This window comes from Heloderma suspectum, chromosome 5 (assembly GCF_057233095.1).
Source record: "Heloderma suspectum isolate Gila_16-S chromosome 5, 16-S_ref, whole genome shotgun sequence".
Classification (NCBI taxonomy): domain Eukaryota; kingdom Metazoa; phylum Chordata; class Lepidosauria; order Squamata; family Helodermatidae; genus Heloderma; species Heloderma suspectum.
The window spans coordinates 145,092,990-145,165,078 of NC_139462.1; the positions used below are offsets into that span (position 1 = coordinate 145,092,990).

The 72,089-nt window shown below is 45.3% G+C and overlaps 1 long non-coding RNA gene across 1 annotated transcript; it reads right to left on the bottom strand.

Annotated features, from left to right (window-relative positions):
- Positions 1–8,672: 8,672 nt before the first annotated feature.
- Positions 8,673–54,123, bottom strand: LOC146344608 (uncharacterized). The gene is made up of 4 exons (XR_014792265.1): positions 53,982–54,123; positions 42,736–42,923; positions 41,253–41,331; positions 8,673–12,868 (listed from the first exon to the last, which is right to left on the bottom strand). It is a non-coding gene; the product is annotated as an uncharacterized LOC146344608 (long non-coding RNA).
- Between the last annotated feature and the right edge of the window lie 17,966 nt (positions 54,124–72,089).

Sequence of the window (72,089 nt, forward strand, 5' to 3'; positions counted from 1 at the left end):
GCAGCCCTGATCAGGGGCAAAATTAGTTCCAATCTATTCCCAACCACCTTTAAGACTCCAACCCACCTCCCACCCACCATGGTTCTGAGTTGGCCCTAACCCTGCTGCTGATGTACTCAGCAGTGCCAGCTCCAGGTCTTTGAGGGTCCTTGGGCAAAATACCCTCAGTGGGCCCCCTCCCTCAGTGAGACTAACTTCTCACCACCATTGTCACCAGCTGCTGCTGCTTCTCCTTTTTTCTCATCATGGCTACCACTTGCTTGCTTGACAGGCAGAGAGCCGGTGAGCAAGTAGGCCAGGGCATCTACTGCTCCTCCTCACCGTCACCACCATTGTCTGGGCCAGAGTGAGAGGCAAATGAATAAGTGGGTTGCATGGTGAAAAGCAGGAGAAAGTTGCTCTTAGCAGTGGGACCCTGCTGGGGTGTGGGACCTGGCAGGTGCCCAACCATGCTTTTTCTTGACACAGGCCCATTATCCACTACTCAGGAAACTGGTAGTGATTTTATTGAGTCATGATCATGTATAATGGGAAAAAAATGTACAGAATAAGTAAATAAGTAAAACCAGTTTGAACACTACTTGCATCCTTGTATGCATAGCCCAGAGGTGGTGGTGGGCAACTTTGCGGGGCAAGTATGTTACAAGTCATGTTCAGCATAGCAGAGAGTGGCCCTCTAAGAATCCATATGAAAACCACAGCAACTTGCTGAGTAACACCACAGGTAATTGGTGTTGAATAATCCATTTTTAATCTTGGAAGTGTTGGCAGTTTCATTTGAAGCACCCATAATATGCTACTATATTTTGGGTGGGAGTGTGTGTGTGTGCGTTTCTTTTGAATATTTTACAGAGAGAACATTTTTTAATCATCACAATGTTGTTGTTTTTTTTAAAGAAGTTACATGCTGTGGCGGCTCCATGGAGAGCACACCCACACATATGCTAGCAGTAGCAACACTGGCAGCAACAGAAACACTGCCAATGTTCAGCATGATGCAAGAGAATGGCAGAGAAGGTGAGCACTGTGCTAAGTGAGGAAGGTCCTGGTTTGAGATCGATGTACCCTGTTGTTTCATGAAGCCCCAGCACTCTGAAATTTCACCAGAAATGGAAAATATTTGTAAACTGGACAACGGGGATTCATAGTGGCTGCCTGGGCTCCCAGGGTCTCTTTAGAAGGTTATCTGGTATCATTGTGTTTCCCCGTGTTAGTTATTTTTTTTTAATTGAAAAGTATTGAGGAAAGATGTAGCTAGTGTCAGTCCTGGCCATCTGACTGCAGCTGGCCAGCAAACAGCAGCAATAACTCACTGACTGATAAGCCAGGTAGTAGACCTGTCCAAGGCTAGGAAAGGAGGAGGCCAGAGCAGGGGGATTTACCAGTTTGACAAATCTGAGACAGTGTAGCAGAGAGAAGTTCATTTTCCAGTCCAAGGTCAAAAACACAGGGATTCAGAAGCAAGGCTGAGGGTCAGGGTCAAGGTGGGACTGACAAGATCCAGCACGTGGAAACAACATTGTTCTCCAGCAGCTTTGTCCCTGCCTGCTTCCTGCTTTTAAAAGCAGCATCCCAAAACAGCTGCTGGCAATCAGTCCCCTGGCCTCTGGGAGCCTCTCTGTCTTAAACAGACAGAGGCTCCCCTATGTTGCTCTTTGACATGTAGCCGCCTTCACTCTGCTGGGGTCGGTGGCACTTCACCCTCTGAATCCTCCAGGGAAGGATTCCTACAGCCCGACATGGCTCCTTCACAGAGGGCAAGGGGGCTTGGGCCACTTCTGTGCTAGGCTCTTCCCCTGGGTCTGGAGCTTGCCATTCCCCTTCATCCTCAGAGGAGTCCGAGAGAGGCATGACAGCTAGGAATGAGAGAGGGAGACATTTTTCTCCCTCTCTCAAAATAGTAGAGTCCAATGGGGTCCTTCCATGAAGCTGACTGGTGGGAGATTCAGGACAGATAAAAGGAAGGACTCCTTCACACAGCGTATAGTTAAACTATGGAATTCACTACCACAGGATGTAGTGATGGCCACCAATTTGGATAGCTTTAAAAGGGGGTTGGACAAATTCCTGGAGGAAAAAGTTATGAATGGCTACTAGTCCTGATGGCTATGTGCTACCTCCAGTACCAGAGGCAGTGAGCCTATGTACACCAGTTGCTGGGGAACATGGGTGGGAGGGAGCTGTTGCGCTCATGCCCTGCTTGTGGGTTCCTGGTCAACAGATGGTTGGCCACTGTGTGAACAGAATACTGGACTAGATGGACCTTTGGTCTGATCCAGCAGGGCTCTTCTGATGTTCTTAATGTCAGAGAAATCCTCAACAGAACCAAATGAATTTGGATATTTATGAATCTGACCTGCAGACTCTGCAGCAGACCAGCCTTTCCCCTGTCGGATGGATGCCACAGACTTAGGGATGGCAGAGAATTCCGCCACGGATTCCAGTGAGGCCGGATTCTTTAGAAACCGGCCCACCGGAATCCATGGCGGAACGGCCCCCCGCGCCCCCCCCCCGTGGAATCCCCACAGGACGGCACTTACCTGGGGCGGATGCTGCGGATTCAGCGGCAGCAGTGGCGGCTGGTCTCCTGGCTGGCCGCGGCCGGGCTGCTGCCGCCGCCATTGCCATCCTTGCAGCCATGATAGGCTACGTAAGAATTTACGTAGCCTATCACTGCTACCCCCCCAAAAAAAACCCAGTGTACGCAAATGGCAGCGGCTACGGCAGCCACCATTTGCGTTCCCTATTTTTCGCCGATTTATCTTACATAAATATTTATGTAAGATAAAACGGCGAAAAAAGGGGAACACAAATAGCATAGTGGGCGCTATTTGCGTTCCTTTATTTTTTGCCGTTCTAGCCTATGTAAATATTTATGTAGGCTAGAAGGGCGAAAAATAAAGGGTGCTATTTGCGTTCCTTTTTTTTGCCCGTCTAGCCTACATAAATATTTACATAGGCTAGAACGGCGAAAAATAAAGGAATGCAAATGGTGCCCACTATGCTATTTGCGTTCCCCTTTTTTTCACCGTTTTATCTTATGTAAATATTTATGTAAGATAAATTGGTGAAAAATAGGGAACGCAAATGGCGGCCGCCGTAGCTGCCGCCATTTGCGTACACTGGGGTTTTTTTTGGGGTAGCCATGATAGGCTACGTAAATTCTTATGTAGCCTATCATGGCTGCCTGGCTGGATGCAAATGGCGGCCGCTACGGTGGCCACCATTTGCGTCCGCAGCAGCCCATCTGTGGCTGGAAATCCGGCTGCGGATGGTCCTGGCCGGCTGCTCCATGGTCTGGCTGCGGAGCGGAGCTGGCTGTTGAGGATTCTCGGGGGGAGGACCGGATTGCCTCCCCCCCATCCCCCCCCACCGCGAAAGATTCTGCAAAAAGGTAAGTGAGTTTCATACATCCCTACACAGACTTGAGGACCATTTTTCTAACCTTTGGGAAATGTTGTGCAAATGTTGTCATAGAAAAATACGCAAAAAAATTTGAAGGCTGAAAATGTGAATTTTCCCCATGGGCTAAAGAGTGAAAATTCACACTGGAGTGGGGGAGGGGGATTTGTGCATTCTGTGGGAATTTGTGCATTTTTGCACATGCAAAAATAAAAAAAAATCAGATTCTGGAAATGGCAACCTCAGCACCACAAACAGGGTTGAATACAGAGGCGTTCAAGCCAGACTTTTAAGAGCTACGCAAAGCCCTAGGCATGGATGGACAAATCTGTCAGTCCCACTTTCACTATTATTATTATTATCATCATCATCATCAAGGCTTTTCCATCCCATTCATGAAAAAAGTTGAAAATGTTAGGTAATTATTTTCAAAAAACCCAAACCAAACTAAATGCTCATGCATCCCTAACAATGAGATAGATGCACCAATGGTCTAAGCCAGTATAAAGCAAGTTATTTAATTTTGCAGTTTGTGTAAGCTAGCATGGGAAAGATGGCATTGAAATGTTTTGAATGAATGAATAAATGAGTGAGTGAGCGAGCAAGCTTCATACAGCAAAATGTTCTGTGGTAGCTTCAAGCCACTCTTGTTTCAGCCTTGGTCTGAAATCAGATTAAAGCATTAGGCTGAGCTGAAGGGAGCTGGAAATTTCCCAAAAGACAAACAGTGGCTCACACATAACAATAAGCCATGCTGGGGTTTATTGAAGTCTGACTTGTAAATGGGGCTATTTGTGCAACACGACAGCCCACTGTGGGTTGTTTAATCCATGGTGAGGCTGTGGTGCATGCAGCCACCATTTTAAATATACAGCCCCCACTTGGAGGTTGTCATGTTGTGCAAACCTGGTGAGCATATGCAAGGGTTAAACAAACCATGGTCTTTTTTAAGGTTATGTGAGGGTTATTTAACCCACACATAACCCTTGCCAGGTTAGCGCAACATGGAAACCCCTGAGTGGGAGTTGCATAAGCAACCTTTTGCTGTGGCTCATCATGGGCTAAATAACCCAAGACGAGACACAGCATGTTGCTCGAACACAGATGTTGTGTCCAAACCCATCCCTGCAAACAAACCATGGTTTGCTAATGAGCTATCAAAAACAGAAATAGAACCCATGGTTTGTTATTGGCTTACAAAGTCTGGCTTGTTTAAACCATGGCTCGTTGTGATCTCTAAACCCAGAACCATGGGTTATCCCTGGCTTGTTTGCCTTGCTGTCTGCCCTGAAACAGAGGCACCCAGCAAGCGTTGCCTGAAAGCAAAACTGCTCTGAAGGCTGACAAAATGGGTGGGAGAGAAAAAGACCCAAAATAGGGAAAGCAATCAATGGTTTATTTGTTTGCCTGCAAGATCATTCCTGTCTAAATTAACAAAAAAAGAAATGGTTGCCAGAAATTTTGTCTTAGTATGTGCAAATGGAAATGGAGCTTGCTCTTAACCAGATGCCACAAGTACTATAATGGGAAGTAGAGATTAGTCCTGAGAGCTGTCTCAGTAAATGAGCATATAACATTAAATACCTTGACATTATTTTGTGGCTTTCTGACCATTCATATGGGAAGATGTGGTTCTTCCTTAGCTAAAGCCATGTTGCTAATTTCCCAGGTTCCCCTCAATCTGCATACTGGACTCAAGAACTATCCCATTAAATCATGCCCTTTTGGTTATGGTTACAAAGGGACTTCTCTAGCAACACCCCATAAAGACAGCAATATATTTTCTGTGACTTCTACTGTTCCTTGGCTGTGGCTAGAACATTTGTTACATGCCAGGAGCTGATGCTTCCAAAAATATATCATTAATGGCCTTGGTCACTTTTATATTAAGGCCAATTTATACCAATTTGGCATCTAAAAGGGCTACAAAGAAGAAATGAATATAATTTTATAGTGATGTAAAACCCATTCACCCTGACAAAATGGTCAATAGTGATGTGAGGATGCACAAAAATGATCCTACTTTTCTGCCAAGGAAATAATAACCCCATTGTTATATATATCCTTTAACAACATTAAGATACATGTTGTATTTGCCTCATCTGACCCATTTGCTTTCTCAGAGGTTGGTGAGTCTTGTTTTGCTTCACTTCAGAGAAATACTGGAACTTCTCTATGTATTCTGCCTACCCTCAGACTTCAGATGAATGTAATAACCATCATTCATGCAGGTACATTGTGCAGTGTTAAGTCTGCAGAGCTCAATTATCTGGAGAGTAAATTTGCATATGCCCCAGTAGCATCCCTTCAGGAGGGAAATCAAACTCTTATGAAGTCCCTGGATGGGTTTAGGAAACTTTTTATGGCTTACCATTAGTTGCACTTCAAAAAATGGTATTTATGCATGACTTGTTGCACCAGGAAATGGGTAAGAAAGTGCTCACAACGTCACTGGAAGCAATGAAGTGCAAATAGATGGCATGAAACCTCTTGATGAGCCAGGTCATCTGCATTGTCCTGCCAAGTGCTGTGAAGAATTTTACTAGACTTCTACGCCTAATCAAAATGGGTGAGGAACAGGGGAGTAGTAACATTTCTCTGCAGCACTTGGCTGATGATTGGCGTATTAAGTGGTTATTATTACATTGTCAATTAAGAAATAAGAAAGCCCCATGGAAAGTATCACAAGGCTAAAAGAGATGACGCTGGAAGATGAGCCCCTCAGTTCGGAAGGTGTCCAATATGCTACTGGGGAAGAGCAGAGGGTATCTCCAAGTAGCGCCAGAAAGAGTGAAGCGGCTGGGCCAAACCCGAAAGGACACTCAGCTGTGGATGTGTCTGGTGGTGAAAAGAAAATCCGATGCTGTAAAGAACAGTATTGTTTAGGAACCTGGAATGTCAGATCAATGAATCAAGGTAAGCTGGAGGTGGTCAAACATGAGATGGCAAGATTGAACATCGACATCTTGGGAATCAGCGAACTAAAATGGACAGGCATGGGCGAATTTAATTCAGGTGACCATCATATCTACTATTGTGGGCAAGAATCCCTTAGAAGAAATGGATTAGCACTCATAGTCAACAAAAGGGTGGGAAAAGCAGTATTGGGGTACAATCTTAAAAATGATAGAATGATCTCAGTACGAATCCAAGGCAAACCATTCAACATCACAGTAATTCAAGTCTATGCCCCAACCACTGAGGCCGAAGAAGCTGAGGTTGATCGGTTCTATGAAGACCTACAACACCTTCTAGAACTAACACCAAAAAAAGATGTCCTCTTCATCATAGGGGATTGGAATGCTAAAGTAGGAAGTCAAGAAATCACCGGGATAACAGGCAGGCATGGCCTTGGTGTACAAAATGAAGCAGGACAAAAGCTAATAGAGTTTTGCCAAGAGAACATGCTGATCATAGCAAACACTCTTTTCCAACAGCACAAGAGGAGACTCTACACATGGACGTCACCAGATGGTCAATATCGAAATCAGATTGATTATGTCCTTTGCAGCCAAAGATGGAGAAGCTCCATACAGTCAGTAAAAACAAGACCTGGAGCTGACTGTGGCTCAGATCATGAGCTGCTTCTTGCAAAATTTCAGCTTAAATTGAAGAACGTCGGGAAAACCACTAAACCGTTCAGGTATGACCTAAATCATATCCCTGATGAATATACAGTGGAGGTGAGGAATAGATTTCAGGGATTAGACCTGATAGACAGAGTGCCTGAGGAACTATGGACGGAGGTCCGTAACATTGTTCAGGAGGCAGCAACTCAATCCATCCCAAAGAAAAAGAAATGCAAGAAAGCCAAGTGGCTGTCTGATGAGGCTTTACAAGTAGCTCACGAAAGAAGGGAAGCGAAAAGCAAGGGAGAAAGGGGAAGATATAGCCAACTGAATGCAGAGTTCCAGAGAATAGCAAGGAGAGACAAGAAGGCCTTCTTAAATGAACAATGCAAAGAAATCGAGGAAAACAACAGAATGGGAAAGACTAGAGATCTCTTCAAGAAAATTGGAGATCTCAAGGGAACGTTTTGTGCAAAGACGGGCATGATCAAGGACAAAGAAGGCAGGGACCTAACAGAAGCAGATGAGATTAAGAAGAGGTGGCAAGAATACACAGAAGAACTATACAGGAAAGATCTGAATGTCCCTGATAGCCATGATAGTGCGGTCACTGAACTTGAGCCGGACATCCTCGAGAGTGAAGTCAAGTGGGCCTTAGGAAGCATTAGTAACAACAAAGCTAGCGGAGATGACAGTATTCCAGCCGAGCTATTTAAAATCCTAAAAGATGATGCTGTTAAAGTGCTGCATTCAATATGCCAACAAATCTGGAACACTCAACAGTGGCCACAAGACTGGAAAAGGTCAGTTTACATTCCAATTCCAAAGAAGGGCAACACCAAAGAGTGTTCAAACTACCGCACAATTGCGCTCATTTCACATGCCAGCAAGGTGATGCTCAAAATCCTACAAGCTAGGCTTCAGCAGTATGTGAACCGAGAACTACCGGAAGTGCAAGCTGGGTTTAGAAGAGGCAGAGGAACTAGAGATCAAATCGCCAACATTCGCTGCATCATGGAGAAAGCAAGAGAATTCCAGAAAAACGTCTATTTCTGCTTCATTGACTATGCTAAAGCCTTTGATTGTGTGGATCACAACAAACTGTGGCAAATTCTGAAAGTGATGGGAGTACCAGACCACCTTACCTGTCTCCTGAGAAACCTGTACGAGGGTCAAGAAGCAACAGTCAGAACCAGACATGGAACAACCGATTGGTTCAAAATTGGGAAAGGAGTACGACAAGGCTGCATATTGTCACCCTGCTTATTTAACTTATATGCAGAGTACATCATGAGAAATGCCGGGTTGGATGAATCAGAGGTTGGAATTAAGATTGCTGGGAGAATTATCAACAACCTCCGATATGCAGACGATACCACCCTAATGGCAGAAAGCGAAGAGGATCTCAAGAGCCTCTTGTTGAGGGTGAAAGAGGAGAGTGCAAAAGCTGGTTTGAAACTCAACATTAAAAAAAACTAAGATCATGGCATCTGGCCCCATCACTTCCTGGCATATAGAAGGGGAAGAAATGGAAGCAGTGACAGATTTTACTTTCTTGGGCTCCAAGATCACCGCAGACGGTGACTGTAGCCATGAAATTAAAAGACGCTTGCTCCTTGGGAGGAAAGCTATGGCAAACCTAGACAGCATAGTAAGAAGCAGAGACATCACCTTGCCGACAAAGGTCCGTCTAATCAAAGCTATGGTTTTCCCAGTAGTAATGTATGGCTGTGAGAGCTGGACTATAAGGAAGGCTGAGCGCCGAAGAATTGATGCTTTCGAACTGTGGTGCTGGAGAAGACTCTTACGAGTCCCCTGGACTGCAAGGAGGTCAAATCAGTCCATCCTAAAGGAAATCAACCCTGACCGCTCATTGGAAGGACAGATAATGAAGCTGAAGCTCCAATATTTTGGCCACCTAATGCGAAGAGAAAACTCCCTGGAAAAGACCCTGATGCTGGGAAAGACTGAAGGCAAAAGGAGAAGGGGACGGCAGAGGATGAGATGGCTAGATAGCATCACGGATGCAATGAATATGAACTTGAGCACACTCCAGGAGAGAGCGCAGGACAGGAAGGCCTGGCGTGCTATGGTCCATGGGGTCACGAAGAGTCGGACATGACTGAACGACTGAACAACAACATTACATTGTCAGCTGCTCTACCCCTTCCATGGTGAGGAGCACATCTAAACCAACTTCTTCCATCACAATTGAAGAGGCACAACTAAGCTTAGATGAAATTGTTTTTTTTAAGAACCCTAGTAGGGACATGGGGACCCTAAGGTAAGTACAGGGTTATGGTTTGGATCTCTTCTGCCCTGAATGTGGATGAAGATACGTAACTGGGAGACCCTGAGTGCTGGTCCAGGTTCCTAAAGATGTGGGATGCAGTTCTTTCTCTGCCACCTCATGCTCATGTTTCTCCTCTTTCTCTGGACCAATGATGACTTCAGATGCACATCAGTAGTCAAGGGACCAGCCCCTTCCTGTGGCTGAGAACCCGGATATTGGGGCATCTGGGATGGTCTCGCCCGCCTCACTCCAAAACTGTAGTCTATATCAGGTTGCCCCTTTCCCCAGGCTCCACCCACTAGTGTTTATTTTCTGATCTTTCTCCTCAACTCCAGCCTGCTCTGAAGTAGGAATAATCTGCTTGTCTATTTCTTCCTGAGGATTCTGTCCAAATCTTTCCCTCTGCCCCCTCCTTCTCCTGATCTACTTGTTTCCATGCTCCTCTTTTCTTTGTCCTCTTCCTCCCTTCTGCTTAACACACTTCCCTCATCTTGACTTTTTTCTTTTCCACTGGGCTCCTCTCCTCCTGCTGCCTTGGCTCTCCAATCTCCTCTGTTTACTTCCTCTGGTCCCTCTCTTGCTCCTCCCTTCCTCTCTGCTTTCCAACCTCCTTTTTCCACTACCATCCTCTTTCCTTCTCCTCCATTTTCCTCCTTTCTCTCACACACAACTTTTCCACCTTCTCTGCTCTCCTTCTCCTTCCTCATCCACTCTCCCCCCTTCTCCTCCATTCTCACCCCTCATCCTGTGCTCTTGCAGCCATTTAAATAGTCTCAGCTCACCATGCTGCTCCTGCATCTCACTCTGCCTTACCTCTGGCTCTGATTGGGAAAGACGATCATGTGGTGCCCACAAATCATGTTATTCCCAGGGACCACCGTTCAAAGCTGGTCCAACCAGCCCCTGCTTTGCTTGGAGTGGCAGCAGATGGGATGTCGATCCTCAGTGGTCCCTTATGTACATACCATTGGTAAATTGCCACTTGGTAAATGGTATTCAGCTGTCGTCGTTTCCAAAAAAAGAAGCTGGTATCTCATTTGGAGAGTTTCAAATGCAAATTATACATCATCATAAAAGAGATAACTTAGGCACCACTGAAGATGAACATATTGTTTTGAGGAATCCTTGTTTTATAGCCTGTTCTTTCACCTGCAGGAGGAATTAAATCATCATGATAAATGACTCTGGAGCATAGCAATCGCTTCAGTAGAATAACATTTCACCTTCACTGGTGTTACTAGAAAGGTCTTTGTGCCATGAAGTAGCCCCTGGTTCCATCCTTATGAAGCTGGTACCGAGACTGAATTTAATGACCTGTCCCAGGAATTCAGAATTTGAATAATCCCCATATTTATGATTGTCAGGTTCAAAAACTTGATCAACAACTGTGACTCATAAGCATTGTAATTTAAACCATTCTTCCATGAGATATTTAAGCCTATGTTTTCTGTGTGAGGGGGATTAAAGGGGAGGAAGCCCAATTTTCCCAATGGCATTTGAATTCTGCAATGAATCATCTTAAGATTTTGAAAGTACAAAATCTCCATATCAATAATTTTGATTGGTTCTACATAGGGTTGGAGGAATCAGTGTAAGTTTCTCCCACTGTCTTTTTTTTTTTTTTCCCAATCTTGAGTTTGTCCTGAATGTTGAATTATTTTTTTAAAGTGTGCATGAAAATTCATATACAGTTTTGTACACAATTTTAAACAGAGGGTTAGACAATCATGGAAGATAAGGCTATCAGTGGCTACTGGTCCTGATCATAGACTCATAGAATAGTAGGGTTGGAAGGGGCCTATAAGACCATCAAGTCCAACCCTCTGCTCAATGCAGGAATCCAAGTCAGAGCATCCCTGACAGGTGGCTGTCCAGCTTCAACTTGAAGACCTCCAGTGTGGGAGGCAATAGCTATCTCCAGTATCAGAGGCTAGGGAACATGAGTGGGAGGGTGCTATTGCACTCATGCCCTACTTGGGGGGTTTCCACAGGCAGGTGGTTGGCCACTGTGTAAACAGAATGCTGGATGAGATGGACCCTTGGCCTGATCCAGCATGGCTCTTCTTATGTTCACACACTTACACACAAATGTATGTAAGAAAGCCCTGGCTCCTTTGTTTGTTTCCAACAATTTAACTCTTCAGCCAAACAAAAAAAGGCTCCCAGAGTGACTTACAAAGATTAATAATGAGACGGTCCCTGCCCTCACGCTTACAATCTAAAAGACATGATACAAAAGGGAAAGGGATTGGCGGCGGGAGCAAAACCGAGATGTCATTTCTTAGTTTCAAAGTCCTTATAGGTGTTCTTGCTGGCAGTGATGGGTACTACTGACTCCCTGAAGCTGCTCCCTCTCTGGCTGAAGATGGTCAAGATGGTCTCACCCTTGCCATGGTATACATCCTGGAAGGCAGGGGGTGCAACCTTCCAATGGCCCTTGTTTCTCTGTCGGATGGATGAGGCCAAATGTCTGCAGTCCCAGGGAACAGACAGTTGGAGGTGTGTGTGATATGAAAAAGCAGCTTTGGGAGAGGTAATTTTGAGTGGAAAAGCAGCATGGGTAGGCAAGTGGGCTTTAACATTTCCCCATTGGCCCTTTTTCTACTCCCAATTGCCCTCCATTTCTTCCATCACATGTATGAATATCCTCAAAGAAAAAGGAGTGCGAAATAGGGGAAATGGCCTCCATTGCTTCTCTGCTCAAAATGGTCTTCTCCTTAAGTCCTTTTTCTTGAAGAAAAGTGTTCGTTGACCTTTGTTTCATGTGTTTGCATGTAGTTTGCCCCTTAGTAAAATCCATAAACATGTTGGCCAATATCTTCTAGAAGAAGTGTACATATTTAAGTGATGAACATGGGGTTCCAGACCTGTTGAGGCACTGGGCAAAATATATTAGAACAAGGGCATGAAAGTCAGGGTAGGTTGGTTCACACTATCACGTTTATTGTTCAGTCAGTTGCATTGGTAGGTTGGTGGGTTTTTAGAACATGTTTATGGGAATGTACATTGATAGCAGACTTTTGGAAACAAGTGGCAATGGTTATTTAGGATATGACTGGAATTCTATTTCTTTTAGACCTACTTATTATTATGGCCTTGAGTTGTCTCAGAACCTGACTCAATGAGATATTTGGGTTTTTTACTCTCTTAACTACAGGGGAAAAAATATTGTGCTCAGAATTGTGGGGAAAAGAGATTAATTCCTAGTACAACACTGGTTATCTAAAATGGGGGCTACTGCAAGAACATAATGTTAAAATTGCCTTACTTGATAAGATTGTGGGACAAAGGACATGGCTGGTATGACTTGTTTAAAGAATAAAAGAAATGTGTGCTTTATTGCAGGAACTGGGTGAAGGGTATTAGGTCAGAAGGATTATTCTTCCTTAGCAAGAGTGCCTCTTCTTCCACCCTCCTAATTTCAAGCAGCTTAGGTTATTTTAATGCAAACAGAAGATGAAAGGCTCGGGGTCATGCATCCCCTTGTTCATGCAGGTCTCAGAAGATATGCCATAGAATCTGTGTGTGTGTGTGTGTGCCCACGCGTGTGCAGTTTTTCTTTTCTTTCCTAATCTTCATTTAGGCTTGTGATATCCATCCCGTCCTGAAGTAAAGATGAAGAGAAAAGGAAGTAATTGAGACAATTAATGTGACTGGATGCCAGAAGGTACAATATTCAGGGTTGAAGAGAAAGGGAAAGAGATGGTATTTTATACAGAACTCCCCCTCCCCGGTTCAAAGGGATATATGAGGATTTATCTAGCCTGGTATCGGATGAAACCAAACCTCAGGCTCACACAACCCTCCATTTACTCTCTCCTTCCTCCTGGGTAGAAAGTAATCTCCAACCTGGTGCAATACCAGGTCCATCTGTATTCAGGACCTGCCGAACTCCTTCTTTCAATCTCCATGTACCAGGTTCTGGCAAGTGAACCTGTACCAGATGAGGGGGGGGGGTTAACCTGGGGAGAGCAGGGAAGGGCAAGGACCCATTACAGCAAACCACATGTGCTCCAATTCCAGAATAATTTGAGAAATGCCTTTTACACCTCCAGCAAACGGCCCCGTACAGCCGCCATTTTGCACAACATTCAGTATACGGAAATTATGGAGCCCCCATCTTGCGTAAAAATGGCAGACCGCAGTGAGGAGCGGGCAGCTGCAGGGTGCTCCCGGACCACTCAACAAGCACTCCAGGGCAATGGTGACTTGGCAGGTGGGCAGCAGCAGTGGCAGGTGGCAGCGGTGGCTCGGTGAGCACCTGCACTCGGTGGGCACAGGTGAGTCCGTCCATTCCTAGTGTGTGTCCTCACCTGCTCCACTCATTTAGCCCTCACATATGGAGGTTGAATGCCTGCATAGGGCCTTTTAAAGGAATGGCATGGGGGAAATCCTGACATCCTCACTTGTATCAGATAAAGACAGCAAACATTGAATGTAGATTCCCCATTTGTTTTGTTTTTGGAAACTTGCTGTTTGTTTTTAAGGCTGCAATCCTACACAAACTTACCTGTGAGTAAGCCCCACTCAACCCAATGGGCCGTACTGCTGAGTAGACATGTCTACGTTTGCACTGTACGGATGTTATATCCAAATTTTGTAAAAGTAGGTCCACAGTTAGGAGAAATAATGTGATACTCAGGACCAAGAGACAAAACAGACATTATTTTAAATCCGTATCTAGCAGTTACACCGTTTTAATTTTTACTCTAGAGTAGAGTCAGGGGCCCTGATCCAGACCAGGACTCTAGCCTGGGTGGGATGGAGCTTTTATGACCTGGGTTGGGCCCCTTGTATCTACTCTAGAATAAAAATGTTAAGTAGATGCATCTGCTAAACATGGATTTAAAGTACTGCCTTCTTTGGCCCAGATAAATTATTTCTTTGCTTCAGCTTCTAAGTTGCTTCTTCAATATGAAAACAAATTAGAGATAGTTGAAGTGACTTCGGAGGGCTTGTCACCCCAGGGCAACTGATCACCTCAACAGCTGCCGTGGACACTAGAAATCTCTAACAAAGGACTGCTGATGTTGTCACCAGAGCTTGGTTCCCTGCACTTCTTGAAGAAATAGATAACAGCTTGTGTCAAAGGCATGATAGGAGACATTGCATAGATGCAATTGGAAAGACAGAAGGGCACATACAGTGCTAATTAAAGAAAGATTGTTAGTGAGTTGTCCCAAATTTACTATCTACCTACCCTATTTCCATTTCGGTAGAAGAGCCCTTAGCAAATGTATGAGCAGATTCTCAAACAATTGTTCTGCAGAGGTCAACATGAACTTTATGTGGAAGGCCCAGATGTTGCCTTCCCTCTTGTGAAGTTTAATCCTTTCCTATCTGATCTTTCCTTTCCTGCTTACGTTCAACCTTTCCTAATGCAGTTCATTATTCAGTGGGAGAGTATTTGAAGATTTATTGGGCATACAAGCATACATGACCACGAACAGCTCCTCCATCCTAAAAAATAAATAAAAATAACAATGTTTTTGCTGTTTTCCAAAACATCCAACTGACATCTGAAAAAAAATTAAGGTTTAGATTTCAATTGGAGAAAGGAAGCACTGGAAAATGTCAGCCCAGCCCTAGTTGCAATCAGCTTGGCAAATCCTCTGTGGACCTTGGCATGTGCCCAATACAGCCAACAATGCAAAAGAGCCTCTGAGTTGCCTCTGATCTGGACTGACTTCAGTCTTATGTGGTCAATTTTTTTAAAAAAAAAACCTACTAAAATTCCCATGATCCACTGGCGTGCTTTAAATTTACAAAGATGCTTATTCTGGATCTCTAAAGGAGCAGCTAATCCAAGGATACCCAGACTATTTCGGTTAGTGGGCACTGTGAAAGATTGTTGGTCTCACCGCAACAACCCTGCAAGGTAGGCCAGGCCCAACTTGGCCACAAGTTTCCCAAAATTGACCCAGTAGCTCCCTTCCCAGGCCAATAGGCACTGTATTTAGCACTGCATTTCTACAGGACACACCACACCAACTGGAAGTTGCATAAAAGTTTATTAGGGGAAAAGGAACAAAGGGGAAAGAAAGGGGAGAGGTGGTAGGTTGTACAGGAAATTACAAGCAAGTAACAATAATCAAAGCAAAACCAGAAATGCCAAATACCAAGGCACATACTCCCAAGAGCAAAATAATAAAGGTAGCTAATCTATCCTATTCATACCAAAGTATGGGCCTCTCAGGATAGCCATCGACCAGCAGTCCCTAGTACTGTCAGGGCCAAGAAGATACACCCACCCCTTCTTTAGCCCTCTTTTTATTGCCCAGCCCTAGCAACTCAGGGCAGATTTGAAACACCTAATCAAAGCCCAGTCCCAGGACACCCCGCTCCACCCCCAAGAGGCTGAATCTTCCCACCAGGCATGGCCGTTATCATTTTCCCAATTAGCTGGAGCAGAGCGTGGCCTTGAGTTGCTGGGCTGGGATACGGCCAAAAGACAATCAACCTCCAGGTGGCTACTTTGTACGTGACTACCTAAGCGGCCCTCATGGCTCCCACTTCTACTATCCCATTCTTGACAGGCACATTTGGCATTTTAAGAGTGTTGTGGGTTCTCTCACAAAATGGCTTCCATTGAAGGTTTGCCCATTCATAAAATGGCTACCATGATGGGCATGGGCAGTCACAGAACACAGAACAGGAGGGCCAGGACCCTGGCAGGCACTGAGAGGTGTCTGTGGGGACCATGTTATGGACCCCAGAGGTAATCTGTATTGTGATGCTGAATACTCATTCTTGCTTTGAATCTAAGAAGTCATTCGCTCGATAAAATCAAGGTCCACTTAGTCTAGCATCTTTCCAAGAATCCCAGCAACCAGCAGGCCCTAGGTGGATCCATCAGTGGAGTGCTATCTAGCTCCTTCCTGCTGTGATCTATGAAGTAGGCAAATGCTTGTTGTTCAGCTATCTGGGAGCTGTCCTTGGCCTGCAGCAGGGGTGCTGAACCTCATTCAGCCTGAGGGCAGAATTCCATTTTGGAGAAGCTCTCGGGGTGGGGGTGAGGGGCTGAAGGCAAAAGACCAAGAATACCAAAAATACCAGCATATTTTAGCTTGCTTCCAGTAATTAAGCCTCAGGAGAGGCATTTCAAACTTTTAGAAGGGGGGTGGAAATTGCACAAAAGCAAGGAAACCACAAAACAATCTATGGTTGCAGGAAAGGTGTGTGGGGCTAGAGGAAGGGGTTCTGGATATCTGGGACCCCAGGATGTGGCCCCTAAGACTGAGGTTCTGCATCTCTGTTCTGTGGCTTCTGACCATGATCTGCTTCCTGATCTTACTTCAGTGCCTATCTTCTTGTAGAACAGCCTTCTCCATCCTGGTGCCATCCAGATGTTTTGGACCACAAATGCCAGTATTTCTAACCATTGGCCATGCTGGAAGAGGCTGATGGAAGTTGAAGTCCAAAACATCCAGAGGGACCCTGGTTGGGGAAGGCTGTCATGGAACGTCAAGTGGATTGTGCCTAGAGAATTCACTTGCTCACCAACTTCCAGTCATTTATTTGGCTAACTCTATCCAATCCCACCCTGCTTCACTAGGACTGGACATACACACCCAATATCATGCATCATTTAACATGATAAATCTCTTCTAATCCCTCGTTTTCTCCATGCATTACAAATATGTCAAAGACTTTTTCTTTATTTATGGAGAAGGCCCCAATATGTTCTGTAACTTGATGTCGCAGTCAGAATTCTAATTAGTTCTCCTTGTGTTGTCTGGCAACCAGCAGCTCTTTGCAAATTCCTACCTTTTCTTATTCAATTAAACTCCCTTAGTCCCTAGAGGAATTTCACCTTCTCAACCAATGCCTCATGCCCTACTATTGATTGGTGTTAAAGAAATGGTACAAAACTAAGCTTTGTTTAGAAAGGTAATCTAGTAGGAATAATTTGAGGAGATTCAAGGCATGATCAACAAACCACTTCAGTCAGTGTATTTGCAATTAAATTAATTTGCATCCGAAACTTAAACACATTCCTTTAAAGTAAGCAGCACTGAAGTCAGTGTGGCATATTTCCAAGTCATCACCCTAAGGCAGCCATGTCTGGGGATCTGACATTCACATTAATCTCTACTGTCTACAAGGGAAACCGCCTTCAACCAATACAAAATATGGTGGCCTAGCTATTATAAGGACCAGCCACCATAAATGCATCGTGCCAGTGCTTGAAAGACATTCATTGGCTGCCAGTTCATTTCCAAACTGAAGCCAAGGTGTTCACCTTGGCTTTTAAAAACCCCAAACTACCTGGCCTGGTACTGGCCAGAACTGTCTCCTTCCACATGAAGCAATCCATCAAGACCTTCAAAGGCCCTTCTTCAAGTGACCCTGCCACCAGAGGAGAGGCAGATGGCAAGAGAGAAAGGGCTCTCTATCTGTGGCCATTCCCAAATGATGGAACTCCTTCCCTACATATGTGCACCTGGTACCTTCATTGCTATACTTTCAACCAAGGGTGGGAAACTTTGGAAGGTCCAGGGGCCATCCCCCTGCCACAAACGCAGATATCCCCCCATGGGCCACACTTCTGCAGTCAGAGCTGGTGCACCACAGATTTCTGTGGGACACTGGCAGTGGTAGCAATCTCCCCCATTAGGTGATGATTTTCAGCAGCAAAAAACTTCTACCGAACGCTGCCCTGGCCAAATCTAGCTTGGAAACATGCTAAATTTTGCCAGAGTAGCTTTCCATAGTGGTTTGTTGCCAATTTTCAGTGGCAAATCAGCATTTTTATTGCCCCCACAAATTTTAGCAGTGGAGCAGCAGTGGCAGGGGTCAGGGAGACACACCAGGGGGTGGTTGGGGCTTCATGCAGCCCGTGGGAAGCATGTTACGCACCCCAGCTTCAGGTTTCTGGTTTTCTCAGATTTTAACACTATCTGATGGCCTTTATAGAATCTGTCTCCCTTCTTTTGACTGCTGCTTTTAATCCGCTGCTTGATTTTATTGTTTAAAATGTTATTGTTTTCTATCGTATGCTTTTAATTGTGCTATATGGTACGCCCTGCTGTTCTTAGCCACCTTGAGGAGAAGGTGAAAAGCAGAATATACATTTCTAGAATAAATAAGTAAATAACTTTAAATGTTTTAACTCCACACATGCATCATTCCAGGTGCATTCTGGGAAGTAAAACAGTGAATGGCAGCCACTGAGAAGAGCCCTGCTTTTAACAATTAGAAAAATGGGGCAAAAGACAAACTACTCACTACTGGTGATGGAAGAACTAGCCCCTGTTTGCATGACACACCGCATGTCAGACCCCCTCACCAAGGTCCTGTAATCGTGTGTAAATGGCCCCTTTACTTGTGTAGATGGCCATTTATGAAAAAGGCTGAACTGCCATTTTTATGCAAAATGGCAGCTCGGTGGACCAGTGGGGACCACTGCACTTGCCTGGCTTGTGCGCGCTGAGTCAGGCAAGCACGGTGGTCTGCATGCTGGAATCTGGGAGGCCAAGCAGGGGGATGTCCGCTGGACTCCACCCCCTTCCTGGACTCCCTCCCACAACATCCCTATTCACTCCTCTAAGTGTCACCCAAACGTTTTGAAAAGTTTCAGAATTGATGGAATCTCTTTCAGAACTGATAGAATTTGAGAACGGATTCCATCAATGGATGGAATCTCTTTCCCAAAAATTCACCACCTGAGAATAGATTAGTAAATTTGAGGTGGCGGGTGGTATTTTGTTACAACCCTAGAGTTCTGACTGGTCCTGGCTGAAACCTGGAGGGGATTCACTGCATCAAAACCACCAGCTTCCACAGCCCTCAACCCAGAAACCGCAGAACAGAGAATGGAAGAAAGCCATCCTTCCACCAACCCCTATCTCTGCCTTTTCTTCTGCTATTTCTTTCCAGGCCTCTAATCCCTCCTCCATGCTGCCCAGTCCTCGCTCCATTGTTCCCCTCCCTCTGATCCCTACCCCCAACCCTGACCTTTCCTTCCTTCTCCTCTACCTCCTTCCTAATCTTCCTTTCTCCCGTATCTCTACCTCTTCTGCCCACTCCCCAGCCCTCAATGCTCCTATCAACAAAACTTCCTTTTGTACCCCTCCTGAACAGAATAGTGCACCACTTTATTTTGAATTTAATTTATGGAGGTAATGATGATTGATGAATAGGGTAATTAACTGAATGGACTTGATTACATTTTGGAGCAGGGCCTGGGCAGGAATTGGGGAATTTACAGGGGATGGGTGACCCCTTGATTCACTCTTGACTTGCTTTTCGATTAACAGTCCAACACATTTTTTGAAACTCCATTTTGGTGCAATTTTTAGGGGTGTGTGAGAAAAGCACAAGCAAAAGCCTACCGGGCACTTTTTGTGTGTGGATTTTTCACACCTGTACACAGCCATTGAAAATGAATTGTAATTGAAAAGGACCTACTGCTTTGGGATGATCTGAGGTAGGGTGCAAATTAATTGAAGAATCTATTTTATTTGGGGTGATTTGGATGAGAAATTGGCTAGCTTTGCCTTCTGTGAAATTTAAATAAATCCTAGTCATTATTCCTAAAATTACCTATATTGGGCAGTATCCAGCACTGCCAGTCTGCTTATGTTATTGATGTTCCTTTAGTGTAAGTGACCTCTAGCAGTATGCCAATAGCATGAACTGGCATGAAGGGTTTTCCTGGAAAACTCTTTGCACCAGTTTGCACCATAGGAATACCACTAGAAGTCACTTACACTAGCAGTATGTCAATAGCATAAGCAAACCAGCAACGCTGAATACTACCCATTGGTATATATTAGCAGATGCACATTTTAAGCAGATTTGTGTCCTATGGGGCTGTACCCCAAATCTTCTAAGTGCCGGGCAACACCCCGACACTCATCGTTACAAGTTGATGGATGTCATCCCCACCCCACCCACCCACCCACCCCTTTTTGGCAGAAATAAAGCAGATAAATGTTAAGGGAGGGAAACAGTAGAAAAAAGTTAAGTAAGTCTTAAGCAATCTATTAGAAGAATAAAGGTAAGCAGTATGACAGACGATTTGGAAAAGAGACATTCAGGCATAGGAAGAGGCATTGCTATATGGTGTAAGATGGCCATTTGACTGGATGAGAGAAATGCAGCACATTTAAAGTTCCATCTTTATTTATAGGCTTGAATGAATAATGAATAAATTATTGTGGCCATTGGGTAGTTCTCTCACCCCCGCCTCCACCTCCAACTGTCAAGACAAGTCAATACAAATGTTCAAAATTGGACTAAATCCTCCTCTGAAAACAAATTATTTCTTAATTAATCTATGATTCAGAGCAACCTGTTACAGTACTTTGGCCTTTTTATCAATATTCTGGAGAAGATGTCGGAATGCCATGAATACAAGCAACAGTGCCAACAGTACCAATAGGGCTCAGATAAAAAACAGCTGAAAACCAAAATAAAAAAAGGAACAGCTGCACCAATTGAATTCCCAACACGTTTTGACACTGGGCTTTATCAAGGGGAAAACTCTTAAAGATTCTTTTGGAGGATTCTCTCTCCCTTGCTTCTTCATCCAGAAGAATCTCTAAGAGTTTTCCCCTTGATAAAGACCAGTGTCAAAACACATTGGGAATTCAATTGGTGCAGCTGTTTCTTTTTTTATTTGAATGCTGCAAATACCCATGATTCTCTGCTCCCAATGCAAATACTGCATATTCACACTTCTGGAAGTGTCTAGAAAAGGCAGCATGTCTGAGATGATCATGGATCCAGTGGGTAAAGTAGCGCTGGACTGAAACTTTCCCTCCGCCTTCACAGGTCTATTTGTGGTCTATGAAAGTGGAGCATCGTGGGTCACTTTGGGGTGGGGGAAGAAATCTGTAAATTTGTTGTGGACAGTTATCATTACCATAGGAGGTAGCAGAAGGTTTTCTCATGTTTTTATTTTTATACACAAAAATTTGGAGCTGTTTGAAGTGGTGGCAGAGTTGTCATGAGCAGCCCATCTGCAGTCTATCTCCTAGAATGCCTGAAGGGGAATGATACTATTTCAGGGGTCCCCAACCTTTTTGGGTCAGTGGACACATTTGGAATTTTGATAGTGTCATGGGCGCTCTCACAAAATGGCTACCATGGGGGGACTTTCCCATTCATAAAATGGCTGCCATGGTGGGCATGGGTGATCACATAACACAAAATGGCTACCACAGGGGGTGTGACTGGTCATAAAACACTCATTTCCCAGAAGGCAAATGGTGAGAATCATCATCATCTGCCCAGAAACCTTAAGTATGAGGCAGAGATTGGGTTGGGGCTCCAAATCACAAAACCTTTTTAAACAAAACAAAACAAAAAACAAATAAAGATGGTGCTGGATGGCAGCACTTTGCTTTGCAGCATGCCAGCATGCCAGTTTTAAAAATAAATAATTTAAAATCCAAAGGAATAAAATTAAAAAGGAAAGACAAGGAGTCTGGCAGGTGCCAAGGTGTTCACAGCCAAAGTGATCCCCACAGGCACCCTGTTGAAGATCTCAGCACCATGTAGCACCATTCCAGGAGCATTATCGGTGGGGGAAAAAAAAAGATGGATGTTCCCACTGATTTTCAGCCCTCCCCCCAATACAGCTGTTATTCTACTGCCATATTCAGAGGTCATCATCCAACCCCTTAAAATGCTGAAAAACAATGGGCTGAATTTGTTGGCCCAGCACTAAATCAAAGGGTGAATGGATGCCCCAGATGATGTGGAGTAAAGTCAAATGTGCAACCGTGATTCAGATTTGCATTGAGTGGCACAGTCTATGGTTCTGAGTGGGTATATTATGCATCCATAATACACAAGCAATGCAACCATGATTGCAATCTACATAGCAAAATATAGTGTATCTGCTCTGGGTGATAGGTGTCCTGGACATGCAATGTCCGAGTGTGAGAAAACAGAAATCTCCATGGAATAAAGGGATCAGATCTGCACATGTCTAGCAAAATTTCACTGGTTTCTCTCTCTTTTTTCTGTTCTCTGCCTGATGCTGCTCCTTAGTGCAGGTTTCCAATATTGTGCTTGAAGGGATTGAAGGCTCTGCATTTTTGCCTAACCTTGTTGACAAAGGTTAGGCAAAACCCTGCCTTGAAGGTTTGAGGCCTACAGAGGCAAGGAGAAGAAAAAAGTCAGGCCCAGAGACCTGGGGTTTCTGTTGGGAAAGGGTATCCCTGAGATGAGTAGTTTCATTTCCCCAGTTAAGTCCCGTTTCTGTTTCCCCAGTTAAGTTTCATTTCTTCAGGTTTGAAACAGTTCTTTTGATTTTAAGGGAGGGGGGTATGTAAAGAGAGTGAGAGAGTTTAATTTACCAGTAAACTGCTGTGGTTAAGCCCTGTGTCAATCACCCCATGTTTACAGCCTAAACCCCACATTACTGGGAAAAGGAAGATAAAAGAAGGGTGATGGGACTCTTAAGGAGGCAAGAGATCCTTAAGGAGTTGCTCAGGGGGCCCAGATCATAAGGTGGAACCCCGACACCTGCACTTGGAGGTCCCTACATTCACTGCTCAACAGCTGTTTCCTTCCATAGGAACACAGGAGGCTGACTTATACTAAGTCAGACTCTGGGTCCATCTAGCCTAGTCTTGTTGACACTGTGGCAGAGGCTCTCCAGGGTTTCAATCAGGATTATTTCCTGGAGATGCTGGGGATTGAACTCGAGACCTTCTGCGTGCAAGGCAGGTGCCCTGCCACTGAGCTACAGCAGATGAAATGCAGCACCGTTCGTAAAGGGCTGGTTTAAATATGTCAGATTTAGGTTTTATCAAAGACTTGAATCAGGTCTTTTGTTATTTATGGTTTATTGAAAAGCTTTTTGAGATTATTTTTAACAGTAAAAGAAATCCCTCTCCTTCTTTCCCATTCATAGAGTTGATTGTACAAGAAATATAACAATCATCCTCTGTTTTCCCTGTCCCATCCCGTCCCACACACACACACACACTACCTTTCAGGTCACTGATGTGTGTACTAAGTTCTGTGTCTTACATATTAAGCCATATGCAATTATCACTTTCACATCTGCTAATTTGCCTACTATGGTATTATATTAAAAAGAGAACAAAAACAAAAGAATAGGGGGGAGGGGAATTTAAAAAGACAGGAAAGGAAAATGATAGTGATTGCTCCCCATGTGGTTTACCCCCTCAGTCAATCACTATTCCCAAAGCTGTGCACCAGGACAGAACTATTAGTTTGGCACAACAAAGGCACAATCCTATGCATGTTTAGGGTGTCTAGTCCCAAATTCAGGGTGGCTGGAACATGGAGGAGATGATCTCCTCCACGATCCACCTGCCCTGCATTGGATAGTTGGCCGCCTCCGAGTTAGGAGGCAGCCCACTGTCCCCATAGGATTGCACCCTAAGGGAGCAATCCTATGGCTGCTAGTCAGCAGCTAGACGGCCATAGGATACGGGAACCAACCTCCACGCCCCCCATCCCGTGCTGCCTCGCAGGCAGCTTGGAACAGCCCCGTGCTCCGCACTTGGAAGAGGAGTGCAGAGCGGTGAAAACAGGGCATTCCAGGGGGCGTTCTGGGGCAAGGAAGGTGGAAATGCTGGTATGACACATCCTATGTGTCGTCCGACAGCCTCCTCCCCTGCTCTGCCTTTCCGCAGCTAGACAGCTTTGAAATCAGCTGTCTAGCCACAAATGCAGGGTGGCTGAAGCGCAGAGGGGACGATCCCCTCCGCACTTCCCCTGCCCTGTATTGGATAGGCGGTCGCCCCCAAGTTTGGAGGTGGCTGCCTATCCCAGTTGGATTGCTCCCTCTGTAAGTTAATAAAGACTGGGCTTGCTTCTTCTGGTTAGAAATTTGCTTAGTTATATCGTGAGCTGCTTTGTGAAGACTTGGACCTTGAAAAGTGGGCTATAAATACCTGGACAGATGGATAAATAAGGCATGCCCAGAACAGTGGCTCACACAGAAACACAAGGCATTGGCTCCTCTGAGATCAGGCAACATATTCTTTAAAAAGTGAAACTTTTGGAGAATGTAAGAGTTAAGTGTGCCGCGCAGTTTTCTTTCACAACAATGGGTGCCTCAGCCATCAAAAAGGTTGGGAAGTACTGCTCTAGACATACAGATCCTGTAATACTACACACTACCAGGTTCATCTCGGGAGAGAAATGCTTGTAGCTGTCACCAGTAATTGCTTTCATGACGTTGATTCAGCTGTCAGAAGCGATATATTCCAGTCCCACTGCCCACGATGTTAGTGAGTTTTGAGGTCTGCTTCTGTTCCTCAAGCAGATTAAGCTCAAATCCGCATTACTAAGCTCTTTCAGGCACAGAGAGTAGCCACTGAATTCTACCTTTTGGAACCCTTTGGCAAGATAAAAACTTTCCAGTAAGCAGCAGTTTCTGTCCATCATTTAGTCCTTATCACTGTTCTAACCATTGCTAGGAGCAAATTATCTGGATATTTATAAAAGCAGACCCCAATGTTTTGTGTTGTAAAATCATGAAGTACAATCCTATGCATGCTTACTTAAGAACTAAGTCCTATTGTGTTGTATGGGGCTTGTTCCTAAGTACATTTGAGTCAAATTGCAATCTAATACTGCAACGTTGAGCTTGTCTGTTCAGAAGGAAGTCCCGCTGAGTTTAATGGGACTTACACCCAAATCAGTGTGTATAGGTAAGGTTTGTAGCCTAAATTATGGATGGCCAACTTGCAGGTCAGAGGCTGTCCAGTGAGTAATTTTATCTGATTCCTAGTGGCCCTTCCAAATTCTAATTATGGGGTGCAGGTAGAGATTTCTAGTGTGCTTTCTGAAATATTTCTTGCTACTCCAGTTGTTCCCCCAGCTTTTACTCATATGTGTATCTACTGGGTTGGATTCAGGATATGCCTTCCACCTGTAGAAGATTCCTCCACCCAATTTTTGGAGATTCACCCCTTCCCCACCACACCACATTCAATACAGTCTCCTGAGTCTTCATGTGGCATTTTCAGGGGGCTGGAGGGGCTGCCATGGGGAGAAAGGGGCAAGGTGAGAGCCAGTGTGGTGTAGTGGTGAGACTGTTGGACAGGGAGCTGGGAGATCTGGGCTCTAGTCCCCACTCAGCGATGGAAGCTTACTGGGTGACTTTGGGCCAGTTACAGACTCTCAGCCCAACCTCCCTCACAGGGTTGTTGTTGTGAGGGTGAAATGGAGGGGGGGGATAATGTAAGCCGCCTTGGGTTCCTTGCAAGGGGGAAAAAAAGCAGGATATAAATAAATAAATAAGGAAGTCCACTTCCACCAGCCCGGTTGCACATGCCTCAGGGGAGGCTGCTGGCCTCGATTTCAATGGGGCTGTGAATCCATTTTGGGTTTCAGAACCAGCCAGAATTCTAAAGGAGTTATCCAAGGTGCTGAGCCCTAACCCCCAAATGGTTTCTGTACCTTGGATAGCTCCTTTATACTTCTCGCTGGTTCTGACTGAAACTCAGAATCTATTCAGAGTCCCACTGAAATTGGAGCCACCACCCTCCACTGACATGCCTAAATCTGGATCAAACCCAATGTCTAGATCAAAATCCAAGAAGAACAGTTCTTGTCCATGATCAGAGTCTTTGTAGTTCTATTTATTGGGAAATTTCTCCACAAAGAATGATTCCAAATATAGTTTGCCTCCCACATGCAACCTGAAGTGGTACAGTCCATTCTACAACTCAGGACTCTACCACTTCATTTGGCTGCATCTATAGATCCAGCCTGAGACCTGGTTCTGGGTATATTGTAGAATCATAGAGTTGGAAGAGACTTTGGGTGGTCAACTAATCCATCCAACCTAGTGGTTTGGATTAGTTTGGACTGAAATGCCCCATGTTTCAGTCAGAACCACTCAGAACTGTAAAGGACTCTAATTAGAACTCTAATTAGAGTTCTGACTGATTCTGACTGAAACCCAGAGTGGATTTGCCGCCCCACTGACATCGGAGCCAACAGCCTCCAAGTCCCTGCTCAATGCAGGCTTTGTGATGCAGCTACAGCACCCCTTACAGATGGCCATCCAGCCTCTGCTTAAATACCTCCAGAATGGTCTTAGCTTCCCCAAACTCATTTTTCTGGAGCTTTCCTTGAGGTGTGATAAAGAAGAGGCCCCCAGTTTCACAGACAAGGCGGGAGGGAGAAACCATTTTCAGTGCAACATTTCTCATGTGGATTATGTATGTTCATCCACATTCAACTCGGCGGGGCTCGTTTCTGAGCAAACATGCTTAGGATTACACTGCACAGCTTGAACTAATCTACCAGTTAAACCTTTTAAAACTGATGGCCTCCAGTAAAAAATGCAGAGCTTTCATGTGCAGTCCCGGACAGGACAGAAGAATAATCTTTCCTGCATTTCTAGATTAAACACCTCTCATTTTTAGCACCACGACTCTTCCCGGTTTTGGAAAAGAATGAATAAGAGTGCTGTCTCTAAGATACCGACAGGTGTGTGAAAACCATGGATAAATGGTGACATTTTAATAGCAGTCAGTATAATTGTTCTGCAGTCGATCAACATTTTTTTGTTATCTAGCTTTGTAAATGGTTTATTAAAAATACCTTTTGCCTTTGATTGAAAGTGGGGGTAGCACACATGCAGCTGTTTGTACAACTCAAATGAGCCACTGTCATAGGCAATAAGACGATGCTACAGGTTGGTAATAATTGGAAGAAGGCAAGACAGCTTCAGTTTAGAGGAAGAGACATGAAAAGTCCAATGCAATTTTACTACTTATTAAATAGAATGTATGCTTGTATAAACAACACAGAACAGGGCTACATCTCCGTCGTGTAACTCATCAAGGGATTTTATATTGTGATGCATCAAGGGAGTTTGTAATGGTGAAGTTTCTGGCAGTGACTGGCTGAGCTACTCTATGATGGTGCAGGCAGAAGGGTCTCTGGTTAGGGATGGGCAAACTCACCCTAGTCTGGGCTGTGTGCCTCTCGCCAGACCCCGACCAGCCACTCACTTCTGCTCACCATGTGCAGTGAGCTGCTGTCCACAAGTGTCTGGCAAGTGGTGTGTGGCTGCCCGATCCCTCACCAAACTGCAATTTTGTATAAAAAGCTCAGCCTTTTTCATAAATGCCCTTGTGCGCAAATGGCAGCCATAAAGCAGCCATTTACACACAATTATTTACACAGAATGGTCCATTTATGCCTGTAATTCTGCATAAATGGATGCTTTACGGCCACCGTTTGTGCACATGGCCATTTACAAAAAAGTCCGAGCTGCTATTTTTATGCAAAATGGTGGCTCAGCAAGAGATCAGGTGGCCACACACAGCTTGCTGGGTTCATGAACTGGAGCCTGGGGGGCCAAACAGAGGGATACCCCACCCCCTTCCTGGACTCCTGCAGCATCCCTATCTTTGGTTGCCAGTGGTTGATTCTGCAGAGGGGGAAAGCAGGCAAAGGTCTCAGGAAAGGAGGAGGAGAAGGACTTAGGAAAGGTGCAGGCAGTAGCCTTAAAAGTAGGGATGGAGAACCAGCCATTTTTGAGCTCGCCTAAATTCTCTGAAAATTGCTTTGAAGCTCATTTCGGATCACTTACACTTTCCTTTTTGACCTGATTTTTGGCTCGTTGGAACAGGAGAAGTATGTATTTCTGTGCACATTTTTGACTAATGTGTGTAAATGTGTACTTCTTTGAAAAATTCATATTTAAAAAATGCATTTTCAAATGCGATCACAAATTGAGGAATTCACGAACATTTCTAAAAAGAAAAAGAAAAGCCTCCCCCCCTTTGTGTTCACATTCAGTATTGTGAACAGAGCATGTCTGCATAATTTGCAAACAGAAATGAAATTGTTGTACATCCCTAACTAAAAGGCAGCAGGATGAGGGACACACATAGAGTGGCTAAGTAATGAGTATCGGAAGAGGAAATGGTCCAAAGGAATGAGGGGTGGAAAAATGCGAAGGAGAGGTAAGCATAACAAGGAGCAGCGTGAGTGAGGAAAATTGACTTGAAATTACCAGAGAAATTGTTTGTTGCAGCACTCTTCAGTGGACATAGCTATAGAGGCCTCCTGTGCCTGGTCTATGGGGTGAGTTATCTGGCCATACTGCTCCTCAGCCAAAGATCTGGATGCTTATTTCAAACCAGTGGTCAAACATCTCCTCACCATCACTTCCTTGGTCTCCCTGGCCTTAATGTCCCTTAATTTGTCTTCTCCTTTATGTCTGCCTCCTTCACCTATCTTTCCTTTGAACTTCTGCCAATTCTTCCTTTAGCTAGCTTGCCCCCTGGGCATCTTATTCTTTAGTTCCCATAAAACAATGAGCTCTTTTCTTAGTCCTTCATCTCCCTCACATCACTATTTCTTATCCCTTTTCTCTCAAATTCATAGAAATATCAAAGGGTATCAATCAGGACAGCAAAATGGAGCTTCCAGATACAAAAGCAGCACAGGTCTAAATGCTACATGCTGGGGACAACCAAGAGGCGGTGCTTGTCATTGCCTTCACACCCTGCTTGTGAGTTTCCAGAGGCCTATGACTAGCTGCTGTTGAAAATAGAGAGCTGGACCATATGGCCTGATCTAGCAAGGCCATCTCTATAGACAGATGGTGTCCAATGGCACATTGCCCTTCTTTCTAGGCCCTGTGTGGGGGGTCTTGATGTTGTCTGGCCTAGCTGAATTGTTTCCCTCCCTTCAGAGAATGTGTTTATACTTAAAGCAATCTGCAGAAGTTTGATCCATTTGCAAAATGAAAGTAAAGGGCTTCATATAAAGCACTGTAATGTAAACCAGCAGTAGGCAACCTTTTTTAGCTGTAGGTGCTTTTGGCCATTTAAGAAACTGTTCTGGGCACCACCAAAAAATGGCTGCAATGAGAGGCATGGCAAAGGACATGTAACCTGCCCCAAAGACTGAGTGCATGGCAGAATGTGTTGCCAAGAGGCAACCATTCTTTTGAGGATTCAGAATACAATCAATGCACTAATGGGTGAAGGCTATTGATTTTTTGTGCAAAATACAGATTAATACAGTAATCAAAGCAGAAGAAAGCAGAACACAATACTTGCAGCAATCTAATTCATAGCAAAAACATAAGCACGTGTCCTTTCAGTCACTGGGAACCCCCTTAACCAGTGATGAACGCACTCCAACGGCCTGGTTACGCAGCAGTGTTCCAGATTGACCTGCATTGAGGTTCTTAAGTGGGAGTGTGTCCCATGGACACATATACACTATTATGCTCATTTTAACCCCTCCCCTATCCTGAAGCTCTACTCCAGTGACTTCAAGATTGTTTGGCAGTAACTCTCCCATCCTGACAGCAAGGGACCTGACCTTGAGATCTTGCCAGAGGCTTACTTACCAGCCTCGAGCTGTACAGTCTCAAATGGATATAATTGGCCCTGGGAACTCCTGGGAAAAAGCATAGCTGGCCACTACACACACAGAGGTGGGATCTGAGCCTCCAAATATTAAACAGCTGTTTTGAACCCACACTTCACAGCACAAACAGAAACCTATTTCCCAACAATTCCAGCAGCCAGTAAGAAAATGTTTAAAAAGTTAAAATGAAAAAAAAAAATAAAAGGGGGAGGGGCAGGGCACCTTGGTGGGTGCCAAGAAAGCTGAACAGGGCACCGCTTTGCCTACCCCTGATAGAGAAAGATGCAACTTCAGGATACTGAAGCCAAGGTAAAGATGTACAAGTTTACCAGACTGGCTAGGAGCTAGGGATGCCTCCCTCCCTACTGACACTGCAGGGCCACCCCAGGACACTTTTCTGTGTGAGACAAAGGACAAGATGCCCCCCCCCCATTCCACCTACAGAAGCTGCCCAGACTGACAGGTGAATCCACACCAGCGACGATGGGACAGCCTCATCCCTAGGAGGACCTGAGGGTTGCAGGCTAGCTTAGGAAGTGCTGGGGAGGCCTCTTGGCGCCCACAGTGATGTCCTCCAACGCTCCATCACTGTGTGCTCACCAGGCTGCCTGGTGCCCTCTTGCTGCCTGCTCAAACCAATGATGTAGTCCAGCGACATGAGCATGCGTTAAGCATTGCAGCGCATGTGTGATGCCTGCTGGAGTGCATGGCTGGCCGGGCTGCACATTCACTCAGTCAGGGGACTTTCCCAATGGCTGTCATGAATTCCATAAAAAATGAATGTTGTTGTGTCTAAGTTAGGCTCTAAAATAATATATGCACTACAAATTCCAATATTTTAAAGACTGAACTGCTCTGCATTTGATGTTAGTTATATTTAGGGACAGGCAAACTTATCCCGAGTGGAATCTGTTATTTACTCAGAAAGTAATGAATTCGTCTATGTGAGCTCATATGAAGGTTTTCCTGCAATACGAAATCTTGTTCCATGTATATGTTTTTTTGCAAATGCACAATATCAAGGTGCACCTTGGGAGCTGTAGTTTGGAATTGTGTTGTGAATCATGACATCATGTGTCATCACATCATGTACCCCCTTTTCGATTGGTTGCTTTTACGTGGCCTGCCTGTGTGATGATATCATATGATGTTTATGTAGCAGTGTGAAGGGCAGTATGAAGATGGAGAAGCAGAGTCCTTCTCCTCCTCAGAGTGGTGACAACAGTGATGGAAGCAGTTAATGAGACTGCTTCAAGTAAGTTCGTGGGGGGGGGGGTCTAGGTGGTAGGACAACTGAACATTTACAGAGGGAATCTGTGCTATTTTACTGTACATGCTCTGAAGCTCCCAATCAATTCCAAGCTTAATAGCAAATTCATAATATATCATAGAATCATAGGGTTGGAAGGAGCCTACAAGACCATCAAGTCCAACCCCCTGCTCAATGCAGGAAGCCTGATTCCCAGGCAGTCTCCCATCCAAGTACTACCCAGGGCTGACCCTACTTAGCTTACGAGATCAGACGAGATCAGGCGCATATCGATCCACACTTACTACAAATGTGGGCATTATGAATGGATGTGTTTTGACCAACGAGCTGACTAATTATGGCATCGCTCATTATATTTGCTTTAAAAGGTATACTGTAAGATCATACTTTAGAAATGAAACTTGAGGTTGTAACTAATTCATCACATCTATAGGCCTCTACAAAGCCATTCAGTCATGGGAATGTGAGGATTGGAAAACCCTTATCTTTTTATGCATGTAGGTTCAAGAGCCAGGAACTATATTTCCAATGCAGTGCTAAAAACCCCCCACCCTCTCTGTCTGTCCTGCATATACTGTATAAGGTGTTGTTTTTTCATAGTTAGAAAAACAATTCATACCATATAAATTGTTGTGCATGCCCCCCCAACCCAGTTCAGAGGCCAATTCAAGGCTTCAGATTGGACCCCAATCTGCCTCGGACCAATTCAGAACCAATCTGACCCAATTTGGACCCTGGATCAGGATTTGCAAATCCGAATTATTCAGACTTTACATTTTCCCATTCACTTGCATTGGAAAATAGAAGTGGCCATAGCTTTTTTAGTTTTTACGATAAATACAAGAACTTTGGGGACCTGGCAGCCCCTATGAAGGTGATTGAACTTGCGAAGTTTCAGACAGTAGTTTTTGCAGTAGCCACAGGTAAAATTTGCTTTTTTCAAGAAAATCTGTCAGAGCAAAAAGCTATATATTGCTTTGTATGCTTCCATATAAGTACATGGCATTTGGGAACCTGGCAGCCCCTATCGGGATGGCTGAACTTGCCAAATTTCAAACAGTTAGGTCCAGTGGCTATTGTGCTAGCCATGCATAAAGTGTCCTTTTCTCAAAAATGAAAAAAAAGGTTAAAAAAAAAACCTGTCAAGCTTCATAGGGGATTACAGATCCTAATCAGAAGGTATTTAAGGTGACTATCAGGAGGTCACTATCCCTAATCTCTGGTATAGGTTTTTTTGAAATGCAATATAATTCCCCTAGTACTTTCATTTTGTCTGTCCTGAATCTGCCACTATTCAGCTTCACTGGATGACTTGAAGCCCTTCTCATTAAGGGAAGAAAAAAAGTTTAACCTATCTTTGACGGCAATACACATTACCTGGGAGTAAGTCACACTGAACTCAGTGGAGCTGATTTATTGCACTGCTCCACTTTCTCTACTCTATATCATTTTGTAAACATCCCCTCTTATTCGTCTTTTTTCTAAATTAAAGGTGCAATCCTATTCAGATAGGCAGCTGCCTCCAAACTCAGAAGTGACCACCTATCCATTGCAGGGCAGGAGAAGCACGGAGGGGATTATTCTCCGTGCTTCTCCTCCCCCGCATTTTCAGCTAGACAGCCAGTTGCGGCTGTCTAGCTGTGGGAGGGCAGAGTGGGGGAGGAGGCTGCTGTACGACACATTGGATGTGTCGTACAAGCATTTCTGCCCTCCCTGCCCTGGAACGCTCTCCAGGAATGCCCCCTTTCATCCGCTCCGTGCTCCTCTTGTGAGAGAACTGACCTCCTTGGAGGCAGTGCAAAAGTGGGGGGAGGTCGGTTCTCCGGGAACCGACCTTGGAGCACGGGCTCCAAGGTCGGTTCCTGGAAAACCAGATATCCTATGGCCGTCTAGCCACTGTCTAGTGGCCATAGGATTGCTCCCTAAATAACCCAAACACCAAAGCCTTTCCTTATAGAGGAGTTGTTCTAGCCCCCTGATCATTTTGGCAGCCCTTTTCCCCATTTGTAAAAGGGTAGGGATGTTAGAGAATTCTGCCACAGATCCCAGGGGGGCTGAATTCCAGTGAATTCGGCCCCCCAGAATCTGTGGTGGAACGGAGCCCCCCACCCCACCCCCCACCCCACGAAAGCCCCACGAAACGGAGCCTACCTGGCTGTGGCTCCAGCTCTGGCTCCGCCAGCAGCAGCAGCGGCGGCTCCGGCCACTGCTAGGCTGCTGCAGCCGCAAATGGCGGCCGTCGTAGCAGCTGCCATTTGTGTCCCTACGCCAGCCCGTGATAGGCTCCATATATATTTACGTAGCCTATCACAGCTATAGCAGGGACGCAAATGGCGTCCCCTACACCATTTGTGTTCCCGCTTTAGCCGTGATAGGCTACATAAATATTTACGTAGCCTATCACGGGCTTGTGTAGGGACGCAAATGGCGTCCCCTATGCAGGACGCCATTTGCATCTGCAGCAGCCCGGCAGCGGTTGGAGGCCCCGCTGCGGGCTGGCCCGGCCGGTGGCTCTGCGGGTTGGCCGCGGAGTGGAGCCGGCTGGGCAGGATTCCAGGGGGGAGGAATGGATCACCTCCCCCCACCTGTGGAACCCGGTGGAGCCAGGTAAACAGGGTTTTGTATACCCCTATAAAAGGAAGGGTAAGAACATTTTTTTTAATGCATATAGCCTAGCCTGATCATATTCTTCTTATGGTTATTTGATGTAGACAAGGGAAAACAAATGACAGGTAAAGTGTCTTGGGAAATCAGCAAAAGTGAGTAGGTGTAACTTCTTTGGTTTTTAATATAAGGACATGAATTTTGGGGACATGGTGGTAGTCCCTTCAGAGGTTGTTGACACCTCTGCCAAGTTTCACATGTAGGTCCAGTGGCTTTTGCCCCAGGTAAAAGTTTCCCAGTGTTTCTTAAAAAGGGGGGGACATGTTACAGGGAGCTAAGTCATAGGCACCAGCAGTACCAGCCAGCCATCATTCAGGTGGGCTTGTTCAAGGCTGGCAGTTTCCTGAGGTGGCGGAGGAACCATGCGGGACAGGCTAAGGAGAGTTTCTTGCCCCTTCAGAGTTGATTTACTCTGCTGGGGGTGGTGTGGCGGGCAGGCATGGGTGGCAGAGACTGGCAGAGGAAGAGGGCAGCAACAGCAGTAAGGAGGGCAGCATGCAAGTGGGAACTGGGCAGGCAGAGAGGCAGGCTGGCTGGCAGAGAGGAGGAGAGGCAGCTATGGGCATGGGTGCAGTAGGGTGCAAGTATGCCATAGGCCTGTGGCATTGAAGCCACCAAGCCCAGCTACATCACCCTGGCACCAGGTGGGCAGGCAGGCAGAGTGGCAGAGCAGAGCAGCAGACCCATGCCATGTGGGCATAAGTCTGTGGCGTTGGAGGAAGACATAGAGATGCTACAGCATTTCCTTATTCATTTCACTCAGAGCTACAGTCCTGCACTGCAAGTGCAGCCAAAAGACAATACTGAAAATGATGCTGATGCTGATGATATGCTCTGATTGGATCTGGAACTGAAGCAGTGCACAGCCCTAGTATATACTGGACTATGTATTAGTGTACTGCTTTGGCCACACACTGTTTGCTTATGCACAATAATGTGCATGCTGCACTCACACAGCACACACACATACACACAAGACCAAAAGAAAAGCAGATACAGAAAGAAAAAACTACCGACACAAGCTAAGGAGTGGGGGGAAGGGGAATAACACTAACACTAACTATCTCTCTAAAGCCTAACAGAAGAGAAAAGAGTGGGGGTTTTTTTTTGTTTTTTTATACGAATTTAGATGAAGAGTTGAAAAATGGGAAGGGAAGGAATAGTAATTGAGAAGGGCGGGGGGGGGGCAAAGAAGAAGCAGTAATCAAAGCAAGGATACAAACTGAAGCCTAACAACTAGAAGAGAAAGGGTTTTTAAAATATGTTTTGTGAGTTTTCTAGAATCTAGAAGAAGGATATAAGGGAAAGGGAAGACTAAGAAACGGAACTGAGAAGGGCTGGGTACTGGGAAGAACAAACAAGTAAAGCTGCACTAACACAATCCAACAAACACTCAGCAATAAAGAACTCTGCTTCTACACTTCCACCCGCTCTCTCTCACACTGGAAAATGAAAGCAGAGTCTCCTGTTATATACAACCCCTCCTCCACTACTGTGATTGGAGACTGCTGGGTTAAAAGTTCAGCCCTATTGGCAGCTAGAGATGTCACTTGCCAAGGCTCAGTTCCCCCCTCCCAACTCCTCCGCTCCACCTCCCTGAATTAAAACAAATAGTTACATTTCCCAGACAGGCTGCCTGGGCTTCCGAACCATCCGGATCAGTCCAAAGCAATCCAAAGCAATTTGGATCGATCCAATCCGATTCAGACCGATTTGGATCTGGATCGATTCGGTCGAAATCATCCTGCTTCAGTTTGGAATTCGGATCCGGAACCGAAGTGGGGCACAGCCCTGGTGAGAAGGAACAATGGAGAGACAATTCATACAGATATTCAGACCTTTGGGATCTGAATTCTAGTATCAAATACAAAGATATAAAATACTTGTGAGAGGTAGAAGAACCTTATTAATTTGAGTATATCTAGTTAAAAATTATATTTAAGAAGTTGGAGATTAACTACATCACTTGAGAGAGCCAACACCATTTGAGTTCTTAAAAATAAAAATGGGGAGAACAATCACATGCCACATGCATGCTGAGGATGGGGGCAGAGTTCTGCTGGCACGCTGGGGCGTCTGCAATGGAGGTGGCATAACTCACGTTCCACCAGGCAAGCAGAACTTCTGCCTATAGCCCAGCCTTCCCCAACCTGGTGCCCTCCAGATGTTTTGGACTACAACTCCCAGCAGCCCCAGCCAGCATGGCCAATAGTCAGGCATGGTGGGAGTTGTATTCCAAAATATCTGGAAGGTACCAGGTTGGGGAAGACTGCTATAGCCCTTCGGGTGGTAATTATTTGAGTGCAGGATTGAGTCCTTAATATCAAAACGTTTATGAACTTGCATTACATTTTTATTTTGAAAGAGAAAGAATAAAATGGTATATGATACAACAGGCAAAATACATTGGCCAAAACATAAATGTTGATGTGTGTGTGTGTGTGTGTGTGTGTGTGGAGAGAGAGAGAGAGAGAGAGAGAGAGAGAGAGAGAGAGAGACAATTTGGTAATCATTTTTTAAAGGTATAAATCTGAGTGAAAACTGTTTTAAATTCATGCCAAGCTGGTTTTCAAGATAACAGTTACACCCAAATTGCTCGAAAGGTAATAATGAAAAAGGAGCCTTTCATCACATATGGTGAGCATGACCAATTATGTATAAATTTTGGTCAAATATTTGGTTAGCAGTTAGTGGGAGGTTTGCTGTTAGTCATGGATCCAAATACTAATTTTACAAAGATGCTTGTGAAACGACTGCAGATGTGATTAGTGAGAGTGTTATATGCAAAGTATTAGAGAGCACACAATAAACCAAGCATGAAAGAATGGAAGAACAGGTTACATGAATATGCAGTTTTTGCTAAATTATATTCAAACTAAAGGGAAAATATGATAATATAAAACATTCCTTAGACATTGGCAACCTTTTAAAACTGGCAACCTTTCTGTAAATGATGACTGTGTGTGCAGTCTATTATAATATTGTTTTTAATCTGTTCTGTATTTCCCTTTCATTTATCACACTGTATGCATAATGGTTTGTAAGTACTGTAATATTAATAAATCTTTTAAGAACACACAAAAGTAAGAAAATTAGATAGCGAGATATCGAAACTTCAAAATGGTTCCCAAAACTATTACATGTTAATAGTAAGTCTGGTTTAACTTTGGAAAATGTTAAGCTTCATCCCTGTGTGATATATGATGCTTGGGAAGAAGCAAATATAAAGGCTAAAGAGAGGAAGAATCTGCTAAAATATGCATGAGTTTTTCCTCTTTTGAGATTTACTTTTTTCTGGGAGAAATGAAAGATCTAAACTGAAGCAGGTAGCTCTCCTCCAATCAGCCAAAGGGCAACTTCTTTGATGATGTGCATTTATCATCCTCCCTAAAGAGTGCCGCTCTCCAAGTAGCAGTCCATATCCTTTGAATGTAATAAAGGCACTGGAGGAAAAAAGCAGAGCATACTGCTGGCCTGAGGGCAATGCAGATTCCCACAAACAGTATGTGGGGATGATGTACCATCTAGAAAAAAAAGTGCTGCAATGGATCTTTGGTTTATTTTTAAGCCAGGCAATGAATGATGTGTCATCATCACACTTCAGGCTTCCTCGGTCCATTTCTTCAGCTGCCAATGCCATTTGTTGGGTTGGGGAAACCCACCATGCCATGGAATTACATCATGCAGTGGTGGTCGTCACAGAGCTATTGGATCTGGCAGTAGGGAAGGATGACTCTGTCCATTTCGGTTTCTCTCTGTTTCTCATTTTTTTAAAATCTTAAATTCAATTCATCCCAAACTTTGAGGATTTTTTTTTAAAAAAAGGTTTGTATGAAAATTCATACAGTTTTTGTGTGCGTTTCTCCCAATACATGCATTTTTGTATGCAGTGTTGGCTAGTGGGTACACATTTTCCAAGCAGTTTCCTAATATAATGCATCCTGAACATTAGCTTCAATAGCGTTGCCCTTATTTTCGCCGTAGTCTACGTAAAGATTTACGTAGACTACAGCGACCAAATAAGGAACGCGAATGGCGGCTCCCTATGGGGGCCGCCATTAGCCGTACGCGCTTTTTTTTTTAAAGTCACCCGTGATAGGCTACGTGACGATTAACGTAGCCTATCACGGCTGACTTTGCAAATCTAGCCGTGATAGGCTATGTTAATCGTTACATAGCCTATCACAGGGGCGTTTGTTTGGTTTTTTACTTTTCTTGTAATGGCGGCGGCGGCAGCCGGTCAAAAGACCGGCTGCCGCCCCCGCCCCTGACGAAGACCTGCCGAACCGCTGCCAGGACCCGCCGCCGGGAGGGACATTCATGAAAGGTAAGTCCCATCCCGGGGGGGGGGGGCGGAGAATTTCTCCCCGAACAACCTTCGGAGGACCGAATGCGTTGGCACTCGGCCCCCTGAAGTTTTGGGGATGAATTCTCCCCCATCCCTACTGAACGCCAGGGCACTGACAGGCCTGGCTGACAAGTGCCCTGGAGCTCAGCAAGTGGCCGGGAACAATTTGGACTTGGCTGCCTGGTTGGCTGTCCTTGACAGGCAACCAGGCAGGAGGAAGAAGAGGTGGTGCCCTGTCCAGTAGCTGTCTCCTGCTCGTGAGCAAGAGACGGCTTGTGGCTGGGGTGAGCTGGGATGTGCCCCACACCTCCTCCTGCTGCTGCTCGGGCAGCTGTCTTTGACAGCCAACAAGGCAGGAGGAAGATGAGGTGGCACCCCATTGCAGCCACCCTCCCAGACGCTCCCCACACTCACCTGGGCCCCATCCAGCAAGCACCAGCCATTTTGCTGACTTGCTTTTTTTATGAAAAAAAGGGAGCTAAAAGAAACTGCACATATTTAAATGTGCGCATTTTTAAAGCTCCCTTTTTTGGTTAAAAAAGGCTGCAGAATGACAGGCACTCGCCGGACAGGCCCGGGGTGAGTGTGGGTGACTCGCCAAGCTCCTGGGGCCATGAGCACAGGTCCATGGTGGGGGGGTTAGCAGGGGCAGCATTTCAGAGGATTCGCAGATCCCTAATTTCAGCCTCACAAACAAATCTATTTGTGCAGTCGATACAAATGCACAAATGGATGCACATCTGGATTTGCATAATGATTCTCACATAGACCCTGGGGAACTGCATAGAAACATCTTAGATGTCCATCTGCGGTTCCTAGTTATTGCATGCAGCTGTAGCTGGATGTAGGGATGTATGAACCCCCCACTGTTGGGTCCATGGAGGGGCAATTCAGGCCCCTCAGGGCCCCATGGAGTCCTCTGGAGCCCAGCCATGTCTGGAGGAGTTGGCAGAGTGGCTCTCGGGCTCCCTATAAAATGCGAAACCCTAATGGCGGCTGCCATTAACCTATCGCAGGAAAAATACAGCTGTAAATAGTGCATTTTACACCATTTCTGGCTGTAAAGCACTGACTTTGATCTAAATTACAGCTGTTTACTGCTATATTTAGGTCAAAGTAAGTGCTTTACGGCTGCATATGGCATACAACGTGCCATTTACAGCTGTAACTTTCCTGCGATAAACTAATGGCAGCTGCCATTAGAGTATCACATTGTATAGGGAGCCAGAGAGCTGCCCTGCGTGACCTCCTCCAGACCTGGAGGTAAATGCAGCTGCTTCTCCGAGGACTCCAGAGGTCGGATTCTTTGGAATCCAGCTCATTTGAGTCCGCGGCGGAATTCTCCAGCATCCCTACCTGGATGTGAGCTACTGGCTGTCCATGCTGTGCTTTTAGGCCTTTTTTAACTAAGCAATTGTATTTTACATGCAGGTGGTTACAGAAACAAAGCCTGCAGCTCTGACCTTGTTTAAGACCCAACTGACAAAGCTCGTTAAGCTGGTTTGGGACTCCTTCAAATGTCTGAATATAGCTTTTATGAAGAGGACTGTTAAAGGTAAAAAGGGGTTGGCTTCAAATAGCCGAGTATAGTGAATTGTGCACTCATGGTGAACAAATGTGTTAAATTTTTCATGTGATGTAGTATAAATAATTAGTAGCATGCATGTACATTAGTGTCTCTTATGTTCTCGCTCTCCTTCACACCAGCCCCCAATGCTGATGTGATTGCCTCCCCTACCCTCATTACCTCTCTCTTAGGTCTGAGATGCCCTTCACATGCACATACAGCCACATGGGAGCCACTTTGCATGCTTGCCCATGCAGTGAAGGTCGGTTGTATGGATCTGTCCCATCACTCCCAGTGGGGAGCCAATTGGGTAGGAGAGTCCCATAACTCCCAGGGAATGGCCGGCATCTGAAGAATGAAGTCAAACGGAGCTGACAAGAGACACTTTTCCAAGGTGAACTGGCAAATATACAGGCAGCTGGATCCAAACGACATAGACTGGACAGGTTCTAAAATGTAAACTTGTTGAACTAACAAAAATATACAACATGTCACTAAGATAGGCCTCCTTACCACAGTAAAGTAGTGAATGAAACACCATTTTAAAAAGGGGGGGAACAGAGGAGAGTCTGGAAACACAGACATGGTACCCTAATTTCTGTCTTAGGCAAATGAGTGGAAATGATTATTAGAGATGGTACAAGATCCAAAGGGGATGGGGAGCTCAAAATGTAAATTCTCCCTCCTCAAAATGTTCAAGTCAGTCCAGCCCCAATTGAGCTGGACCCAACTTACAATGGGGCTGGTACCCTGCCTCTGCCACTGTTCCACTCTCTCAGCCAGTCCCCCCCAATACATTTCCCCAAAGGGAAAGGCCTTATCTTGGGAAAGGTAGAGGGGGTAACAGGTAGTGGAGGACTCACTTCCACACAGGTTAGTTTTCTAACAATACATTTACAATATGTATACAATACAATATGTATACAATACAATATGTATACAATACAATATGTATACAATACATATTGTATACAATATGTACGCAATACAATATGTATACAATACATATACAATACATACATACAATACAATACAATACATACAATGCAAATACATACAATACAAAAAAATATACAATATGTATACGATACAAAACTAACAAGTTAGTTTTCTAACAATACGTTTCCCCAAGGGGAAAGGCCTTATCTTGGGAAAGGTGGAGGAGGTAACAGGCAATGGAGGACTCACTTCCACACAGGTTAGTTTTCTAAGTAACTAAGCAAGAAACCACAGTTCACACATCATTGCTAGCATAGTAGTGGAACTCAGAGTCATCCAGGGTTGGATCCAGGATCTGTCTTCCATAAGGAAAAGGGTCTTTCCACAAGAGGAACGGCCCTGCTTGCAGAAGGTCCCTCCACCTGATTGGTTCATGCCATTTAGCAGGGTCTCCTGACTCTCTGTGTAGCATTTTCAGGGGGCTGGAGGGGCTGCCATGGGAAGGACAGTGCAGGGAATTCCACTTCTCTCAGCATAGTTGATCCAGCATAAATCTGGATCCAGCACTCAAAGTTTAAATAAGCTTAGTGACCAAGAAACTAAGCTATGAAAGTAACCAATGGGAAGTTCCTGGTTCAACCCTCACCACTGCCACGGACTCATTAGGTGTTCTTAGGTAAGCCACTGTTTCAGCCTCAGCCTCCGATCTGCCGTATGAAGGTAATCATCCCAACCGGGTTGTTGTGAGGATTACAACAACATCATTTCTGTGAACACTTTGAAAACTCTAAAGTGCTTTATGCATGTAGAGCATTATTATTAGCCCATAGAAATTATTAGCCCATAGAAATTATACATACAAGTTGTGATCTGGTAGAGCTCTTCTGAAAGCATCCACTTGGCTCATTTGGTGCAGCTGGGTCTTTAAAAATGTACATTCTGCAATAATGTGAAAATATCCATTCCATTAAAATTTCATTGTAAAACCTTGGGCTTAAGTAGCATCTTAAATCTTGGGAGTTTCTACAGTTCATTGCCGTGGTTGCACAATTGTTGGCAGTAATGATGGTATGTCACGTTAAATCTGACCCGATGCAGTATGGAGAGCTTGATGCAACACAGTATGACATGCATGGTTTAAAAATCCTGATGACAAGTACAGGTTTGTTTTTCCACACTGCAGTTGAAATACATTAAGCCAGGAACATATGGGGCTATGGGAGAAATACCCTGTTTCAAGTATTAGAAACATACTGGGTTAGATCCAGAATCTGCCTTCCACTGATGGAAAGGCTCTACTCATGGAAGGTACCTGTGCCCAATTTTGGTAATCCCCCTTTCCTCACCCCACAGCTCACCCCATTCGGCAGGGCCCCCTGACTAGAGGGGCTGTAGTGGATAGGAGGAGGCAGGGAAGTCTACTTCTGTCGCTCCAGTTGCTTGCGCCTAAATCGAGATCCAACCCATTACAAAGAAGGAGCATGAACTGCTATGGCACAGAAATGGCACAGTCCTCAATCACCTGACACCCCATTTGTGTGTGAAATTTGTAAATGTATCGGTAGGGATGGACAGAGTCGCCTTCATCCTTGCTGCATGCCAATCGCCAGACCCCTGCTGGCCAGCCACTCCTGTCTGACGCACCATAAGACCTGCCACATGGTCCGTGGATGCCTGGGAAATAGCGCACAGCTGCCCAATCCCTCGCTGAGCTGCCATTTTGTGAAGAAATGGTGGCTCAGTTTTTTTGTTAAACGTAATGTTGTGTAAGTGGCAGCTGTAAAGTGGCCATTTATGCAACATTACAGGTGTAAATGGACAATTTACGCCTGTAATGTTGCATAAATGGCCCCTTTACAGCCTCCATTTAAGCGACATTACATTTACAAAAAACCCGAGCCACCGTTGTTGTTGTTGTTTTGGGGGGTGCAAAATGGCCTCTTGGCACACCAGAGGGGACCAGTGCACTTACCCGATTTGGAGGAGACTGAGTCAGGCAAATGCAGCAGTCCACAGGCTTGACTCCAGGAAGCTGAGCATGGGGTCTGCTGGACTCCATCCCCTTCCCAGACTCCCCTGAGTATCCCTATGTATAGGTCATTTCTACTGTTTCGAAGCTCTTTCTTTTGTAAGAAAACTGTTTTTGCTTTTGTAAGAAAACAAGGTACTCTCATTTTCCTGCAAATCACACAGCATTTTATTTTTAGAGTAACATCTTTGTACATTCATCAAAATTGTGACAACTGGACCTCAATTATTATTTTTTAAAAAGTAGGTTTCTAGCAACCATGGTTGCACTGCTAGGCTTCAGAACCTGAAAGTAGGGATGTACAAATCACTTACCTGGTTCCAGTCGGGGAATCTGCTGGGGGGGGGGAGGCACCCCATCCCTCCCCTTGGAATCCTCGATGGGGGGGAGGTGATCCGGTCCTCCCCCCGGAATCCTGCCCGGCCGGCTCTGCTCCACGGCAGCTCCACAGAGCAGCTGGCCAGGGCCGTCCACAGCCGGACTTCTGGCCACAGACAGCCTGCTGCGGACGCAAATAAATATTTACGTAGCCTATCACAGCAAAAAAACAGGGAAGCAAATGGCGGCCGCTACACCATTTGCGCCCCTGTCTTTCGGCCACCATTTGCGTTCCCTTTTTTTGCCATGATAGGCTATGTAAATATTTACATAGCCTATCATGGCCTCTGCAGGGATGCAAATGGCATCCCTGCATTAACCGTGATAGGCTACGTAAGTATTTATGTAGCCTATCATGGCAAAAATAGGGAAGCGAATGGTGGCCACGGATGTGGCCGCCATTCGCAAAGCAGCGCAAACGGCACCAGGTAAGTGTCCCATTTCGCGGGCCTTTCGCGGGGGGGGGGGCAGGGGGCTTTGTTCCTCCACGGATTTTGAGGGGCCGAATGCACTGGCATTTGGCCTCACCGAGATCCATGGCGGAATTCTCTGACATCCCTAATGTGAAGTGCTTCTGAAAACGTCTGCTATATAAATGCAAATTATCATTAAGTAGCAATAGTAGTAATAGCATGAGTAGGGATGGTGCAGCCACCCAATTTGGTCCAGGAGTCCAGCGGACTCCCCCCCACCCGCACCCCTAAGCCATTCCTGCTGAGCCCCTGCCCCTGTTCGCCCACACACACACACACACACACTGTGCTTGCTGAGCCATCTGCACTCACCTGGGCCCCGTCCTCCAGCATCATGATCGCCATTTTACGAAAAACATGGTGATTGCAAATATGCGCACATAGAGCTATATGCAAAATGGCACTGTGAATTGCTCATATATGCAAGACTACAAGCGTAAATAGCCCATTTCCACCTGTAATCTTGCATTGGTGGGCGACTCACGGTGCCATTTTGTGTACAGCTCTAAGTGCGCATGTTTGTGATCGCCATGTTTTTTTTGCAAAATGGCGAAGGCGACGCCGGAGGACAGGGCCCAGGTGAGTGTAGGTGCTTCAGCAAACATGGTGGGGAGATCGAGCACAGGTCCAGGGGCATGTGAGCGCAGGCAGGGGCTGGGTGGGTGCCTGAAGAACTCAGATGGTGGGAGCAGCTGTCCATTCCTAAGTATGAGACTAGAAGGACCTAGGAAAGACCTTAAAAAGAATTTCCATTCACTCCTGTTTCTTCTCCCAGTCCTCTGTCCCAACTTCCTTTTCCTCCATCTACAATAATCCTTCAATACCTATAAGTCTCATTCACCTTCTCTTCTAATAAGAATATTGTTTGGCCACTAGGACAGAGCACTGGACCTAATGCGGACACTCAGAAATTAAATTGAAAATGCCATGGCCCTTTGACTCATGCTAACCAGAAATGTCCACTGCTTGTGGTGATCCCAGAGGCGTCCATGATTCACTGGTGTACCGCCTGCCATATGGAAATCACTCTCCTACCTGACCATCAAAACCAAGCTTATACCTAATGTTCTCCCAAGTATACAGTGTTGAATACATGAATCTAAGCTACTTCCTTTACATCTCATGCTTCCTTCTCCCAACCATAACCTTTCCAGTATAGCAAAACAACAACAACAGGTACGGTAAACAAATAATGTACACTTACAGAAAACCATCATGGACTACTATCAGACAAAAGCTGAACCAGGTTATTATTTTTGTTGTTGTTGTTGTTGTTGAATATATATATATATATATATATATATATATATATATATAATCTCCGCCATGTTTAAAAATACCTCTAAGCAGTTACGTTGCTATTTCTTCTACTTCTTAACCAAATAAGCCTTGCCTATAGAACTTTAGATTCTAAACTGTGGCACCACCATCATCTTCCCAGTGCAGTGCAACAGAAATTCTAGAGAAATGAGGTAGTACAGGGGCAGGGTGGGGTGGGGTGGAGGTTGTTTGTTTTTCCAACTGTATCCCAAGGAATCTGGTGGTGTGTGGAAGCTTGTCAGAGCAGGATCCCTCCGTGATAAAAACAGTAATGGTGGATGAACTATCCCGGAAAAAAAAATCACTGCCATTTCCAAACCTGGGATGAGTAGTGATGGGGGGGGGGGAGTCTTTGTGTTCAATAGGGTATGCTCATTTTATATGGAGCAGCCTTCCCCAACCTGGTGCTTTCGAGATGTGTTGGATTATGGTTCCCAGAATCCCCCAGCCAGAACCCCCCCCCCGGCTGTTGTAGTGCAACACATCTGGAGGGCACCAGGTTGAGGACAGTTGACATGGAGTGATAATGAAGCCCAGCCAATGCTCCATATGAACTGATCATGTGCCTAAAATATGTCTCAAAATCCTCTGCAGTGTGCAGGGGTTCCCTGACAGACAAGTTGATTTGGAAAGTGTTCCCTGAAAAGTAAACGTAAGACAGACAAGAAGATGTTAAGTTAATAATTGCCAGGGAGAGGGGGAGGAGGCTGTTAAAAAATTCAAAATCAGAATGTTATTTAATCAGATGTGAATGTCAAATGTGAGGACCAATTAATGAATCATTTATGATTCCTATCTTGCCTCAGGACAGCAACAGCATGCAGTGTTGAGTCTAATGGGCAATGATCCCTCTGATTTCCAAGGTTGCCAACCTATTATGTATTTATTGCACTTTGAAACCTCCTCCCTCCATTAACCTAAGTTTTCTCTGGGTGGTGTACAAATTAAAAACAATAAAGCTACAATAACAAAATAAGTTAGATAAAAGAAAGATAAAACCACCAGCTGCACGTAAGTAAAATATTTAGCAGGGATAAACAGTGTAAAGATCTAAAAGTGGTTTTTAAAATGCCTAGGAAATCAAAAAGATCTTCACCTGGCACATAAGAACATAAGAAGAGCCATGCTGGATCAGACCAAGGGTCCAGCTAGTCCAGCATTCTGTTCACACAAGTGGCCAACCAGCTGTTAACCAGGAATACACAAGCAGGACATGAGAGTATCAGCACCCTCCCACCCATGTTCCCCAGCAAATGGTCACATAGGCATACTGATACTGAAGCCACAAAGACCATGCTGTAGGTGCCAGATGAGATTCTTTGGGAAGGACATTCAACAGATGAGCACTACTACTGAAAAGGCCTTCTCTCTTGAAGCCATCCATTTCACCTCATTTGGTGAAACTGAAAGTACCTGGAAAATGGCCTTAGTCGATGAGCCTTCATCTGGGTAGGTCAATATGGAAGGAGATGCTCCTTCAGACAACCTGGTCTTATTCCTTAGTCACTTAGTCATCATAAGTTTATTTGTATACCACTTTTCTGTACTCAAAGTGGTTCGGAAAAAAGCATGATGAAAACAAACATTCTTATCCATATAGGTTCCAACTCAAAATAATTTCATAGAATCATAGAATAGTAGGGTTGGAAGGGGCTATAAGACCATCGAGTCCAACCCCCTGCTCAATGCAGGAATCCAAGTCAAAGCATCCCTGACAGATGGCTGTCCAGCTTCATCTTGAATGTCTCCAGCATGGGAGAGCCCACTACCTCCCTAGGTAACTGGTTCCATTGTTGTATTGCTCTAACGGGAAGTTTTTCCTGATGTTCAGCCAGAATCTGGCTTCCTGTAACTTGAGCCCATTATTCCCTGTCCTGCACTCTGGGATGATCAAGAAGAGATCCAGGCCTTCCTCTCTGTGACAACCTTTCAAGCTGTAACTATTTCATAGTTACAAATCCATAATGAAACTACATCATTATCAAAACAATTACTCTACGACCAACAAGAAAGTGAGGTAGGTAGTTGTAGCAACAGTAGAGTAGGGATGGCGGAGAATTTCTCCCCGAAACTTCGGGGGGCCGAGCGCCAACATGTTCGGCCCCCCGAACAAGTTTTGGGGAGAAATTCTCCGCACCCCCCCCGCACCCCGCACCCCCCCCGGGACGGGACTTACCTTTCCCGAATGTCCCTCCTGGCGGCGGGTCCGGCTGGCGGTTCGTCGGGTCGTCTGGGGCGGGAGCAGCAGCAGGTCTTTTGACCGGCTGCCACCGCCGCCATTCCAATAAAAGAAAAAAAAATGCCCCCGTGATAGGCTACGTGACGATTAACGTAGCCTATCACAGCTAGATTTGCAAAGTCAGCCGTGATAGGCTACGTAAATCATCACGTAGCCTATCACGGGTGACTTAAAAAAAAAAAGCGCATACGGATAATGGCGGCCCCCATAGGGAGCCGCCATTCACGTTCCTTATTTGGTCACTGTAGTCTACGTAAAGATTACGTAGACTACGGCGAAAATAAGGGCAATGCTATTTGCGTTGCCCTTATTTTCGCCATAGTCTACGTAAAGATTTACATAGACTACAGCGACCAAATAAGGAACGCGAATGGCGGCTCCCTATGGGGGCCGCCATTTGCGTACGCGCTTTTTTTTTTTTTTAAGTCACCCGTGATAGGCGACGTGACGATTTACGTAGCCTATCATGGCTGACTTTGCAGATCTAGCCGTGATAGGCTACGTTAATCGTCACGTAGCCTATCACGGGGGCGTTTTTTTTTTTAACTTTTAATTTCGTGGCCAGGCGAGGCGAGGCGCCTCCTCCCCGGCCTGAATTTCGGCCAGGTGAGGTGGGAAGCCTCCCCCCCGGCCTGAACTTCATGGGGAGAGCAGCGAAGCGCCTCCCCCCCACCATGAAAAGCTGCGAGACCAGGTAAGTGACTTTCGTGCACCCCTACAGTAGAGTGAGCGCTTTTAAAGAACTTCAGAGGAAGGTGTTAGGAAACATCGTGAAACATCCTCTGACCTACATGGAATACAGAGAGAAAGGTCCTCTCCTCTGGTTAAAGGTACTCCTCACAGTGCCTTTAACATAGGGATGTGTGATGCTGTCAGGATTCCTTTAGCCCCCACTTTATTTCAATGCCAAAAACAAACACAGACAAGAGGCTTCAGTCTACAACTTTTAATCCATTACTTCACAGGGTCATACGGATGCAAAGTCTCAGTGACTCTCAGTCTACAAAGAAATGCCTTCAGGGGATTCAAAAGGAAGTTACGAGAGTTGCCCGCCATTTGAAGAGGAAGGCGGTCTCACTAGCCTAACTTAAGAGTGGTAGGTCCCTCTCTCTCGTGAGGCCTCTCAGCACAGCTTTTCATGCAAGGCCAATAGGGATGTCAGAGAAATCCGCTGCGGATTCAAATCCAGCCTCAGGAATCCGCAGCGGATCGGGACCACTCACCTCTGCTCCAGGAGGACTGGAGGTGGAACAGCACTCAGCTGCTTCTTGCCAACCAGAGCTATTTGCCTCCTCCCTGTCCCTGCCAATTGCCATGTCTTTTTTTTTAAAAAAAGCAATCGGGAGGATGTGCCCATAGACTTATATGCAAATAGAATCGAGAATCTTGCATATAAGTCTATGTGTCCATAGGCTTATACAAAGATTCACCATTCTATTTTGCGTATACGTCTATGGGCACATACAATCAGCAGGATGTGCCCATAGACTTATACGCAAAATAGAGCGGTGAAAATAGGGATGGCAGAGAATTCTGTCACAGACTCTGGGGGGGTGTTGGATTCTTAGAATCGGCCCCTCCCCTGGAGTCTGTGGTGGAACGGACCACCCCACCCCACCACCCTGCGAAGTCCAACCTGGCTGGATCCTACCTGGCACCACCGGGTCCAGGTCCGGCCGGGTCCATCCGCAGCGGTCTTTGGACACAAATAGGGATGTACGAAAGTCACTTACCTTTTCGCAGGGGTGCTTCACGGTAGGGGGGAGGCGCTTCGCTTCTCCCCCTGAAGTTCAGGCGAGGGGGGGAGGCGTCCCACCTCGCCCGGCTGAAATTCAGGCCTGGGGGGGAGGCGCCCCGCCTCGCCCGGCCGAAATTCAGGCCGGGGAGAAGCGCCCCGTCTCCCCAGCCGCGAAACAAAAAGTGTAAAAAAAAAACCGTGATAGGCTACGTAACGATTAACGTAGCCTATCAAGGCTAGATTTCCAAAGTCAGCCGCGATAGGCTACGTTAATCGTTACATAGTCTGTCACAGTTGACTTTGGAAATGCAGCCGTGATAGGCTAAGTTAATCGTTACGTAGCCTATCACAGGGTTTGTTTGTTTTTTACACTTTACTTTGTAATGGCGGCAGCGGCGGCAGCCGGTCGGAAGACCGGCTGCCGCTCCCGCCCCCGACAAAAGGCCAACGAACCGCCGCCGGGACCCACCGCCGGGAGGGACATTTGCCATCCTGGGGGGCGGGGGTGGAGAATTTCACCGCCAATTTTGGGGGGCCGAATGCATTGGCGCTCGGCCCTCAAAGATTCGGGGAGAAATTCGCCATCCCTAGACACAAATAAAGTCCAGCATAGCGGATGCCATTTGCATCCCTGCTCTTTACCATGATAGGCTACGTAAAGATTTATGTAGCCTATCACGGTAAGGCAAAGGGACACAAATGGCATCTGCTACACCGGATGCCATTTGCATCAGAAGTCCGGCAGCGGCCAGCCCCGGCCAGCAGCTCCGCAGACTCACTGCAGAGTGGAGCCAGCCAGGGAGGATTCCGGGGGGGGGGACCAGATCTCCTCCCCCCCATGGACCCCCAGCGGAGCCAGGAAGGTGGGGTTTGTACACCCCTAGGTGAATCTTGCGTATAAGCCTATGGACACATAGACTTATACGCAAGATTCATGACTCTATTTGCGTATCAGTCTACGGGTACATCCCCCCAATTATTTATTTTTTTTTTTTTAAGACATGGCAATTGGCAGGGACAGGGAGGAGGCGAATGGCTCTGGCTGGCAGGAGGGAAGGTAAGCGCCCCCAAGCCAGTTCCCCCCCCCAGAATCCGAGCAGAGCAGAACCGCTCTGGAGGATTCTGGGGGAGAGGAATGGATCGCCTCCCCTGCCCCGGATTCCCCACTGGAACAGACGGTGGGGAATCCATACACCCCTAAAGGCCAATCCAGTAGACCGTCTAATTTCCACCCCACCTTCTCTCTCTTTGCCCTACACCTGCGTCTGGCATCTATTAGGTCAGACTCCCCAAACCCCGCCTCCTCCTGTTCACTGTCTCTCACGGGTGTGTGTGTGTGAAGAGGGACCCTCTTCCTCAGCCAGCTGGACATTTCTAACCTAAGAAGCCAGCCTAGTCATGTCTGGACTAGCCTGGGAAAACACTAGGGATGTACGAAAGTCCCTTACCTGAACCCGAAAGTTGATTCGTGGTGGGGGGAAGGCGCTCCGTCCCTCCCCCCGAAATTCTGGCCGGGTGAGGCCATGGAAATATTTACATAAGATAAATCGGCGAAAAATAGGGAACGCAAATGGCGGCTGCCGTAGGCGCCGCCATTTGCGTATGCTGGGGTTTGTTTTGGGGGGTTTTTTGGTTAGCTGTGATAGGCTACGTAAATTCTTATGTAGCCTATCATGGCTGCCTGGGTGGACGCAAATGGCGGCCACCACTTGTGTCCACAGCAGCCCGTCCATGGCCGGAAATCCGGCTGCGGACGGCCTGGAGCCAGCCGTCGAGGATTCCGGGGGAGAGGACCGGATCGCCTCCCCCCTGTCGAGGATTCTGGCTGGAGGGACGGAGCACCTCCCCCACCACCATGAACAGAATCCACAAAAAGGTAAGTGACTTTCGTACATCCCTAGTTCTACTTCAGAATCTGAACTGCTGTCCCACTCCCTGCGCTCAGAAACACCCCTGACAGCCACTGGGAAATCTGTTCCATTTAAGCTTGATGGATTTCCACAGTGTTTATGGCCTGGTAAATGGACTGCATTGGATTTTTTTTCTTATGGGAAAATTTGCACATTTTCCCTCCAGGTTCCGGTATTTGTACCAATTGTAATTTTCACAAAGTTTTAATTTTTTAAATTAAATTAAATTAAATCTTGAAATGTGCCGAAATGTTGTTGTTATTTTAAAGTATTTTTTTAAGTGCACTCATGTGCAACTGTGTATGATTGCAGGTCTCCCTGTTTGCTATGTTGCCCTGCAGAGGCAACATATGCCCCACAGAGGCATATTCCTCTCTTGTCAATATCCTTGTCAGTTTCATCCTCTCCACATATTACTTCTTTGAGCCCAGCAGTGCCCTATCCCCTGCTTGTCAAACAACTTGTCAATTCCGCCCCCCCCTTCCTTTGCTCTGGAAGTACTGCCAGTTACTAGGGATGGATGAAAGTCCCTTACCTGGTCCCGCAGCTTGCTTCGCGGTGGCGGGGAGGCGCCCCATCCCTCCCCACCAAAATTCTGGCTGGGGGGGGAGGCACCCCGTCCCTCCAGCCGAAATTCTGGCCGGGGGGGAGGCGCCCCGTCCCTCCGGCCGCGAATCCTCCTGGCTGGCCAGGACGCAAATGGCGGCGGCCATAGCCGCTGCCGTTTGCGTCCCTGCAGTCAGCCATGATAGACTACGTAAATCCTTACGTAGCCTATCACGGCTGACTTTGGGGGGAAAAAAAAGCACATACGCAAATGGCGGCACCCATGGGTGCCGCCATTTGCGTTCCTTATTTGGGCACGTGTAGTCTACGTAGACATTTACATAGACTACGGCGAAAATAAGGGCAACGCAAATAGCATTGCCCTTATTTTCGCCGTAGTCTACGTAAATATTTACGTAGACTACCCATGCCAAAATAAGGAATGCAAATGGCGGCGCCCATGGGCGCGGCCATTTGCATACGCGCTTTTTTGTTTTTCAAAGTCAGCCATGATAGGCTACGTAAACATTTACCTAGCCTATCATGGTGTTTTTTGAAAATCTAGCCGTGATAGGCTACGTAAATCTTTACGTAGCCTATCATGTTTGTTGTTGTTGTTGTTGTTGTTTTACTTGGAAATGGTGGCGGCGGCAGCCGGTTGGAAGATCGGCCGCCGCCGCCGCCAAACCACCGCCGGGAGCCACCGCCGCCAGGGACATTCGCTTAAGGTAAGTCCCATCCCGGGGGGGTGGCGGAGCGTTTCTCCACCAATTTCGGGGGGCCGAATGCATTGGCATTCGGCCTCCCGGAGATTCGTGGAGAAATTCTTTGACATCCCTAGAAATTTGAGATATCCTCACCTCCCAGTGCATGCTGGTCCCAATCCAAAACAGGGCCATGCACAGTTACTGTAAAGTAAAAAAAGAATAGGCTCACCTATACCTTATGCAATTAATGTAACATGTAATTTGATCCTGAAAAAAAGGCAGCAGGCAGGCTATGTTAAGAAAATGCCTATCAGAATTCATTTCTATGACAAACAGTTGATTAAAACTGATACTGCAATAAGTTGAGGCTAACTGAATAAAAGCAGGAAACGAAGTGCCTATTTTTAAACACCGCTCATGATTTCTGATTGTCAGTCTTTTGTCTGTAAACTGTACAGGGCGCTTTGAAAAGGCCATGGATTTGGTAGATGCCTTGGGGGAAAATTTGCACTTCTGAAAGACATTTGCAATGATCAGAAGCAAATCAAGGATAGTTTTTCCCCTTTATCAGTTAACCAGAAAAGATTACACATTAAATGGATCTTTTCTGATGTTAAGATGGCTTGGCAAGGAATATATTAGGAAAGAAAATCGAAGGGTGGGTGGTCTAACATACAGACCTGCAACTACCAACATTCCGGGTGTAGCAGATGCTCATGATTTTCATCAAAATTCACCAAGGTTCATATTTTTAATTTCTTTATATTGTTTTTAATATTTTAGCTTGCTTTTCTACTGAAAAACATGATTCAAGGCAGCTTTTAAATGCCACATTTAAAATCTCCAGGAGGTATTGTTAGAACATGTGCTTACGTAAGTCAGTGCAGCATGAAGAGAGAGGTATGTAAACTCCGCAGTGTGGTTTTGACATACATGTGGTTTTGCTATACACCATTTGTTTTCACAGCAGAGACTGGGGATCAAACTACACATTGCCAATGTGCCACCAGACAGCCTACTCTTCCCAAATTTTATGTTAAGCCTCTAGCTGCTGCCATCTTAATTACCCATGAATGCCTCTGGGCAGGTTACTTGTCCTTTGTGACTAGGCATGTCCACCAATGGCAGCCATTTTAAGGTTGCCAGGACAATTTCTCACATTTCCAAAAGTGCCCACAGGTCCAAAAGGCTGCCTACCCCTGGCATAGCATGTAGCTGAGTCTGGTATTTTACTTTACTTTAGTGTAATGGTGCGCAGCTCCAATTTAGCTCAGGACTGACACACACTGGGAGGGGAGGATTAAACCTCCCCCTACTTTTCTTCCCCCAAATACCCCCTCCGCCATTATGCAAGGATTTTAAAAAAGAAAAAAAAATCTCCACTGGGGTTGAGGTGGGGTTTGGGGAAGAGAACTGGCAGGGGGAAGGTTTAATCCCCCCCCTCCCAGTGCACACTGGAACCAATCCAAATCAGGGCCATGCACAGTTACACTATGGTAAAGAAAAATATCAGGTTCAGCTAAATGTGGCGCATGTTGTCAGTTAGCGAGGGGATGTGGCTCAGTGGTAGAGCCCCTGCTTTGCATGCAGAAGGCCCCGGTTTCATCATCCCCGGCATCCCCAGGTAGGACTAGGAAAGAATCCTGCCCGAAACCCAGGAGAGCCAGTGTCAGTCAGTGTTGACACTACTGGGTTGGTGGTCTGCCTCTGTATAAGGCAGCTTCCTGTGTTCCTATTAGGCACAGCTATAGCTACAAAATCAACATAATGTGTAGTTACTCAGTTTGAGCCCGGGTATTGAAAGCACTCACATCACACTGAAAATCTATGGCAGCCTTTGCTCTTCATGACACCAAGAATTTCTGTCTTACTTGTGCAAGTGAACATTACAAAATCTATTTTTGAACCGTTTCAGTCACCTCCAACTGCCGTCCATAAACCATTGCTTCAAAACGCGGGCCCAGAACAGACATTGCACCAAACTGATTCCAAGGGCACCGTATCTCACACTTCAGTCCCATGCTCTTCTATGGCATGGCCACTCAAGGATACGATAGCTGTTGTATTCACGCACTGCATGTATTCACAGGTGGGGCAGGCAGTGAAGGCAGATATGATGTGGAGAACCTCAAACAAATGATGGCTGTGGGAAAAGTGAAAGGTCAAGCAGCCCCAGGCAAAAAGACATGGCTTGCTTGGTCTGAAAAACAAATTCTTTCAGAATGAAGATAAGAACATAAGAAAAGTACCTGCGGGATCAGACTGAAGGCCTTTGAGTTCCAGCATCCATTTCCCACCATGGCCAGATCCCTGAAAGAAGCCCACAAGCAGAACATGAACAAAATAACCCTCTCCTGCTGCTGTTCCCCAGGAACTGGTATTGAGAGACATACCGACTTTTAATAGTGGAAGTTATATATAGCCATCCTGACTCAGGATGGATGACTCTGTCAATTCCAGTTCCTGTTCCCTGTCTCATTTTTCCAGTCTTACATTCAGTTTGCCCTGAACTTCGAGAATTCATTCTGTACAGGTTTGCATCAAAAATCGTATGCACGTTTGGCATGTTTCTCCTAACACATCCATTTTTGTATGTAATGTTGCCTAATCTACACATTTTTTGCAAGCAATTTTTCTAATGCACATTTTGGGGGAAAGCATTTTGAATGTTACTGTCAACAAGCCGTGCATTGTTGTTGCATGCACTTTCCCCTGATAGACACATTTTCATGTGCATATTTTGATGAGAGAACTCCAGTGAGAAATTCGGAAAAGTGCAATTTTCAAAGGATAGTTGAGAGAGCAATCCTATGGCTCCTAGACATTGTTGGGGGTCAGGGGGAGGAGGGAACAACATAGGATATTTCAGATTCCTGGATCTGAGGTCGGCATCAACACTCCAACCTTGGACGCAGGAGTCTGAGTTCCCCTCTCCCTCACAGCCAGGGGAAAGAAGGGAAAGAGGGCATGTGGTAGCTGGGGAGGGGAAGAGATCGGGGAGGCCATCTCACGCCATAACCGGCAGAGACCTCCCCAGACTCCACCTCAGCTAGACAAAAACACACATCTAGCTAAGATTGTGCTCTGAGTTTCAGTTTACATATTGGTTTGAAAGTGTGAAATTCAGGAAGCTCATATTTATAGGCAAAGAAAACAAATTTCTTACCATCTCTAATTATGACAGGTGGCCATTGATAGCTTTATCCTCCATGAATTAATCTAATCCCTTTTTAAAGCAATCTAAGTTGGTGGCCATCACCACATCTTGTAATAATGACTTCCATCATTCAGGGGCAGGCAATGTTGGTGGCCCACAGCCACCAATGAGCATGTGGGCACAATTCTTAGTGCCTGCCAAGGTGCCCTACTCCTCCCACTTAAAAAAATTACACATTTTCTTAGCAGTAGCTGGGATTGTTGTGAAATAGGTTTCTGTTGGTGCCAAAAATGTGGATTCAAAGGAGTTGTTCAGTGTGTTGGGGCTCAGAACCCATGTCTGCTCTGTACTCAGTCTTTTGGGCAGGGTCCTTGTCCTTTGCTATGGGCAGAATCTAATAGAGTTAGGGATGCTGGAGAAATTCGAGATGGATTAAAATGAGCTCAGATTTCTAAGAATCCAACCTGTGAAAATTGCTGTGGAGCGCCCCCCTCAACCCGTGCGGAATCTGTGGACTTTTAGATGATTTTTTTACTTTCCTGAAATTTATGCATACAAATCTGTAGAAAAATACATAAGTTTCGGCTGAGGAAATGCTGAATGGAATGGGGACAATACACTAGATGTTTCGTAAATACTTAAGTAATTATTTGCATTTTTTTTTTTTTTGCATGACAAAAAAGAAATATTCACATTCATCTGTGGGCAGACAATGGAAAGAAAGACACTGTGACCTGACAATCTGCAAAACACAGACAGAGCAGGTTTTACACAGTCCATACATCCCTAAGTAGAGTGCTTCCACCCCCACAATTCTCCGGTGCCCCACTGATTCTGTTGCACAAGTGGCCCCCACCACTTGTGCAATGGCGATTTAGTGCATATGGGGCAACCCAAAACAAGTGGAAATGCTCATTTCTGGAAGGAGGCTGGTCAGCAGAGCTTGCATAAGGGAGCTCCGTCGACCTGCCTCCTTCCAGAAATGAGTGTTTCTGCTTATTTGGGGCCTTCCCCTAGGAAGCGCTAAATCTCCCTTGCATAAGTGGTGGGTCCCACTTGCTCAACACAGTTGGTGGGACTCATTATTTATGCAACAGAATCGGCTGGGAGGAAAAGAATCGGTGGGGGGATAAGCACCCCATTGGATAATGACCCATGACTCCCATGGTAGCCATTTTGGAGTGATGCCCAGGAAAGTTTTTCAAATTGGCAAATGTGCCCATAGTCCAAAATGTTTGCCTACCCCAACAAATAAACCATGGCATAGTCTATGTGCTCTTTGAGGAAGAACTTCCTTTTGTCTTTCCTAAATCTCCCATCATTCGGCTTCATTGGATAACCAATGGATACTACCTTGTAGTAGTATCAGAGGGGGGGGGGAACATCTCTTTCTCCACACCATGGATAATTTTATAGACATCTGTCATGAAACTCTCTTGACAACACAGGTTACTATCACAAGGAAACAGACAACTTCTGATCTGTTGAAAATGCTCCGGAATATGGTCTGTTGGGAAATGATGCCATATATACTTTAGCTTCCACCAGAATATTAGAAAATAACAAAACCACTTAAGGAATATAACATAAGACTGTAAACTGCGATTTAGTAGACAGTCTATTATCTAAAATTCAGTTGTTTGATCAACTGGGACAAATTTTAATCAGTTAGGACAGTGAGTTAAGGGCACACATGTTTATTACTTAGGTGATTCTGGCCCTGGTGTATTATTATTACTAGAATACAGCATGAAAAATATTAAAGATAACTTTTGCTTCTAACATCAATGAGTGTGTCACATTCTTTCGTCCTCTGCCTTCGCAATCAACACACTCCAAGAAACAAAGCTTCAGGCCAATGCTACTTTATTAGTAAAAGACTAGCTTCTTTAAAAGAACCAGCTAATCCACACATCTACAAATATCAGTGGAGGAGACAAAGTGGAAGTTAAAGAAGTTGCCAGAAGTCTGGGCATGAACTTCACAGCCAGACTTGCTTTGCAGGGATGCCCCTCCCTCAGGGTGGCCCCCTCCTATGTTGGCTTCCATGAGTGGCCAACCTGGCGGAGTGTCTGAGCCCTGCCCCTAACTTTTCCTGCTTCACTCTACAACGGACCCTAGCATCCCTCAAGTCATGCCCGTTGCCCTCCTCCTCCTCCAAAACTGAGTTCTCATGGTGGAGGAATGGGGGAGCCTTTCAGGCTGGGCCATCTGTGTGTCTAGGTCAGCAAGAAGAAAGTCTCTTGGGAAGAAAGTATCTGGGCTTACTAGGGAGGGTGCCTCCCTCTATTCTCATTCCAACTCTGAGCTGCCAAACATCTCCACATGCTCAGATTCATTCCTGACAGAGTGGTAGCTTAGTAGCTTTAAATTGTAAGTTACCTTGCAATTCCTTCCATATTCTCATAAAAGGTATGCACATTTAGTACCACAGATAACAACTCAGAGGAATTTCAGGACCCCAGGGATCAATCCTACAGCAACAGTGCTGACAAGTTATCTTAGCACTGGCTTACAGCAACTGGCAGGGTTTTATAGTCAAGCCAGTAGTGTGCACTAGACACTTCAACATTTAGTTGCAGGGGCCCACCATCTGTAGTGTCTACATCCCCAAAAAACCCAAACTAACAAATAACATACAGCAGTTATTTCTTGCGTCCCCAAATAATTGCCTCAAGTTTATCAGCAGGAGGGCCAATCTACATATGAACCTCCTCTCTAACCAGAGGGGCTCCCTTTGCTCCTCTGTGATAAATCCACTTGATAGCAAAGTGGATACTGAAGTCCTTGTCTGCAAGGATGTTCCAGAGCTGACCCAAGACATTTTGCTGCCTGAAATAGAGCAGCAAATGTGGCCCCTTACCAACCCAAGACATGGTGTGTATAGTACCCAAAGCCAGGCAAGTTGTTTTGGCGCATGAGGCAGAATGTCCAACAAGTACCTCTCCCCATCCCTGGCAGTAAATACATATATAATAATAAAATGAATTAACTAAACATTTGCTGCCCTTTCCTAACAGGCCAAATCAGCTGCCTAAAGCACCCACCTCGGAGAGAATGCCCCCCTGCCCCCCAGGAAGAATGTCAGGGTAAGAGGAAGACCAACCTGGCCTCATACATCAGCTGGATGCCTCATTCCTCCCTGCTAGAAGGAACACACAGGTCCAACTGGCAGTTCACTGGGGCAGTAGTCTCTAGCCTTATCCATCAGCCAGAGAACTAAGGGCCACTGAGAGGCTACACTCCCTGCCTTCCACAATAAACGTCATGCCAAGGGGAGATCAAACTGGCCCTACATCGATCAGAGAAGGAACATCTCCAGGGGGAGCTGTTTTCGCCCTTCCCTGCCAGAAAGAACACCAATAAGAACTTTGAAATGAAGAACTGGCACGGCACCTCAGTTCTGTCCCCCCCCCTCTTCCCTATCAATCCCTTTGCCTTATGTATCACGTCTTTTAGACTGTAAGCCTGAGGGCAGGGGCTTTCTCAATATTAATCTTTGTGAGCCTCTCTGAGAACCCCCCCCCTTTTTTTTTTGGAAGAGCAGGATTACAATGCTGTAAGTAAATAAATAAATAATTTCTTCCTCATGGTTCCACAAGAAAGGGAAATAATCTCACGTACTTATGAAAATCTTAGAATCTGACGATTTCTCATCACAGTAGAATCTCAAGGTATATATCTCGTATTATGAATGTGCATATTCTCGCTTCATCTAGACATGTTCCCTTTCAGAATTAAATAAGGTATTGGATTCTGCTGCGGTGAATATCAAGAAGGACTGAGAAACCTGACACTGAAATCAATATCTTCCTTAAGGAGAAATAAATCTTGATATTATAAACAAGAGGCCACTACCAGGACTGTAAAAACTGCTGAGGGTATTTTCATCAGAAATACGGAATCCAGAAATATCTCTATTATGGGCAATAAAGACAGGCGAAAGCCTTGTCTCCAATCCGCAAGGGGCCATGCAAGCACAAGATACCTCCAGATATGAGCTGTATGTTGGGAGAAAGTGAACAAATTTTATTTTTAACTGGTAAGGCATCAGCTTGGTATTTATGGGCTTGTTCAGCCGGCATTTAGAAAAAGTTCATATGTTTTCTGAGAGTTCTCTCCTGGATCATAATGTTGGGGTTTAGATCTGGATGGAGAGCAGCAACAAGCACACGTTTGTTGCTGCCCTCATCACAATAATTGATCCAAGCGATACAGCTGAGCTGGAACAATCCTTTTAGATTTGCTTTCAATTTTGTTGTTATTGTCAAAGCAATGCCCCCACGGCTCCAGATGCATAGGAGTCTTTGCAAATTCCAATGTGGACACATCAGACCTGCACATCCCAGACTTTCTCTATATACCTTGTTCATACTCCATTTCCTTCCCATTTAGTTCTCTTCTTCCCATTCAGTTTTCATCCCTTTATAATCCATTTCCAGCATCTTTCCTTTTCAACACACTTCTTTGTGTCAGCCTCTCTTCCCACATTTTTTTAAAGAAAGTGTTATTATTTATATAAATTACACATTATACATCTAATTAATACTAAACATAAGATGAGCTAAATCTTACAGAGCCAGCAAGAAATTGTTTTTATCTTCCCCACTTTTGAGAACAATCCTGTACAAGTTTCAACAGAAAAAAGTTCTACAACTCCCAGTATTCCCCAGCTAGCAATGCTGGGAGTTGTAGGGCTTTTTTTCCCCATCCAAACTTGCATAGCAGTGTGCCATTATTTCCTTTTCCAAAATGTGTTTGTTCTTTCTTTTACTCAGCATTCTTAGAATCAAAGTCCTCCTCTTCCCACACACCCCACTCCTCTCTTCTCCACTCAGTATTTTCTTCTTTCTTTCTTTCCTCCTTCATTTATTTGCCCTGCTTTTTGTCCAGTAGGTTTCTCTAGAAGTGGGCCTTAATTTGAGTCCAGGCTTCAGAGAATGGAGTTCTGGAACCTCTTTCAGCGGGAGGGCTCAGCTCTGGAAAAAAACATAGTAGTAGTAACAAGGGGAGTGTCTGTGAGTATATGCACAGAACTCTTTGCCGTCATCACTGAGTTATCCCAGTCAGTAAGCACTCATTGACGGAAGGCTCACAAGCCAGAGGGTATAATTTTCTGGTCGACTGCTGCCCTGACACTTCTCAATTAAACTCTTCCTGAGAGGAAGTCAATTTCAGGGATGGGGAAAACAGACCGAAATGCACCAAGAACAGGATTCCACCAATTCAACGGCATGCTAATGTATCCACCCCTCAACATTTCCAATCTGGCTTCTAGAAAATTTCACTGGCTCCTACGTTTTGCTAAAACAAACTAAAATTGCACACCTGGTTTATAGCCTGGTCCTATGCAGGTTTATTCAAAAGTAACTCCATTGGGTTCAATGGGGTTTACTCCCAAGTGATTGTGCTTTGGATTACAGCCTTAAGCTACAGTATTGAACACATTTGTTGTTGTTGTTGTTCAGTCGTTAAGTCATGTCTGACTCTTTGTGACCCCATGGACCATAGCACGCCAGGCCTTCCTGTCCTCCGCTTTCTCCCAAAATGTACTCAAGTTCATATTCATTGCATCGGTGATGCTATCTAGTCATCTCATCCTCTGCCGTCCCCTTCTCCTTTTGCCTTCAATCTTTCCCAGCATCAGGGACTTTTCCAGGGAGTTTTCTCTTCGCATTAGGTGGCCAAAATATTCGAGCTTCAGCTTCAATATCTGTCCTTCCAATGAGCACTCAGGGTTGATTTCCTTTAGGATTGACTGATTGGACCTCCTTGCAGTCCAGCGGACACGTCTTCTCCAGCACCACAGTTCGAAAGCATCCATTCTTCGGCGCTCAGCCTTCCTTATAGTCCAGCTCTCACAGCCATACATTACTACTGGGAAAACCATAGCTTTGATTATATGAACCTTTGTCGGTAAAGTGATGTCTCTGCTTCTTACTATGCTGTCAAGATGTGCCATAGCTTTCCTCCCAAGGAGCAAGCGTCTTTTACTTTCATGGCTACAGTCACCGTCTGCAGTGATCTTGGAGCCCAAGAAAATAAAATCTGGCACTGCTTCCATTTCTTCCCCTTCCATATGCCAGGAAGTGATGGGGCCAGATGCCATGATCTTAGTTTGTTTAATGTTGAGTTTCAAACCAGCTTTTGCACTCTCCACTTTCACCCTCAACAAGAGGCTCTTTAGATCCTCTTCACTTTCTGCCAATAGGGTGGTATCGTCTGCATATCTGAGGTTGTTGATAATTCTCCCTGCAATCTTAATTCAGACCTGTGATTCATCCAAACCGGCGTTTCTCATGATGTACTCTGCATATAACTAAGGATGGATGAAAGTCCCTTACCTGGTCCCGCAGCTATTTTCGGGGGGGAGGCACTCCGTTTCTCCCCCCGAAATTCTTGGCGGGTGGGGAGGCGCCCCGTCCTTCCCCACCGAAATTCTGGCTGGGGGGAAGCGCCCCGTCTCCCCGGCCGCGAAAGAAAAAAGTAAAGTGTAAAAAAAAAAAAAAGTGATAGGCTATGTAAAGATTTACGTAGCCTATCACGGATGACTTTGAAAATCTAGCCGTGATAGGCTACGTAAATCTTTACGTAGCCTATCACTTTTTTTTTTTTTTTACACTTTACTTGGAAATGGCGGCCGCGGCAACCGGTCGGAACACCGGCCACCGCTGCCGCCGCAACGCCGCTGCAATGCTGCCGGGACGCGCCGCCATGAGGGACATTCCCGCAAGGTAAGTCCCATCCCAGGGGGGGGGTGGGGGGTTGTCGGAGAATTTCCCCACCAATTTTGGGGAGCCGAATGCGTTGGCATTCGGCCTCCCGGAGATTCGTTGAGAAATTATCCGACATCCCTACATATAACTTAAATAAGCAGGGCGACAATATACAACCTTGTCGTACTCCTTTCCCAATTTTGAACCAATCGGTTGTTCCATGTCCGGTTCTTACTGTTGCTTCTTGACATACAGGTTTCTCAGGAGACAGGTAAGTAGGGGTATCAGAGAATTTCTTGCCGAAACTTCGGGGGGCTGAGTGCCAACGTATTCGGCCCCTGAAGTAGTTTCGGGGAGAAATTCTCCCCACCCACCCAGCCCCCCGCCCCCCCCCCCAGGATGGGACTTACCTTTCCCGAATGTCGCTCCCGGTGGCGGGTCGCAACGGCGGTTCAGCAGGGCTTCGACAGGGGCGGGGGCGGCAGCCGGTCTTTCGACCGGCTGCCGCCACCGCCATTCCAAGAAAAGTAAAAAAAAAACACGCCCCCGTGATAGGCTATGTGATGATTAACGTAGCCTATCATGGCTAGATTTGCAAAGTCAGCCATGATAGGCTATGTCAATCGTCACGTAGCCTATCACAGGTGACTTAAAAAAAAAAAATCTTTACGTAGACTACAGCGACCAAATAAGGAACACGAATGGCGGCTCCCTATGGGGGCCGCCATTTGCGTACGCGCTTTTTTTTTTTAAGTCACCCGTGATAGGCTACGTGACGATTTACGTAGCCTATCACAGCTGACTTTGCAAATCTAGCCGTGATAGGCTACGTTAATCGTCACGTAGCCTATCACGGGGGCGTTTTTTTTTTTTTAACTTTTTATTTCGCGGCCGGGCAAGGCGAGGCGCCTCCTCCCCAGCCTGAATTTCGGCCGGGCGAGGCGGGAAGCCTCCCACCCGGCCTGAACTTCGGGGGGAGCAGCGAAGCGCCTCCCCCCCACCGCGAAGCAAGCTGCGAGACCAGGTAAGTGGCTTTCGTGCACCCCTAGTTCACATACTGCTGAAGCCTAGCTTGCAGGATTTTGAGCATCACCTTGCTGGCATGTGAAATGAGCGCAACTGTGCAGTAGTTTGAACACTCTTTGGCATTGCCCTTCTTTGGAATTGGAATGTAAACTGACCTTTTCCAGTCTTGTGGACACTGTTGAGTGTTCCAAATTTGTTGGCATTTTGAGTGCAGCACTTCAGCACCATCATCTTTTAGGATTTTAAATAGCTCAGCTGGAATACTGTCATCTCCGCTAGCTTTATTGTTAGTAATGCTTCCTAAGGCCCACTTGACTTCACTCTCTAGGATGTCTGGCTCAGGTTCAGTGACCGCACTATCATGGCTATCAGGGACATTAAGATCTTTCCTGTATAGTTCTTCTGTGTATTCTTTCCACCTCTTCTTAATCTCATCTGCTTCTGTTAGGTCCCTGTCTTCTTTGTCCTTTATCATGCCCATCTTTGCACAAGACGTTCCCTTGAGATCTCCAATTTTCTTGAAAAGATCTCTAGTCTTTCCCATTCTATTGTTTTTCTCAATTTCTATGCATTGTTCATTTAAGAAGGCCTTCTTGTCTCTCCTTGCTATTCTCTGGAACTCTGCATTTAGTTGGATATATCTTCCCCTTTCTCCCTTGCTTTTCACTTCCCTTCTTTCCTCAGCTACTTGTAAAGCCTCATCAGACAGCCACTTGGCTTTCTTGCATTTCTTTTTCTTTGGGATGGATTGAGTTGCTGCCTCCTGAACAATGTTACGGACCTCCGTCCATAGTTCCTCAGGCACTCTGTCTATCAGGTCTAATCCCTGAAATCTATTCCTCACCTCCACTGTATATTCATCAGGGATATGATTTAGGTCATACCTGAATGGTTTAGTGGTTTTCCCTATGTTCTTCAATTCAAGCCAAAATTTTGCAATAAGAAGCTCATGATCTGAGCCACAGTCAGCTCCAGGTCTTGTTTTTACTGACTGTATAGAGCTTCTCCATCTTTGGCTGCAAATGACATAATTAATCTGATTTCGATATTGACCATCTGGTGATGTCCATGTGTAGAGTCGCCTCTTGTGCTGTTGGAAAACAGTGTTTGCTATGATCAGTGTGTTCTCTTGGCAAAACTCTGTTAGCCTTTGTCCTGCTTCATTTTGTACACCAAGGCCATGCTTGCCTGTTATCCTGGTGATTTCTTGACTTCCTGCTTTAGCATTCCAATCCCCTATGATGAAGAGGACATCTTTTTTTGGTGTTAGTTCTAGAAGGTGTTGTAGGTCTTCATAGAACCCATCAACCTCAGCTTCTTCGGCCTCAGCAGTTGGGGCATAGACTTGAATTACTGTGATGATGAATGGTTTGCCTTGGATTTGTACTGAGATCATTCTATTGTTTTTGAGATTGTACCCCAGTACTGCTTTTCCCACCCTTTTGTTGACTATGAGTGCTACTCCATTTCTTCTAAGGGATTCTTGCCCACAGTAGTAGATAGAATGGTCACCTGAATTAAATTTGCCCATGTTTGTCCATTTTAGTTCGCTGATTCCCAAGATGTCGATGTTCAATTTTGCCATCTCATGTTTGACCACCTCCACCTTACCTTGATTCATTGATCTTACATTCCAGGTTCCTAAACAATATTGTTCTTTACAGCATCGGACTTTCTTTTCACCACCAGACACATCCACAGCTGAGTGTCCTTTCGGCTTTGGCCCAGCCGCTTCACTCTTTCTGGCGCTACTTGGAAATTCCCTCTGCTCTTCCCCAGTAGTATATTGGACACCTTCCAACCTGAGGGTCTCATCTTCCGGCGTCATCTCTTTTAGCCTTGTGATACGTTCCATGGGGTTTTCTTGGCAAGAATACTGGTGTGGGTTGCCATTTCCTTCTCCAGTGGACCACATTTTGTCAGAACTCTCCACCATGACCTGTCCGTCTTGGGTGGCCCTGCACAGCATAGCTTATGGCTTCACTGAGTTATGCAAGCCCCTTCCCCACAACAAAGCAGTGATCCATGAAGGGGACTGAACACATTTAGGTGCCCTTAACTCCCATTGGAGTTAACTGAATTTTATGCCCATGTCTTGACTCAGACCACATCACTTCTAGTTATGTAATTAACATGTATCATTTTGTTTTCTGCCACCTATATGCATAGTGTAAATGGGGAGTGGGGAGGCAAATATCTGAAAATTAGGATGCCTGGGAAGTGTGTGTGTTTTCCCTGGAATATGGCTCTGCAAAACATGGCAGCCCCAGCTGAAACAGGACCATTGGAGGATAAGCGCACTGAGGTGGTATTGGAAGTTAAGATTTCACAGGAATAAAGACAGGAATGTGGTCTTCTTTAATAGGAAGGACAGGCAGAGGCATTTCCCAGCATGAACGAAGTCTAAGTTCACTTAGGGAGCAATCCTATGTGGATAGGTGGCTGCCTTCGAACTTGGAGGCGACTGCCTATCCAATGCACGGCAGGAAAAGCACGGAGGAATTCATTCCCTTTGTGCTTCTCCTGCCCTGCATTTGTGGCTAGACAGCAGTCTAGCCACGGGAAGGCAGAGCAGGGGAGGAGAGTACTTGACGACACATAGGATGTGTCGTACCAGCATTTCTGCCTTCCCTGCCCCAGAGTGCCCCCCGAATGCCCTGTTTTGGCCACTCTGCACTCCTCTTCTAAGCGCAGAGCGCAGGGCAATTCCGCACTGCCTGCAAGGCAGTGCAGAATGGGGGGGATGGTCCGTTCCCAGGAACCCGCATATCCTATGGCCATCTCGCCACTAAGTAGCAGCCATAGAATTGCTCCCTGAGGGATGTAAAAATTTTGTTAAATTTTGTTCCATCTGTGTTTCACGGGATGTCAGGCATCTTTCGTTCTGTTGTCCACTCACTAAGGTAATTGGATTTCTTTCTCTCTGTTAGGGATGTACAAGAATTTTGTTCACAAATCCACATTCGTGCTAATGTGCACTTGCGCAAGTGGTGAAACCAGACAAATGCAACCAAGGAGTTCTATACAGAACCGATAGTCCCTCCCTAATGTGCACTTGCACTAATGTGCACATGCTCAAGTGTGCATTAGCATGAATGCCCATTAGTGCAAGTGTACATTAGGGAGGGACTATCTGTTCTGTATAGAACTCCTCAGTTGAATTTGGCTAGTTTCTCCAATAACACACTGAGTTCACTCAATATTCCTGCAATATGTTGTCTAAAGAGAACCTCAAAAGTTGTTTCGTATTTCACTTTAAGGCACACCTGGTAAGAAGTTAGGTGTGTACATAACCTCCTTGAAAAATTCCACATACCCTTTAGCATCTCTTGAAATTCTGCAGATGTTTTGCCTGAAAAAAACCCTCCAAATTTTACTGCAGTGTGCTTTAGTGTGTCGACACCCACAGGAATTATTTTAAAAATTCCTTCAATCCGAAAAGGCCCTTTGATAAATACTATTGACAGATAGGTATGAGAAAGCCAGCAATTTTCAAGCTTGCCCAAATTCTCTGAAATTCACTTCTTTGGTTCCTGTTTTAGTTTTCGCTCTGTCTTTGGCTTGATTGAATGGGAAAGTACACCATTTGAACAGGAAAAGTGTGCATTTCTGTGCATATTTTTCAAAAGTGCACACTTTCCCCCCAATTGACTAAAGTGTGAAAATGTTGGGAGGGGGGGGAATACATATTTCGAAGTGCGCATTTTTCAAATGTGATTGTATATTTGGGAATTTGCAGCCATTTCTCAGAAAAAGCACTTCTGATCTCATTCACATTACAGGTTGCAAGTAGGGCATGTTTGCAGGATTCGCAAACAGAAACAAAACTCTCGTACATCACTAGTAACATATTATTTTTATATTGGAAATGGCTCTTCGATTAATCTTATTTATAGATTTTAGGGAGCCAGGCTATAGTGCATTGACTTTTCAGTAAACAGCACTTCTCTTGACCACTGAGAATAATTTTAAACTCAGCTTCACTACCAATAAGAATTATCTCTCAGTCAATACATCTGGTTGTTCATTTTGGGAAAAATCAATATCAGCTCACTTATGGGGATTGTTTGTTTTGCTTAGGGCTTGCATTTATTCTGACCTCAGTCCTCTAGATGAACCCTTGTACCCCCCTCTCTCTAACAAATTCATTAAGGCCCAAGGAAAGTATATCAATAGCTAAATTAAAAATTATGCAGATGATGCCAAATTAGATATGATGGGTGCATCAAAAGCAGGCCTATATGACCACACTGTCATATAGTCACAGTTAGGATGGTAAAATGGTGGATCATTTCCAATGCCACTTCCAGGTTTTTGAGGGCCCTTGGGCAAGGTGCTCTCAAGGGCCCCCCTTCCACATGGAATCTACCGCCTCACCACCATTGTCACCAGCTGCTATTGCTCTCCTCTTTCTCATCTTTGCTACCACTTGCATGCTTGACAGGCAGAGAGACAGTGAGCGAGTAGGTAGTGGCACCTACTACTATTCCTTCTCACCACCACCATTGTCACCTGCAAGAGGCAGGTGAACAAGCAGGTTGCATTGGTGAAGAGGAGGAGTAACTCCAGGGGACTCTTGCCAGGGGGCTCTGCTGGGGTGTGGGCCCCCAGCAGATACCCAACCATGCCTATTGTTGATACCTGTCCTGATCATTTTGATCCTTTCAACGTAGATTTATGATTTCAGTATATTAGTGGTTATGGTTGTATGAAATGGGGGGGTGGCAGGGCGAGCGGTTTTTTCTGAATATATTAATGTTAGGTCAGGTCCAGAGACTGTGATCTTGTATTTGCAGTGCCACTGTGGTTACAAACAACATTTAAAAAAAAAAGTGTGATGATTGTTTAAATCCAGCTGATAATCTTTTATATACTGTTTCTTATTCCTGACCTATTACTGCCCCCCTCCCATCATCTGAAAGTCACCCTTAATAAATGTTCATCCATGTATACCTCCTCTTCTGGGCACTTAAGAAAACCTCAAGTGCTAATGTGCCCTGGCTAAACTAAACCTGACAAAGAACACATTGTATTATTAGCACCATAGGAGACCCATGGTATGCATCGTTAAAATGACTACCTTGGATGAAGTAAGGAAGATTATGTGTGTGTGTGTGTGTGTGTATACACACACACACACACTAACACATACACACATGCATCTCTGAATACAACAGGATACTGTAAATATTATCTTGGCAGCATCTCTAGTTTATCAGTTCCTCCAAGCCCTTTTTCCTGTGTAAGAGGAAGCTGTGTAAAAGAACTGGTATAGTATAATGCAGTACCTAAATCTGCACCAGCTGCAGGCCAGGAAGATCCTGGTTCAAATCGCCCCTAAATCATGAACTGGCTTGCTGGCCTGGGCTCAAGTCTCCATGTGTGAGAGAAAAGGGTACACTTCATTGGGGCCCAGAGATCCAGGGGTGGGGTGCCCAGGCTACAATTCCCTTACCATTAGGAAAAAAATGAGTCTTGATAATAGATCATTCTTGAGGGTATTGAGGGAAAGATATTCTCCTGGATCGATGTACCTATTGTCCAGATCTTGTAAGATTTGCTGGAGCCAATCAGAAGCGGGGTTAGAGCAGAAAGAACCACATTCTGAATGGTGAGTTGCTGGCCCAGCCCAGGTCCTTCTCTAGACGGACACACAGAGAGTGTGCTTGTGCAGTTAAGCTCGGACTTGTTTGTTTGAGAGACAGAGAGATTCATGGGACATCTCTCAAGAACTACCAGTCCTAGAAGTTCCTTGTACACAGGCAAGACGGGGGGACCACTGATGGAAGGGATAAAGCACCATAATTATCAGGGACACTGAGCTCAGGGACAGTAGGATCCCATGCTGCTGGTACAATTTACAGGTCAAAAATATATGTAAATGCGTAATACACGCGCACGCACACACACACGCGCATCATGCTGCCATGTCTGGCCATTACTACAAATCAGGCAGCAAGAAACAGAACGAGGTTAAATAAAGGGAACTGAAAGAAGCTAAAGGACATCAATCAATCCTCCAGGTTTCTGTTCTGTTTTTTTCAGAACAGGCAAAGCCTTTCTGCAGGTCTAGCTCAAGCAATACATTAATTGGGGAAGATGAACAAAAACAAAATGAAAATGATTTCAGTATAGGAACTGTGTCTGTGGCCATCGATGGTGAAGAAAAGCTGCCAGATGCATTATACGGTTCCAATCTTTCTTTTTCCAAACATGTAGTCGGTAATATCACCATTAGAATGATTCATTCATGGTTTTGCAATGAAAAGGGCTAGGAAAATAAAGCCTTAACGTCAATTGCTCTATTTATAAAATCTTTGCAGCTGCATTGATCCACTAGGATTTTTTTAAAAAATCAAAACTTTGACAGCATACTACTGTTATTAGAACCAACTCAAAAACTGCAAAGTAGTCAGCAAGCTTTATAGGACTCTTCTTCAGGCCAGATGTTATGTTAAAATAAAAATAGCCAAAAATACAAGTGGGGAGAGTTTGGGAGCATGGTAGAAAAGCCCCAATGTGAGCCTTCATATAATTTCAGAGATTTCATAATTTCAGAAGTAAAATCGAAATGTTTCTTTCATGACTCATGAGACTGAATGTATAGAATGGAATCATAGTATGTGCGTCGGGGAGGCATGATTGATGTTTGTATTCCTCCCCCCCCCCCAATTATGCTTGAGCCCTGTTAATGGCCCTAGGTAAGCCATTATCTATGAGCCACCATAGTATTTTCTCCCTGTTGCTGGGAGTGGGGGGATGAGACTGAGATAGTCACTTGCCCAAGACCTCCTACTGAGTTCGCAAGGTTTGAACTAGAGATTTCCTGGCTTGCATCGCCAATGCTACAGCAGCTGATTAAAGATTAGTTGACCAGTATAAAACAAGTTATCATCTATATGTGGATGGCACCCAACTCTACCTCTTCTTTTGATCTAATACAGGTAAGGCAGTTGATTTTCTGAACCAGAATAATGACTGGACGAAAGCCAATTAACTGAAACTCAATCCAGACAAGACAGAGATATTGTTTGTGGGTTTTTCTCCTGTCCAGTTAAATGGTGTTCACCCTGTTCTGGAGGGGACTGCACTTCCCCTAAAAGATCAGGTTCGTAGTTTAGGGTGATCTTGGATCCCTCATTGTGGCTTGGAGCACATTTTATTAGCTCAGACTGATATTCCTATGACCCTACCTTGACAGAGGTAGCTTTGTGACAGTTATTCACTCAGAGGTATATATGTGATGCTGCTTTTGAAAACAGTCTGGAAACTTCAGTTAGTCCAAGACAGGGTGGCTACACTGTTGATTAAGACTGACTGATATGATCACATTATTCCTGTACTTTGCCATCTGCACCAGGCCAGTAGCCAGGGGTAGGCCAGGGGGTCCTGCCCCCTAAATTTTCTCTGCCCCCAATTTTTTTTTTAACAAACAAATCATTAAAAAAACAGTTTACAATTTTGTCTTTAAAAGGCCTGCAAACCAGATGAGCTGCCCCCCTACTTTTTTGGTCCCCCCCCCGAACTTTTAGGCCATCTACAGGGCTGACCTGCACTGGCTGCCAGTCCATTTCCAGGCCCAATTCAAAGTTCTGGTTTTAATGTTTAAAGACCAAAATGCCTGCGGGCCAGTTTACCTGAAGGAGTGTCTCCTCCCAGTTCTTTCTAACCAGACTCTAAGTTCATCATCTGAGGCTCTCCTCCAAGTGCCCCCACCAAATGAGGTGAGGTGGATGGCTACAAGATGACCCTTTCACTGGTGGCACCCTATCTGTGGAATGCCCCCCACGCCCCACCCACGAGAAGCTTGTCTGATGCCTACATCATGGTGTTTTCAAGATGAGGTGAAGGCATTTTTATTCTCCCAGGCATTTTAAGAACTTTTTATGCTTTTTGATTTTTGTGCTATTGCTGCTGGTTTTCCATGCTATACATTTGTCCCCTTTCCTGCTGGTTTTATCTTGGTTTTATGATGTGGTGTTTTTATCCATGTTTATTGTCTGTATTTTATGTTTTTAATTTACCTGTATGCCACCCAGAGACCTCCAGTTATAGGGCCATTTTAAAGTGCAATCAATCAGTCAATAAAGGGGTGTCCAATGCATCCTTTGAAAATACTAATTTATCGTGTACAGCTACAACACTTTTGTTGCTGATTTCCCCATGATACAGTGTGACTTTCCTTTATGCTTTATTGTGATCATCAAGGGTATGTCAAATGTTTTCACCAGCAGATCATTAAGTAAGTGATGGATGACCCAGCATAATAAGCAAACATATACTGCCAAAAAAGGTCAACACCAGCTAGATGTTTGTTTACTGAGAATCTCAGGGATATTTGGGTAAAGGGCGCTGAGTGGATCACACTCTGAATTCTGTTAGTTTAGTGATCATTATATTAAGCAAAGCTTACAGGTGGATGGCATGATCAGGTACCTATAATTTCCATGATGCATGTACACAGTACTCCAGACAGATTGGGGCCATGGACTTTTAATTCTGCAAACTAAAAGCCTTTAAAAAAATCATGCTTACCCATTGTATTAGATCAAAGCTATATATATGATTTAATTACATTCCTCGGTAAGATGCAATTATAGAACATTAAGTTTGAATGCTTACTAATAACAAAGTTATCTAACCCTTGATTTAATTCCAGCTGCCCTCCTTTTTATTTTTTATTTTTCTAGGAGATCTCTTAATTTTTGCCTTAACAAAACACCAAAGAGTAATTTCCTTGAATATTAATGTCAAGAACTGCATGGTACCCAGGAGTGACAGTGGTTTAAAGAAAGACAGCCCTGGCAATTTTTAGATCTCTGAATATTTATAACCTCATTACAGATTCATTGTTGCTGCTGCGTTATGTAACAGCAAAGGCAGTTCGAGCTCCCTATGGAAAGTAGGACTGAGGAGACTTCAGTAGTAGGAAAAAAAATCCCAAAATGTGTATGCATTTTAGGGATGGAAAATGATACAGGGTGGGAAAGTATATTATACCTTGGGTGATAGGTTGGAGCCTTGGAGGATCTTATTTTATTCAAATGTTTTGAAGGCATCCTGCTTTGAGCTGAACTGCACATTGCAAAATGAAGTGGTGGGCTCAGATGGTAGAATTCCAGCAGGCGGAGGTTTTATTTTTGACTGAACTCTCCACCATGTAAATAGCCCCCAGCAGGTAGCAAATTAGCAGACTGGGGGGAAGACTATGCTCAAACCTTCTCTCAGGTGTGCTAATTGACTAAGGGCACAATCCTATGCATGTTTAGACAGAACAAAGTCCTTCAACTCTCACAGTTCAACGCTCAGAGGCATAGCTGGCTGGGGAATGCTGGGAGTGCAGGACTTTTTTCTGTCTAAACGTGCATAGGATTGTGCCTTAAATTCAGCGCTTTGGGGTTGTCGTTTTCCCACAGGGGAGCGTTCAGAAATGCCGTTCCTCATCTGCTGTATGAAAT